This window comes from Felis catus, chromosome B2 (assembly GCF_018350175.1).
Source record: "Felis catus isolate Fca126 chromosome B2, F.catus_Fca126_mat1.0, whole genome shotgun sequence".
Taxonomy (NCBI): Eukaryota; Metazoa; Chordata; class Mammalia; order Carnivora; family Felidae; genus Felis; species Felis catus.
In genome coordinates, this window is record NC_058372.1 from 38,535,391 (window position 1) to 38,592,686 (window position 57,296).

The 57,296-nt window shown below is 49.6% G+C and overlaps 2 long non-coding RNA genes across 6 annotated transcripts; one reads left to right on the plus strand and one right to left on the minus strand.

Annotated features, from left to right (window-relative positions):
• Positions 1 to 257: 257 nt before the first annotated feature.
• LOC109500155 lies at positions 258 to 22,130 on the plus strand. Of its 3 annotated transcripts, XR_006597735.1 has the most exons (5): positions 258 to 765; positions 6,355 to 6,431; positions 9,366 to 9,516; positions 12,738 to 12,876; positions 20,554 to 22,130. It is a non-coding gene; the product is annotated as an uncharacterized LOC109500155 (long non-coding RNA). The 3 variants fall into 3 exon arrangements; XR_002742609.2 differs by lacking the exons at positions 258 to 765; positions 6,355 to 6,431 and adding an exon at positions 8,419 to 8,541 and having other exon boundaries at positions 20,554 to 22,127; XR_006597736.1 differs by lacking the exons at positions 258 to 765; positions 6,355 to 6,431; positions 20,554 to 22,130 and adding exons at positions 8,419 to 8,541; positions 13,719 to 13,776.
• Positions 22,131 to 29,515: 7,385 nt separating this feature from the next.
• Positions 29,516 to 50,156, minus strand: LOC102899998. Of its 3 annotated transcripts, XR_006597737.1 has the most exons (5): positions 50,047 to 50,103; positions 39,150 to 39,212; positions 33,947 to 34,052; positions 33,208 to 33,307; positions 29,516 to 29,726 (listed from the first exon to the last, which is right to left on the minus strand). It is a non-coding gene; the product is annotated as an uncharacterized LOC102899998 (long non-coding RNA). The 3 variants fall into 3 exon arrangements; XR_440292.4 differs by lacking the exon at positions 39,150 to 39,212 and having other exon boundaries at positions 50,047 to 50,156; XR_002157059.3 differs by lacking the exon at positions 39,150 to 39,212 and having other exon boundaries at positions 33,947 to 34,039; positions 50,047 to 50,154.
• Between the last annotated feature and the right edge of the window lie 7,140 nt (positions 50,157 to 57,296).

Consider the following 57,296-nt stretch of genomic DNA (forward strand, 5'->3'; position numbering starts at 1 on the left):
CAAAGACAAGGACTCTCATAAAATTGCCCACAAGATGCAAGTATGTGCAAACAACATCGTCTATCTGGAATTCTCCAATCCCCAGCTCTCCATAGCTCCTTGTCTACCAAGAAAGCACAGATTCACCTTTTAAGACTCAGCTCAAGGGGAGATAACAATAGCAATAACAATCACTTACATGGCTCTTACTCTGCTAGTCACTACTCTAATTGCTTTCCATGCACTAACTCATTTCATCTTTTTTATATCTGTAGTGACTCAAACAATGGCCACAGATCTCCCCCGTTCCTCCCATCGGAGAGGTGGGGTCTATGACCTCTCACTTTGAATCCGGGCAGGCCCTGGGTCTGCTTTGACAAACAATGCGGTAGAAGTGATGCTGTGTCAATTTCTGCATCAGGCCTGAAGATGCTAGAAGCTTCCGCTTCCATCACTTGGCACAGTGTGTTTGGGAGGCCTGGGCCACCACGTGAGGAGTCTGATTAGCCCAAGATGGTCATGCTGGAGTGGGCACATCCAAATGCTCTAGTGGACATCCCATCTAGGTTCAGCCTTTCCGTCATTCCAGGCGAGGTCCAAGACGTGTGAATGAAGCCATCTGAGACCCTCCAGGCCAGCTGAATAAAATTGAGTGGCTTCAGCCAACACCACGTGGAGCAAAATCACCACGCAGACAAACCCTGCCCAAGTACCTGACCCACCAGACCATGAGATACAAGAAGATGGCCAGGGAGCAGTAGGTAACCATCACAACGACCTTCGGAGGTAGGTACAACGGGATACGTTTGACAGTTGAGAAGACAGACACAGAGCAGTCACATAAGTTGCCCAAGGTCACCTAAATATCAATTGCTAGGGCCTGGATTTGAAACCCAGACAGCTTATCCCCAAAGCCTGTGCTCCCTCTTCTTCTCTGTACTCTGTATCGACTGTTCTTCCAGCTGTCCTAACACCTCTTGAACTTACCCATGGGTAAATCTACTACCCTACTGGGTACAAAGTCTGCTGGAGCTAGGTATGGAGTCCTGGTATCATTTTAGCTCCATTCCTAGCATGGAGGAAAAATGCTCAATGTTTGTTGAAAGAGTGGAGGGGTGTGGATGGATGGATGGATGGATGGATGGATGGATGGACTTGGATAGGATAGAGCCTGCAAGTGTGGAGGAGCTAGAACCATTAAGAGGCTCCATGTGAGGGTCAGTATGAGGGAAGCAGAAGGTCCTGAAGGTGAGAGAACCCTGACACGCAGAGGGGGAGCAGAGGCCCCCGTGGCTAATTATGTGGTTCTTCCCCAGTGCCCTTTCTTCTCCAAGGCCTCACAAAGAATCACTCTTTGCAAGTAAGGATTGGTTTTGTTTGTTTTTAAAGTTTATTTATTTATTTTGAGAGAGAGAGCATCAGTAGGGGAGGGGCAGAGAGAGAGAGAGAGAGAGAGAGAGAGAGAGAATCCCAAGCATGCTCTGCCTGATGTGGGACTTGAACCCACGAACCATGAGATCATGACTTCAGCTGAAATCAAGAGTCAGCCACGCAACAAACTGAGCCACCCAGGTATCATGCACAGGGATTTATTTTGAAAAGTACTTCTAGTTTAGTGTTATATGTTGCCCCTAATCTTGTTTTTATTATTATTAAGTTTTTTAAATATTTATTTTTGAGAGAGAAAGAATGAGAGAGAGAGAGAGAGAAAGACAGCACTAGTAGGGGAGGGGCAGACAGAGAGGGAGACACAGAATCCAAAGCAGGCTCCAGGCTCAAGCTGTCAGCACAGAGCCCGACGCGGGGCTCGAACTCACGAACCATGAGATCATGACCTGAGCCCAAGTTGGACGCTTAACCGACTGAGCCACCAAGGCATCCTGTATAAGGTTTGATTTTGAGAAGCACTTCTATTTTAGTGTTATATGTTGTCTCTAATCTTTTCTTTTCTTTTTTTTTTTTTAAAGCACAGTCTTAACAAGGACCAAAAACAGAGTCACTGAGAAATAGACATGTCAGGAACCTGGAAAATCTAGTCACTATCTGACATAAATTTTACCTCTAAATGTCCTGGTAGGCCAGGCAAAAAGGAAAATATATTACAGTTAAGAGTTCTGATTTGGGGGAGGTTGACTGATCTTCTAAATCCAGAACCAGTAACCCCCAGTAAATGCATGTACCAAAGGGTCACCTCTGACCCTCAGGCAAGAGCCTCTCCAGGCACATGTAACCCACAGTTTCACCATCGGCCCACCTTGAATGCAAGGGTGCCTCTTCCATCATTTCCTCTGTCATTCCTAAGTGGCCAGTAGCCTGAGTTCATTCATCTCTCATACACGAATCCTCAGTCCTGGAGGTCTTGTGCTTTTGGCCAGAGCAACCAGTGCCCTCAAGAGCTTCCAAAACTCTGGAACCTTCTAGAGAAGCGAGTCTCTGGGGTCCTTCCACCAGCACTCTTCTCTTTAAAATTCTAGGCAAACAAAAGGATTTTTTATCATGTTGTCCAAGAGTGTTTTTCCAGAAGGAATGCTCACTCAAAAGCCCAGTGGAAATTTCCACTGGGGCTTTTTGTCTTGTCACCCATCACACAGAGCAGCATTCAATTTACAGGATGCAATCCCTGAGATGCCGGTGGTTAGGGCACATTCATAGGAGCAGGTACAAGAGGCCAAGGCGATTATCTGGGAAGATGGAACTTCTTCTGCAAAAGGTGTGGGTCCCGCTGGGGGTTCTGAAAGAGCCATCTGTTCTTCCAAGGGGACTTTGTCACATAGATGCTCTTACAGAGGGTGTTAGATTACACAACAGTTGACCCTGAGAAGTTCACTGTCTCATTAACCCCATGAGAGTGACCAGGACAGCAGATTCTGAGCTATGAGACAGGGTGATGGGGACATCCATGCACAGCCATCCTGAACCCCCCCAGCCCCGCCCCTGCCCTGCCTTGCTCAAGGCAGATGGTTCACTGACCTGAGGAAAATGCTGAATCCCAAGCCAGATTCACCCTGTCGGTCTCCTCCCTGGCACCTCCAACCGCACCACACATACACACACACACACACACACACACACATGCACACACTCACACACTCAATTGCCCCAGTTTCTGTTCCGGAAAGTAATTCGCTTTACTAAAATTGTGAGTAAATTGTGAATCACTAAGCAAAGAACTATCAGACACAGACGAACCTGAAGATAAATCATTTTTGGAAAGTTGTCATTTTGAGGCATGCAGAGACAGACTTCCCTAATGTTAGTGAGGGCGTGGAAAAAGACAGCCTCATGGGGTCACTGGGTATTCCCTGAACACTCCCCTTTCTATTCCTCCCTCTGGACCTTCTCACTTGCTGTTCCCTCCACCTGGAACACCCTCTCCTGACATCCATCTTTTCCTGGCAAAGGGCCATCTATCCTTCCAGGTCCAGACATTCCCAATCCCAGCCCTGCACAAGCCCCCTTAGACCAGGGCCTCCACCTCCCCCTCTCACTGTGTCTGTCACTTTGTGGTTAACAGAGGAGGCTCTGGAGCCATGGCCTGGGCTCAACTTAAGACTGCTACTTAACTTGCTGTGCAGCTTTGCAGAAGGTACTCAATCTCTCTGGGCTTCAGATTCCCCTTCCGTGAGATGATGTGATAATCATCATCCCTTGGGGCTGCATGCACGGGGCTGGGCACACAAAGAAGCTCAAGCCAACTGTTAAACTGAATTGTGCAAATAAGGGATTGGCCATAGTCCTCTGGAAAAGTGGGGATATAGAGACAAAAATGCAATGAGGACTGCTCCTAGAGAAATACGGGGATCCACAGAGGAAGTCGGGGCTGGAGGTCCTGCCCAACACACCCTGACTGCCACTACCCGGCCCTGAGATTTTTTTTCTCAGCACCAACCCCCACCTCCTCTTCTGGACTCAGATACCATCTGACTTGAAAGGAAGCTCCTGCCTCAGATCTGCTCTGGAGGGGGCTGCGGGCAGTGGCAGGCTGGAAAGTGTTAAAAATCAGTTCTCTGGAGAAAGGGAGAAGACATCACCATTAGTAGTGTTTGCCAATTTCCCTGCTGTAAAGACTCCCAACAATGGCTGATTTCAAGTTACCCACATGTTTTCATTGAACCAGGAGTTCAGAAGAGATACATTGTAGCACTCCATTATATGGTATTTCCATCAGATGCCTACAACAGTGTAAGTAACCTGAAGACTATGGATCATCGTAAAGTGTCGCTAAACCATTGGGAAATGATGGGTTTTGAATATTTATAAACTTTCTTTTGGATAGAATATTAAATGTAGGTTTATACAGTATCGTTTTAAATTACAGTTGTGTTTTAAAAGTGCCTGTCAGGGGCGCCTGGGTGGCTCAGTCAGTGGAGCATCCGACTTCGGCTCGGGTCATGACCTCACAGCTTGTGGGTTTCAACCTGGTGTCGAGCTCTGTGGTGACAGCTCAGAGCCTGAAGCCTCTGGGTCTCCCTCTCTCTCTGCCCCTCCCTTGATCACGCTTTGTCTCTCTCAAAATAAATAAACAAACTTTTTTTAAGTGCCCAAAGTTTCTGAAACGTTAACAATTGGCTCCTCCCTCATTAGCAACCTTGATGCTCTTTGCAAAACATACTTACCTCAGGGCCTTTGCACTTGCAGTGCAGCGTTCCCTGCCTAGTACGTTCTTTCCCCCAGATAACCATGTGATTCCCTCCCCTCTTCCTTCAGCTCCTGTGCAAGGATTACTTTGTCCCTTATTAAAAGACCTTCTCTGGCCATTCTATATAAAATAGCAGCACCCCCTTCCCTCAGTACTTCCTAACCTCCTACTCTGCTGTACTTTTCCCCAGAGCCCTCAGCACCACGGTAGTCCAGATAAACCAGATAGTGTTATCTGTTATCTGTTAGCTGTTTATTTATTGTCCATCTTCCCCCACTGGCAACTCCCTGAGGACAAGGATTTGCCTCCATTGTATTCTCTGATCCCCAGTTAACCTGTGTCTGGCAGATAGTAGGTGCTAAATATGTCTTTGTAGACTGACTCAGCGCTTACAGCTCTCCGCAGCCTGCACGGTGCAGCCTCCATTGTTATCTCATCTGCTCCTAAAAGCAGGGCGGTTATGAGGACTCCCATTTTGCGGAGAACTCCCTCCTGCACTGTAGAAATTAGGAGGCTTAGAGATAAAGTGGCTTGTCCAAGACCTCAGCTGGCAGAGGGTCTGGTCAGGATGGCATTCCGTCCTCTTGACTGCTAAGCCAGGGCTCTCTGCCCCCAGCACTGTGATGCGTCTCACACAGTGTAGGAGAAACTCCCCTGTGTGATATACCCTGGAGGCCGGGAATTTGCAGGTCATATGATGTGCTGCCTCTCCTGAGCCCCTAATGAAGTTTCTGGAACACATGAACTGCTCAGGAAACATGTTTCTAGGGTGAATTGGAGTCAGACAAGTTTTTTTTCCCCCAATGCCCTTTCTCACCCCGCACCCAAGTTCCATCCTTTCTACCTGTAAGATCTCCTTATCGGGGCCCCTGGGGGGCTTAGTCATTAACTCTTGATTTCAGCTCACGTCATGATCTCATGGTTAGTGAGATCAAGCCCCGCGTCGGGGGCTGTGCTAACAGCAAGGAGCCTGCTTGGGATTCTCTCTTGCTCTTTCTCTGCCTCTCTCTCTCTGTCTCTCTCTCAAAATAAATAAATAAACATTAAAGAAAAGATCTCCTTATCAGGTATTAGGAAGCTCTAATGAAGCCACCAGGGTCAAGCTTTGCCTGCCAAGGCCTAAATATATTTTTAGGTCATATGCAATCACAGCCACCCTCAACTCCTGTTGAGTACAAGGACATGCTCAACAAATAAATGTTGGATGGATGGATGGATGGATGAATGGATGGATGGATGGATGGATGGATAGATGGATGGGTGGGTGGGTGGATGGGTGGATAGATGCATAAAGTGTTTGTGTGTGTGTATGTGTGTGCAGATGAGAGTTTGCTACACTGATGGTGGGATTTTAGGCATCCTGTGAGAAGGGGAAAGGAAGAAGGATCTTCTGGAGCCATAGCACTGATAGGCTGGGAACTGCCTTTCCCTGTCACAGCCCTGAGGTAGTGAGTCTGCCCCAGAATTAAAGAATGTATTGAAAGGGGCACAGGGGGAGTGGTTCATTTTTCTGATGACTGGTGGGCCCAGGACCTGCTCTGATCTCCTTGTTATTCTTTGAGGGATGTTCTTGCCCTGCGGGGAGGGAAGGCGGGGGGGCTGGTGGGGAGGGGGCAGGGGAGCCAGGCTCCATAGGTCGCCTTCCAGAAAATGAGATGTCAGCTGGCAGGAGTGAATTAATATAAGGAAGTGAACCCCGCTGACCCAGCCTCAATTTTGGTAAATCTTGGGTTCAGGAACTTTCTCCGTGGCCTCGAGTTCTCAAAGGAGCAGCTGGAGGCCAGGTGTGGAGAAGCAGATGTACGTATACAAGGTGAGTGTGTGTATGGAGGGGGTTAACTACCTGGTTCCCAGTCCTTCTGAATAATACTTGCTTATAAAGGGGAAATACTGGCTGTTTCCTGGACAAGTATTCCCAGAGAGGACCAGAGGCAAGTTGGGGAGAATCTAGGCCTTCCAGAACCTTGGGCAGTAGGAGCCAGAAGTGCCCTTGGTGATTGCAAGGCTTCCCAACCCTTTCCAATGCTAAGAATGACCTGCCATAATTGTTCAGTATTACAAGCTCTAGGCCAGTGGATGTCTTACTTTAGCAGGCACCAGACTCACCCAGAGAGCTTGTTCAAACAACTGGGGGTCCTGCCTCCAGACTTCGATTCAGTATCTCTCCTGTTGGACCTGACAATTTACTTGGGCTGCATAAGGAATCCCAAGAGGTGCCTGTCGCTGATGCTCCTGGGACCACACTTTGAGAATCACTGCCTAGTTGGCTCCCTGGACCAGAATCTCCAGGAGAAAGATCTGGAAGCCATTTTCACAACTTCCCAGGTGACTGGTAGCATCACTGTACTTTAGGAAGCTACTAAAATGTGAGGGCCACCTATAGCAGAAGCATCTGGGGACCCTTGTTAAAATGCAGATTCCCAGGCCCTGCCTTGGCCCTGAGGACTCAGAACCCTTAGGGGTGGGGCCCAGGAATCAGCATTGAACCAGCTCTCCCGGAGATTCCAAGCTAATTGCAGTTTGAGAGTCATGTGACCTTGTATAGCCTCCTGTATTACACAGGAGTAAACTGAGGCCCAGAGAGGTGAACTTGTAGGCCAAAACACTCAGTTTGGTGACCAAACTGAACCCCAAACCGGGCTGTTTTCCAAGAAAGGAAGAAAACTCCAGGGTTAGGGCAAACTCGGGTTGTCTTGGGAATCCCAAACCCCCAGGCACTTTGGCTGAAGCTCTCTGAATCCTGGAGTTTTCTCTTTAGGTGCAGGAGCCACAGGGCACCATTCCCCAAACATGCCACCCTCCTTTCCATCGTGGTGCCTTGGTGCCTTTACTCCACCTGAGGACTCAGCCAGGCACACCCTCTCTACCTGCCAGCATCTTTCTCGTCTCAGCTCGTCTCTCTATGAAGCTCTGGTGACCCCCAGCAGGTGCATGGTCTCCTCTGGACTTGCACTGATCTTGAACACTTGTCCACAGCTGCTCTCACTGCGGTGACAAGGACCAACTTGTTTAGCTTTCCAAGCAGGCTCGTCCTACTTGGTGACCCTCTGCTGTATTGGCTGCGGGTAACAGGTGGGAGAACACTGGAATGATGCTACCCATGGATGCACTGTGGAGCCACGATGCGGGCGGGCTGGAGTTCTGGCAAAAGCAGATCCATCCAGAGAGCATTTTCCAGAAAGAAGAGGAGGGTAAGGAAGATTCTAAGGGGCTTGGATCTCTGCTGTGAGATGTAATTCCTGCCTCATTCCTCCTCTTTCTGAAGAATCTTCAGCAAAACCACCCAACATTTCCAAAGGCTTTTGGATTCAGGTTTTTCTGTATTTTTACTGTAATAATTCCTAAATGGAATCAAGAAGGCCTATTTTCAATGGGGTCTGGACACTCTGTTTTGTCGTTCTTCTGGCCATTGCTGCTTATCCAATTACCTTAGCAAATAAAAAAAACCAGTATTCTTTCTCTCTTATGGTTTCTAGTCAGAAATTTGGGTGTGGCTTAGCTGGGTGGTGCTGGCCTGGGATGTCTCGTTAAACTGCAGACAAGATGCCAGTCACCCGAAGGCTTGGATGGGCTGGAGGAACCCAGGGTGGGGGGGGGGGGGCAGCAATGGCTTCCATCATGGCTCCCTCACATGGCTGCCAAGCTGACGCTGGGTTGGTGGAACACTGCAGTTTCTCCTCACGTCAGCCTCTTCCAAGGTTGTGTGAGTGTCTAACAGCCAGTAAGCTGGCTTCCCCCAGTGCAGGCAGTTCAAGAGAAAGAGAAGCAGACAGAGGTGGCACTGTCTTTTGTGACCTAGCTTTGGAAGTCGCACATCATCACTTCCACCACATTCTGTTGACCAGGAAAAAATCACTAAGTCAGCCCCTACACGAGGGAATTTGGCTCCATCTGTTGAAGGGAGGAGTGCTGATGATTCTTGAGTAGATTTTTTTTAAGTTTATGTATTTATTTGGTGGGGGGGAGGGATGTGGGGAGAGAGAGAGAGAGAGAGAGAGAGAGAGAATCCTAAGCAGGCTCCATACTGTCAGCACAGAGTGCAGCTTGGGGCTCAAACTCACAAACCGTGAGATCATGACCTGAGGCGGAACCTAGAATTAGGCGCTTAACCTACTGAGCCCCCCGGGTGCCCCAATTCTTGAGTAGATTTGGAAGTGCTCCAAGTTATAGTGCTTGAGAGACTTGGTACCTGTGTCCAGGACATAGTAGAAGCTCACTAAATGTCTGGTGAACTGGACTGACTGCCCATCTTTCCCTAATGCCACTCTGAGGCTGAGATGGGACTGGGAAACAGCAGCCACTGGCCTAGGGGTGGAACTGTCCTGGGGCGTCGCTGTCTGTACAGTGGTAGGCTTGGGCTCTGCCCTATCTGGTTCATGTGGGGCAGCCTTCCCTGGCCTGGGTCTCTGGTCAACAGTGTCCTTCCCGTCCTGTGTATGCCTTAGGCTCCCAGCCTCCTGCATGGCTCCTGTCTACAGGAAAAGGCCCGGGTGGGCAGCCACTTCCCCCTTGGGTTTGCCTCCAGGCCCGAGTTCCTTCTAGAGAGACACTATTTTATTCCACTGTGACGTGGTAGGGGCAGGTCAAGGGGGTGGGAACAAATGACACACAAGGACACTGTAACATGGAAATTAATCAAACAAGCTCTTTTCCTTATGGTCTTTACTTGCCCGTTTTAAAGCACCAACGCTTTGTTTGCACTGTTGCCCCCACCCAGAGTGCCCTTCCTTTTCCCCTCTGCCTGCAGACCTACTCCCTGGGAGACAGTGTGGCTAGCAGAAAGAACCCATGCCTTCAGATCAAAAGCTGTAAACTCAAGGTACGGGTTTGCCACATGGCCCCGCAACGTCCTGGCCGAGGCAGCCCACGACCTTTCTCAGCCTCAATTTTTCTCATTGGTAAGATGGGGATATTATACCACCTCAGCGTCTTATTCAAATGCCTATTTTTTATTATAATGTTCACTTTACTTTTATTTGTTTATTTTTTAAATTTAAATCCAAGTTAGTTAGCATATCGTGTAATAATGATTTCAGGAATAGAATTTAGTGACTCATCGCTCGCATATAATACCTACAGTGCTCATCCCAACCAGTGTCCTCCTCAATGCCCATCATCCATCTAGCCCATCCCCCCACCCTGTACCCGACCAGCAATCCTCAGTTTGTTCTCTGTATTTAAGAGTCTCTTGTGGTTTGTCTCCCTCTCTGTTTTTATATTATTTTTGCTTCTTCCCCTCATGTTGATTTGTTTTGTATCTTAAATTCCACATGAGTTAAATCATTTGATAGTTTTCTTTCTCTGACTGACTTATTTCACTTAGCATAATACACTTTAGTTCCATCCTCGTTGTTGCAAGTGGCAAAATTTCATTCTTTTTGATTGCCGAGTAATATTCCAGTGTGTGTGTGTGTGTGTGTGTGTGTGTGTGTGTGTGTATCACATCTTCTTTATCCATTCATCAGCTGATGGACATTTGGGCTCTTTCCATACTTTGGCCATTGTCAATAGTGCTGATACAAACATTGGGGTGTATGTGCCCCTTTGAATCAGCATTTTTGTATCCTTAGGATAAATACCTACTAGTGCAATTGCTGGGTCGTAGGGTAGTTCTATTTTTAATTTTTTGAGGAACCTCCATACTGTTTTCTAGAGTGGGTGCACCAGTCTGCATTCCCACCAGCAGTACAAAAATGTTCCCCTTTCTCCACGTTCTCGCTGATATCTTTTGTTTCCTGAGTTGTTAATTTTAGCCATTCTGGCAGGTGTGAGATAGTATCTTCTTGTGGTTTTGATTTGTTTTCCCTGAGGATGAGTGATGTTGAGAATTTTTTCATGTGTGTTAGCCACCTGGATGTCTTCTTCGTAAAAGTGTCTATTCATGTCTTTTGCCCATTTCTTCACTGGGTTATTTGTTTTTTGGGTGTTGAGTTTGATAAGTTCTTTACAGATTTTGGATACTAACCCTTTATCTGATATGTCATTTGCAAATATGTTCTCCCCTTCTGTCAGTTGCCTTTTAGTTTTGCTGATTATTTCCTTTGCAGTGCAGAAGCTTTTTATCTTGATGAGGTCCCAATAGTTCATTTGGCTTTTGTTTCCCTTACCTCCAGAGATATGTCAAGTAAGATGTTACTGTGGCTGAGGTCAAAGAGGTGGTTGCCTGTGTTCTCCTCCAGGATTTTGATGGCTTTCTGTCTTATGTTCAGGTCTTTCATCCATTTTGAGTTTATTTTTGTGTATGGTGTAAGAAAGTGGTCAGGTTCATTCTTCTGAACATCGCTCTCCAATTTTCCCAGCACCAATTGCTGAGGAGACTGTCTTTTTTCCATGGGATATTCTTTCCCGCTTTGTCAAAGATTAGTTGGCCATACGTTTGTGGGTCCATTTCTAGGTTCTCTCTTCTGTTCCATTGACCTATGTGTCTTTTTTTGTGCCAGTACCATACTGTCTACCATTACAGCTTTGTAATAATGGCTTGAAGTCTGGGATTGTGATGCCTCCAACTTTGGTTTTCTTTTTCAGGATTGCTTTGGCTATTTGGTGTCTTTTCTGGTTCCATACAAATTTTAGGATTGTTTGTTCTAGCTCTGTGAAGAATGCTGGTGTTGTTTTGATAGGGAATTGCTCGAATGCTTAAATGAGAAAAAGACAGGAAAGTGCTTTTCACAAAGTGTTTTACAAACCCCTGTATGCAAGAAGTCATTATTTTTCCTCTCCATCCTCCAGAGCCCAGCTCACATTCACATTTATGAACCCTTCCAGCAATTAGGTCTCAACAATACGTCTCTGTATTTAATCTGGCTACCTTCAACTTTCTCCTTTCATTTGTGTTAGACCGGTGAGCGTAAGCTCCACAGGATCTGCCCGTGTCTCCACCACAGCAGACAGCGCAGTGCTGGGTCCACACGGGTGCTTAGAGCATCTGTGCCGACAGACCACGCCACAGGCATGCTGACCTTTGGGGGCCTGAAACAGAATCGCTCTCTATCTTCAATTCTTCTCTCTATGATCCTGTTGAGGCTCGTTTAGTGGAGACCGTGCCATTCTGTGCAGTCCGTTTCCAGCTTCTACTTTGTTTCTAATGGCCTATGCCTGATGTTCTTTTCAAAGAACCGCCTTTGAGAACTGCTTAGTCTCCACTTGTAGTCAGCAGGCAAGTGTCTGGGACTTTGAGTCCCTTCCAGCCCACAGCAGCCCTTAGTCAATGATTGCCTGGTGCCAGAGTCAGAGAGCTCAGCACCCTTGCCTTAGAGATTTGATGTGAAATTTACACGACAGAGCTCCCCCCAGGATCAGTCTGAGGCTGGGACCTTGCCTGAACTTACTCCTTGCTTCACCTTCTTTGTCCTTCTTCCTCAGTTCTTTCCAGCTTCCTAAATACATCCTTTGCACACAAATCCTCAGCTCAGGACCTGCTTTCTGGGGAACGTGCCTAAGATATCCTCAGCCAGGCTCCCATCGGAAAGAGCAAGGCAGTTCTGATGAGCCATATGGACCAAGGTTGTGCAGAAAGGAAAGGGAAGGAAGAAAACCAAATGCCTTTTCCTGTTTGGGCTGCTTCCTGATCGCCACCAGCACCACTATTGGGGAGAAAAAAAGTGATTAATTTTCAGTTTACCTTTTCTTTAACATAACAAACTTCCGCTTTTTGAGGCTTAATTGGATCTATTCTTGGATGTGACAAAAAGTTAGTGGGAGATGAAAGGGGCATATCAAGGAAAAAAAAACATTCCAAGTGAATAATTTAAGATCACATCCATAATTAATGGCATTTGGCATGCTTCCCCTGGAAACCTAATCATAGCTCGGAATGTGCTAATTAGAGCCCTTTGGTGCAAATCCGCCTTTGCAGGTGTGGAGAAGCCTGCTCGGCTCTGTTCCTTTCAGCACCGGGTGGCGGGTGGCGGGTGGCGGTGGCGGCAGTGGTTCCGGAGCCTCAGGTTGGGCGGGACTTGAATAAAGGATCAACGATGGCGCTCCATTTTGAAAAGCCTTATGGTGTGAAATGAGTTTCTCTTTTTGTTGAACAGGGGACCACTCTGTGCATTTGATGGTGAGGCACAGTGGGTTGTCTAGACAGGCACTTTAAGTACATTCCCCCCCCCCCCCCCTTTAGGGAAGACAAGAGAACCCAACAGGGCCAGAGCGGGGAGGAGGGAAGCCAGGAGTGGACTGGGTCCCCCCAGCTCCTACTTCCAACACACGGTGGGATGGACAAGATAACCTGTCCCAGAGCCAGGTGCACCTCAGATCAGGTAAGGCCCCAGGGCATCTTTGGTTTACTATTCCGTGTCTCCTCCAGGAGGCTGAAACCACATGTTCAACCCTTGGGCTCCCTGCTCTCTGACTTCTGGTTGGATTTGGCATGTTGGGAGCCATGTGGGAGGTTGGAGGGAGGGTGGGAAAACAGAGAGCCCAGGGTACTCACTTTCCATTTCCCCCCTCCGCCCTGCTGTGGTCTGCCTGGGCCCCAGAACTAAGATTCCATTTCTTTGTGGGCAGTCTTCTCATCTTAGGGTCTTGGTCCAGGCCAAGGGGCATATATCCCATCCCTACCAGCCTGCTCCGGTGCGCAGCCTCATGATTTCCCTATCTGCCCACACCTTTGTAAACAGCTGCTTTATTAGACTCTCTTCAAACGATCCTAATTTGAGGATGACATTTCTTAACAGCTCTGTTAGGACCCTGAATACGAATAATTGCACAAGAGTGATATTCTTTTTAAATGGAGCTCTCTCCCTTAAAAGCCAATATTTTGGCAAATATTCTCTTCCCTTTGAGGGGAAATCTTTATAAAATGCATCCCTTGTTCCCCTGCCATCTTAAAGCAAAGTAACTACACATGATTTCAGAGCTGCTGTAGATAATCCTTCCTGAACATCAGAGGCTCCGTGCTGGACACTGCAGACTTTGGGGACTGTTAGGGACTGAAGTGAGTCGAGGCTCTTCCCCACTAATGTGACTGCACTTGAAGACAGGGCCTCGAAGGAGGTCGTAAAGGTTAAATGGGATCTTAAGGGTGGGGCCCTGATCCAGTAGAACGGCTCTTCTTAGGAGAAGAGGAAGAGACACCAGGGCTTTCTCTCTCTCTCTCCAGCGCACAGAGGAAAGGCCACATGAGGACACAGTAACAAGATGGCCTTTTGCAAGCCAGGAAGGGGGTTCTCACCAGAAACCACCCCTGCCAGCAACCCTGGTCTCAGACTTCTAGCATTCAGAACTGTGAGAAAAGAAATGTCTGTTTAAGCCACCTAGTCTATGGTATTTTGTTTTGGTGGCCTGAGCCCAGACTAATACAGAGACTCAGGAGTGTGTGACTGTTTGCCCGTGTCTACTCCACTTTGGTTTTACAGCTTCTTTGCCTGAGCTTTTTCAGCCAGCTCTCACCCCTCCCCTCGCTGCCAATAGTGTTACTACCTTTGGTGGAGCCATCCTTTATCGTTCCCTTAAATATTACTTGTCGCTTACTAGTGCGAAAATGGCACGTGAGACCAGAAAAAAATCAAGTTTATTAGAATTGTGTATAAAACAAGAGTTAACAGGTTCTGAGCGAGGGTCTAAATAGCTATTCCTTGACTAGAAGATGTATTTTAAAACGTAGGCTTTATCATGAGGACTTTTTAAATGCCTGGAAGCTTTTTTTTTTTTTTTTCCTGACTCTGGAATACTTGCTACATTCTCGTGCAGCCGAAGATGCCAACTCGGCGGCATAAAGGATAAATGTAGCATCACAGACACTTGTGACTTTTGGGAACCAAGTGCCTAGAACACAAGGAAACTTTAAGTCTTGTAAGATCAGGTCTTACCTCACACACGAGGATTGTTGGGCTCGAAACGAGAAACATGACTCCTGTCCCCTTGTCACACGCCCCCTGGGAGGAGAGACGACTGTGGCTTCATCCATCCCAGTGGGTTCCCAGGGACTTTGATTCACTCTCAGGCTCTGCATGAACCATCCTTTGTCCTGGCCTGGAAGGCACTGGACTGGTCGATACGGGCCGATTTTATGAGGTGCCGCCCGTGAAACTGTGCGCACGACTCCCCTCCAACCTCCTTGGCTTGTAATGCTCATTGGCAGAGACAGCTAATCGATAGTTGCTCCTCACCAGCCCCATAGATATCGACTCAGGGCTCGGGAAGACTTTATAAGGAGTCATTGGGGGGATTCTTTCAGTTCAAATTGAATTGTGGGCCATTAAATCTCTTTAGTAAAAGACTGCTCCTCATATCATATGCCAATGCTCCCTCTGAATTTTTAACCAGCTTCAGAGAACAACCGCCTTTGCTAGACCCATCTCAGCAGGTCCCAGATTTTTTTTTTTTCCCCTCCAGCAGATCTGGTTAATTGTTATGGATTTTCCAGCAGGTAAAAGCATTCGGAGTTTGGAAAGAGGAGGCTTTGTTTTCTTTTCAAAAGAAAACCAATTCAGGTGGTTCTGTCTAGAGACACAGGAAAAGAGTGAAGGAAGAAAGGAAGGAGAGGGGGAAGCAAGAGGAGAGAGAGAACGGGATGTGGGGTCCCTGCCATTCAGGGCGTCTCAGAGGAAACTAGACGTCGATCAGATGCCACACGTGTGCACCCACACACGTGCAGCTTGACGCACAAGCAGACCTACAGCCGGACACACAAGCGTGTGGACACACCCACAGTCACTCAGGCAAACAACCACACGGAAACACACACGTTCAAGTACCTGCGTTACACAAACACCGCTGTGCTCGTGCACAGAGACACATGCACGCGCGCAGCCCGGCTCCATCACTGCTAACTCGTGACAGTAGCTGAGTTATGTGTCTGCTCCCAACCTTGCTGTCCACGTCCATAAACCAGGAGGTGGGCCTTAGATAATAGGGTCATGTGCAGAATAGATTTGTCCACGGGTGAAAATCGTTGGGCACATACAGGCACTAAATGTCTGGTCCCCCACCTGCAATCCTTGCTGAGATCCGCCTTGGAATCAGAGATGGGAGGAGTCTTTAAAACCCTCATTTTATCAAAGAGCATGCTGAGCCCCCCCCCCCCCCAAAATGATGTGGTTTGTTCAAGGTCACTGAGTGAGTTAGTCATAGGCTGGGACTACACTCCTGGTCTCCTTCCTTTTTATTTTCTATTACACTGTCTCCATCAAGGAGAAGGGAGAGGCCCTCCTTGCCCCAGCAAGATTAATTGTTTTTATTAACAACTCATATTTGTGTAACATTTTAGTCTTTTCAAAGAGCAGAGTCTAATTAAAAATTGCAGTCCTAAGAGAAGCTGCCGTGGGCCTCTTATGGTCACCCCTGCCCAGGGTGAAGGGAAGGGAAGCCAGAGAATAGGCCTCATTTAATATGAAAATGTCACCCCCAGGTCTGACCTCCGTAGCCTGGTCATGTGTCTTTAGAGGATGGTGACACCCGGGGATTGACTCGGGCTCCCCTGCCTGGCAACAGTTGTCAATTTCGGGAAAGGCACAGTGCACTGTGGGGAGAGGTACCAGGCCAGGCTGGGAACCAGAGCCCCAACTCACAACAGTTAATTGCACACACAGTGTGAGGCTGGAAATGCCCATGACCTTGTGGAGCTCATGGTTTCATAACATTTAAGCATTTGCCACAAGCCAGGTACTATTGAAAAACTTTCTATTTTTTTTTTTGTTTATTTATTTATTTTGAGAGAGAGAGAGAGAGAGAGAGAGAGAGCTCATGTGCACACATTGGGGAGGGGCAGAGAGAAGGAGAGACAGAATCCCAAGCAGGCTCCCAGGCAGAGCCCGGGGCTCAAACTCACAAATTGTGAGATTGTGACCTGAGCCCAGATCAAGAGTCGGATGCTTAATTGACTGAGCCGCCCAGGCACCCCCTATTATAAAGCTTTCTATGTCATCCTTCATCCAATCTTCAGACAATTCTATGAGGTTGGGTCTGTCATTATCCATTTTACAAGTGACGTTAAGTCACCGGCCCAAGTTCTAAGTCTAAGGCATCTGAATCCACACACCTAACGACGCCACTGTCTTCATTCGAGTTCACCCTGCACACGCCTGAGCAAAGGACTTGAGTGCAAATAGTTGAGGAGCAGATCCCAGGAAACACAGGAAGAGGAGAGGGGCTGTGGGGTAGGGAAGGTAAGGAAGCCAATGCCATGTGCACGGAGAGCTGATTACCAGCTGGAGGAGCAGGAGGAGTCAGTGCGCCTTGAACTTATGTACCTGTTTCCATCAAACGTGGGTTAAGCTGCTCCTGGCACGTTCATTCCCCAGCTCCTCTAGTTTGCCACAAACAGAGAAGGCTCCAGAGGCCAAGGAAAGCCCTCAGCGAAGAAACTCAAAAGCACCCGCAGGCATTTGGAAGGTGGCTGGTGTGCACCAGAGGGGGTGTGGGTGGGGCATTGACTGTGTTCAGTATGCCCGCCCCAACGTTCCAGATGGCAGGAGAGGACAGGGATCCTCACCTCCAGCTCAGAAATCAAAACAGGGAGGGGCACCTGGGTGGCTCAATGGGTTGGGCAGCTGCCTCTTGATTTCGGCTCAGGTCATGATCTTGTGGTTCATGAGTTCGAGCCCCACATTGGGATCCATGCTGACAGTGTGGAACCTGCTTGGGATTTTCTGTCTCCCTCTCTCTCTGCCCCTCCCCCACTCATGCACGCACACAGTCACTCTGTCTCTACCAAAATGAAGAAATAAACTAAGAAAACAAACAAACCAGAAGGACCCAAGGGGGTATGTCTTTGAAGATCTGAAGTGCGTACCTGCCACACTGGGCTGTGTCCCCACTCCCCTTGGTTCTCAGCTTGCAGATGAGCCTCCACGGTACCAATCCAGGCACTTCCCCCATCCCAACACAGAACACGTTGTCAGGCCTGACCTTGGGCAATTTCAGCTCAAGGATGAGACAAAGACCTCACCTAACTCAACTGCCTCACCTGTCCCGCCCCTGCCCCACCCTTGGCCTTGAACAGCACCACAGACACCCCTGAGTTGAATCGTGTGTATGTCGTTCCTCCCCCAACCCTGATTGGGGAGTTACTTACTGCAAAGCATGGGGCAGAGAGGGGGGCAGCAGGCAGAAGGAAGGGACCCATGTCCCACCCCCAAAGTGAGGCTGGTCCCCAAAGTTGAGCCCTCCTGGATTGGAGCAGTAACAATGAATATGCATGTCCTCGTTTGCTTGGAATTGCTGTAACCGGGCTGTTGTGTTAGCCAAGTATTGGAAAATGCCAATGGAACGTGGAGAAAAGTCAATAGACATATGTAAAAGGCAATCATTACATTTAAAATGGTTTCCCCCCGGAAGGCCTTGAGAAAACTGTCGCTATCAAGGAAAAAAGTGGGGCTCTACTGAGCCTGGAAATGCCTGTCAGCATGGGCGGCTGCACGGGCCTGCAGATCAGACCGGCCTTCTTCATCCATCTGACAACGACTTGTCAGGCGGCACCCGAGGGGACGGTGTCGCCGGGAAGGCAGACCATGAACCAGCAGGTCCACAGTGACTCCCAGGGAAGGGTTAGACTTCTTTTTGACCTCCCAGAATTCACACTGCCTTTATTTCTAGCACTCTGGGCAGCACAGAGATTCAAAAGAGTCTATGGCCTTAAGGAAACCCCAGTGGCCTCACCTGTAGGTTAGGAGTAACAATGCCTCTCAATAAGGAGTAGTCTATGAAGTGTCTGAAAGACAGCACAATGCCTGGTGCTAGGTGTTACTGTAACCATCACTGTCTGAACTGTTCATTATCTGTCTCCCGTCTGGAAAGTTAGCTCCATGAGCAGAGAGAAAGGGGTGCTGTGGGCTTCCTTCCCACCCCGGCAACTGGACTTGGCACATTGTGGGTGCTTTGTAAGTAGCGAATGAATGAATGAGTGGATGAGTGGATGAATTGGGACAACTCCTGACAAATAATAACATCGAGCTTTGTTATGTAGGACTTTAACCCCGGATTAGGTAAGACACCCTGTATTCTTGCCTTGTAACACCATCACACTCATATTAGCTACTATTTTCTAGAATCATTTGTTTGCTAGTGTCTCTTCTATTAGAATAAAAGCTCCATGGCGAGGTCCCATCTCCCTTGTTGACTGTGTATCCCCAGGGCTATGCCATGTCACCAAGTTTGTGTCTGATGACTGACATAGGGGAGGAGGGGAATAGGGAACGAGGGAGGGGAGAAGGAGGAAAAGACTAGAAAAAAATGGAGCTGTGTCTTGGAAAACTGCAGGCTCCTCGCTGACTATCAGAAGCTCTGGCTTCCCTTGTGACGGAAAGGAGGGAGTCCTTGGCTCGGACTGGGGTGGGGGTACAGCAGCCTCAGTGTTTTCCCAGGGGAGAGGGTTGTGGTTCTGGGCCACTGATGCCTGTTAATGAACTTGGCCTGTGAAGGAATTTCATTCCCTCTGTGCTATGGTCAGTCTCTTTCCCCCTCATGGGGGAAGGGATAAACCAGAGGGGACCAGGCAGCTTCTCTGTGGAGCTCCACCACCCAGCTCCCTCGAAGCCCGTGCCAGCTCAGCGCACCTCCCGCTGTGCCTGGAAAAGGCACAGAATGTCCCCGTTTGTCTCTTGGTAAAAAGCAGTGGTTTCCAGTTTGTAATTAGGATTACTCTGCTTGCAGCATGATGTTCCTTTTAATCACCAAAGGGTAAGCTCAGCTAGCCTAATGCAACATGTTCATCCTCATACACACTGGCGGGAGGGAAGGCGACAGCGGGAGACTGGGATGAGCAGGGGACCGATTCAGTCAAAACAGGGGAGACAGAGCCTGGGAGACAGCATGCTTGCCTGGAAGAGAACACCCATTTCTGGAACAGAAGGGAGACTGGAGCAGTGCCAGGAAGGGGTGGAGGACCCGGAGGAGAGACAGCTGCCGAGCTGGAGCTAGGAAAAGAGAAACTCCCAATACCTGCGCTTAAGGAGCCCCAGTCTGAGGGGGAGACGCAGCCCTGCCCTCAGGGAACTCACTGTATTAATGCTCTCAGAAAGTTAGGTTACTGGAGGAGCTCCTAGACACTGGGGGCGGACACAGCCCGGCCCTCTGAGAGCTCTCTCTCCCATAAGGGAGGCACAGTCTTAGCAATTCTGTCCCACGAGAAAGACAGGTCCTTTGAGGTTTGGGGATCGCCAGATTAATGACAGGAGAAAGGGACGTATATTCCATTCACCTGCTACTGCATGTCAAGCAGTGTGTTAGAAGCATCCACTACTCACTTTACCCTGTGTGGATCAGGACCTCATGTTGCTTAACTCCAGGGGTATCATGAAGGTGTGCCCTGAGGATGTGCAACACACAGCCAGTGTGTAAGCACACTTACTTGCTGCATCACAGACCAGACAGTGGGAGCACGGGGAGGTTAAGCCCAAGGACTCACAGCTGCAATGTGGCGGGACCAGGATTTGAACCCGGGTTTCTGAACTCTGGTCAAGCGCTCTTTGGGCAGTTCCTGACCTGTGAGGGGAAGTAGAACAGGGAGAGAGAGAGAGCACAGCCTCCGTGTACATCCTGTGTCCAGGCCCAGTTGCTGGACAGCAGTGTGAAAGGGTGGCCTGCCAGCAGGCAGCTCTGTGGTCCCTGTGAGCAGGACGAAGGGAGAAGGGGACACGGAACTTGAACAGGGAAAGCCAGATCAAGTTTGCAGGTGGGACGGGCCAGCCCTGCAAGTAACCGGTGCTTGAACCCCGCGGGACGTCTCAGGCACTTTGTGGAACAACGTGTCTTAGCCCTGTACACCCAGGGATTATGAAAGGGAGAAAAAGTATCCATTGCTGCCCCAGCTCTTGGCCAAAGGTGCTCCACACCTCCTGGTTGTGGGCACCTGAACACCGAGCGAGTGCCCACAGCACACCCATGCTGTCACCGGCTAGACCCTAAGACCTGACCTTTACTGTCCACCTGCTTGTGCTCACTGACCTTTGTCCCACATTGTTTCCTTAAACTCTGCTTTCAATCTTATCTCTTAGCTCGGGCAAAAGACCCAACAAGTATAACATCCCGTGATGGAAACCGCAACTATCCCTCCAGGAACAACCAGTGCCTTGGAGTAACAGCTCTGGGGGCAGGACCACCCAGACCAGTTTGAACTCAAACCCCAACTCACGCCTGCGCAGATGGCCTGTGGCGTGACCCGTGGAGTGCCCAATAGTTACCCTTACCTCATTATAATACTAAAGTCTCTGCCCAAGGAGGAGCCCAAGCCTCATTTACATAACATACAATGCGCTTAAAGGCATGTTTTCTTAAGGTGCATGCGCAACCTCCTGCCCACCTCTACACAGGCTTCCCCTATCTAAAAATCCATCCTAACCCTAAACAGAAAGAAGCCATCTACACTGGTGCCTGGAGTGGTTGGACTCTGGAAGTTATTCCCCGTGATCTCCTTATTTGCTGCACGCAAACTTTCCTCTGTGCGATGGCTTACCTGGTCCCGTTTCCATCTGTGACTCACCCAGGAGCCAACTCACGTCAGTTGGATCACAATCCTGGGCGTCAGAGAAGCCCTGGGAAGGAGGGAAGAGGCGCCCGGCACAGGACAAGGTGCCAGGAGCTGGTCCAGGACTGTCTGGGACTCCGGCCGGCAGCTGGAGGCAGGAGTGGCATGGAGCAGATAAAAGCCATCCTGGACAGCGCCTGCGGCAAGCCCTGGCTGGGGGCCTCTGGGAAGCAGAGGCTGAGGAGTTGGGAATGCAAAAGCCTTACTGGGAAAGTGACACTTGAGGAGGAAAAAGAGAGAAGGCCGATGGGGCAGGGGAGTCTGCTTTTGGATCTCGAGCCCGCAAGGATCCAGTTTCCTAACAACCATCTGAGATTCTGTGCTGGAAGACACGTAGCAGAGTCTCCTTGACCTGAATCAGACGCAAGGGTGCAAATTCCTAGCCTAGAATTCTGCCATCTTTGGCCAGGAAGGACTCTGATTTGTCCCGGACTCCAAGGTGTCCTCAATTTCACTATCCTCCATCATCCTCTGGGATGGGATCCTCAAGTTTTTGCTGGGTACGTGGACTCCTGGAAGAACATCTATATTCCCATCCTCTCTGCAAGTAGGTGTGGCCATTTGACTAAATTCCGGCCAATGGGACACAAGCTACAGCAGCCTAGACAACTCTTTGGAAGTGTCCTTAAAGGGAGGAGTGCCCTTCTCTTTCTTGTTTCCTCTACTTTGCTGGCAGGAATGTGGATGAGATGGCTGGAGCTCTAGCAGCCATACTGAATCACACCGAAGATACTATGTGCTGAGGAGGGTGAAGCCACAAGATAAAGGGATGTGCCTCAGATTCATACAGTGCTGCCATACTAGCCCTGGGCTGCCTACTTCTGCCTATTGATCATGAGGCAGAAACGAACTTCTGTCTTGCTCAAGTGACCATTATTTGAGGTTTTCTGTAATTATTCGTGTATGGATCTATCTCCATACTGCTGGGGGCTCAGGGAGGGCAGGGAGCTGATGAGACTTACTTGCTTTTGTGGCTTTGCATCCAGTAGGGAGACTGTCAAAGAGTAGGCATTTAGTGGTTGTCGAATAAATACACGAATGACATCCCTTCCTTCCCACCTGACCCCTGGAATGGTGACTGAACAGTTTCCCTTCTGGTTCCATCTTGAGATGGCAGAACGGAATTCTAAGCTGGAGGCCCAGGGTCCAGACAACCAGCTTTGGCCATACCCTGAGCCACTCAGTTCTACTACTCTGAAGGCCCAGGGGAAGAGGTGAGAGCCACAAAAGGAGAGAGCTCCTCCGCAGGGGAGCCCTCCAGAGGTACATGTCCCAGTGAGCAGTGGCTTGCTGCCACGGGCCGAGGGACAGTTATCCAGAAGGACTGTGGCTCTTGATCCTGCCCTGCCGCCTTCCCTTCTGGCCTTTGCATACACACTTTCCTCTGCCAGGCAGTCTTTCTCCCCACCCCCACAGTTACCCCGTTGGGCTTACTTCGATCACTTTCCACCCTCCCCTCCCCTAGATTTCAACAAAGAAGATGCTTCTTTCTGGAAACCTTTCCTGAAGACACTTCAACTCCCGGGGAGTGCTCCCTAGGTTGTGTTCACCCCATCTGGAAGCTCCTTCCACACTGGACAGAGGCCTCTGTGAAGTCAGACACTGTGTCCCCTTCCCTCCGAGCCTGGTAGAGGCAGGTGCTCAAGGAAGGTTTGTTGAATTGCCCCTGACCAGCCCACAGGAGCAGAGCTTGAGATCTGGGATCACTTTCAAAGGATCCGACAGCTCAGTGCAAGCCATGGACCCCAGCCTGTGCCTCCGGCCTGTTCACCAGCCCCCACCCATCTTCTGCTTCCCCTCCCCTCTCCCCCAGCTCTTGCAACAATGACCGGGCAGGACCCCGTGTTTTCTGCTCTCAGTGACCTGTGACCAAAGCCACTGCAGCTAATTAGCAGCAGGCTGCGTGCTTGACCTCTGCCCTCGGCTGGCGCACACCATTCCCGCTCATTCTTATTAATGGGCTCAGTGCCCGCCTAGCAACCTCCACCCTCTTTCCCTTCACATGATTTAGCTTTGAGCCTGGAGCTTTCTTTCTGGTTTGCTTCACTTTGTAATTAACGCTTTCTTCTGGCTGTTCTCCTCCGCCTCCACTGACTGGGTATGATGCCGGACTGGGTCCCCCACAGACGGGCTGAGGTGGTCGTGGGCCCGGCTTTGGGGGAGATTTCAGCTGGAGCTGACACACTGCTATGAAGGGTCCCCGGGGGTGCACAGAGGGCGGGACCCCAGAGCACATGTGGCCCAGTATCTCTGCACTGTGCAGGGGGAAGACTAAGGCCCAGAGAGGGTGAGCAGACTGTCCATAGTCACCCAGCCATCTAAAATGTCTTACCTGGTCTCCCCCCAAATAGACAAAGTCTGAGACAGGGTCTTGGCTATGGGTAGTGTATTTGGGGAAGGAAGAGAAATACAGGGGAGGGAAGAATGGAATAGGGACAGCAAGCTGATACAAGTGTGACTTACCAGCACTAGGTGCTGGGAGACTTCTCTGGGAACGTCTACTCAACATGGGGGGTGGGGGTGGGAAGGAGGAACTATTATCCTGTTGTTCCTGCTCACTGTGGGGCACTGGCCACTTCATGCCACTGGGGTGTTGACAACCTTGCACTTCTGGGGTTGTGCCCAGGTCTGTGTGGCCGAGCAGGCTCCTGCCAGCAACCACTACCGAGGTCAGGGAAGAGGCTGAACAGCCCAGGAGAGGTGTTGCCAGAGGAAGCCATAGTAGCCGACGCGCACAGCAATGGCCTCAATGCAAAGTTGGGCTGAGAGGCCCAGCACACAAGGGCTCTGACACGACAGAGTTGTGAAATGTGGGGAAAAGAGAGGTTTTTTTCACTCGTGTTAAGACTCCAGAGGTATGCAGCTACCGTTATAGGTTCAAGGGTGTCAAGGATGTCAGCAGGGAAGTCTGAGATTTTCTTCGTCTTTGCCTTCTGAGCACAATATGGCTGCTGCAGTTCCAGCCATCATATTTGCATTGCTGGCAGGAAGAAGGAAGAATCATGGTGGAGGGGAAAGGGGCAGCATCTTTATCAGGTCAGCAAAAGCTGTACCCAAAAGCCCTCCAGCGCATATCTACTGCAACCTGCCAGCTAGAATGGTTATCGCTTAGGTGACAGTGTTGGGTGGAAGCAAAGGGGCTGGGATGAGGGCTGGAGAAGCCAGCCTGTGCTGTCTGACACACAGACATGATCTCATTTTCTTCTTCTTTGTGGAGCAGCCGGCTTCTTCCCCTGCCCCTACCACACACTTCCTTCCTAACTCACGGCCACCTGAGTGGCCCTGGTCTTTGGCACAAAGTAGGGTGAATATTGAGGAGGGATGGAAAATAACCATGAGCCACTCCATTTTCTCTCTCCACCCTTATCTCCCTTTGAAAGAAGCAGCTCCTGGTGCAGATGAAGAGAGCATCATCTGGTTTTATCAATAACTGAGCACTGGCCGTAATGAGAAGGGTGTATCTTGATGTATTTGTCCTCCTTTTCCGGCCACTGGGTAACTGTACCCAGTGATGAGCCTAGAAAAGGGTGCCAGTGAGAGAAATGGAATCTGGGTCTCCGATAGCTGTCCGTGTGTCTGCACAGGACACCAGGACACTGGGCAGCATGGGGTTCCTGCTGTCTGTACACCCAGCCCCAGCCCTCATCCATCCCGTGGCTTAAGTCTAGAGTCCCTAGGAGTTAGTCGGGTATTGGCGAGGGCAGCTCCCAGGGCCTGTTAATTCTCCAGTGTTCTGGCTGCCATGAGGGCAGACAGAACAGAATCCAGCTGCCAGAGAACATCCTCAGGCATGGAAATGCCGGTGTTGCCAGCTGAGAGTTAATCGGGAATGGGTGAAATGGTCAAGGTCAGGGACACATGGTAGAGCACCCACAGCGGCTACTCTAGGCAAGTAGGATGTCCTAGCTGCAGGGCTTAGAAGCTGTGATCTCAGCAGGATGCTACCAGCATCGTGACGGAATTGTTTTTCTTGTGGGAAACAATCGCTCTTTGTAGGATGTTGGCATCCCTGCCCCTCCCCCTGCTCATGCCCAGCATACCTCCTAGTCACTGGGACAACCCAAAGTGCCCACGCCCACATTTCTCGACACCAGCCCTCCATTCAATGAAGAGTGATCCATCCAGTCCAACCTCTTCGTTTTCCAGATGAAGGCAGGTACTTGTCCCACAACATGCAGCTGGTGGCTCTGGGAAGCTGAGCCAGGCCTGGAGGTCAGGGTTCCTGAGTCATTACACTTGCTCTTTCCCAAAAAGATCGGGAGGGTTCAGTATATACTAAGAGTCAGAAATGATTTAAACGTCCCCGCTGAGCTCTAAGCCGAGGTCCCCTCACTAGCTTCTAACCTGGTGCCTTCTGCGGGGACCCAAGTCTCTTCTGCTTAGTCCAGCCTTGCCGGAGCGGTGGCAGTGCCCTGGTGCCAATGGCCTCTGTGGGAGGGGAGGACTGGCGGTTGCAAGATGGCGGGGCACCCGATGGGAACTCCACTCTTCCACACCCTTCCCCGATGCCCTTTCCTGAAGCTGACAAGGGCCCACAGCTGCAGCGATGGTAACAAGCCCCTTGAGTACAGAAGACAACACCCCAGGACCCTGCCCAGTAGCCAGCTCCTCGCCGCTCTCTCCACACCATCCATCTGCCACCCATCCGAGGCACCTGCCGCCAGCCTCCCAGCCACTCTGCTCTCCACCCTGCAGGCCCCCGGGGTCCTCCGTGATTGGCAGCACCCCTCAGGCCTGGCACGGACTCCTGGCACCAGGTGTCATGTGAGTGCCACGCCAGCCTCGGAGATGATGGAGTGTCCCTGGCTACGCGTGGGAGGCCTGGTTTCCCGACCCACCTCCAGCCGGAATCCGCCTGGCCTGGCTCCCTCCACTCTCTGCTAAGGGCCGGGACCAGATGGCGAATTATCGGGGCTGATTTACAGCGGCAGTTAAGTTGGCCGAGGACGAGGCGTGGATGCCAATGGGCACTGAGGAGGGGCCTGTGGGGCCTGGGCAGGGTATGGACGGGAAGGCCAGCGGGGAGAGGGAAGACATGTCCCAAGGAGAGAAAGTGGGACAAACGGTGAAGGAAAAGCACAGGTCCATGAGGGCAGAGGAAGGCTGGGGAAAGAGAAGAGGGGAGAACCAAGTAGAGTCCAAGTTTACAGAGCACTCCCCATACGCCAGGCAAGCACTTTCTCAAGGGGCTTTGCCTTGCAGCGGTGCTGTCCAATATGGGAGGCACCGGCTGCACGTGGCATTTTAAGTAAAGATAGAAATTGGTTAGGGACGCCTCGGTGGCTCAGTTGGTTGAGCGTTCCACTCTCGGTTTCGGCTCAAGCCATGATCTCGTAGTTCGTGAGTTCAAGTCCCACAAGCAGGCTCTGCGCTGACAGTGCAGAGCCTGCTTGAGATTCGCTCTCTCTCCTTTTCTCTCTGCCCCTCCCCCGCTGGTGCACGCGCGCTCCCTCTCTCTGTCTCAAAATAACTAGACTTAAGAAAATGTTTTTGATTCGTTTTAATTAACTAGGATTAAAAATGGAATTCCTGAGTCACACCAGCCACACTTCAAATGCTCAATGGTCATATGTGACTAGTGGCTACCTCGCTGGGCAGCAAGGACAGAGACATTTCCATCACTGGAGGAAATTCTACTGGACAGGATGACAGAGGGAAGGCAGATAGCTAATAGCTGATACTTGCACGTGGCTGATGTCCATCTACAGTTCCACCTGTGTGCCTGCGTCAGGCACTATTCTAAGACTTCTACGTATGTTAAGTCGCTTAGATCAACCCTAGATGGCAGACATTCATACCAGAGGTCAGCAAACATTTCCTATAGAAAACCAGATAGGAAATATTTTAAGTTTTTTTCTTAAGTTTACTTATTTATTTATTTTGAGAGAGAGAGAGAGAGAGAGAGAGAGAGCAAACATGAGTGGAGGAGGGACACAGAGAGAGGAAGAGAGAGAATCCCAACAGGCTCCATGCTGTCAGTGCAGAGCCCAATGTGGGGTTTGATCTCATGAAGTGTGAGATCATGACCTGAGCAGAAATCAAGAGTTGGACGCTTAACCAACTGAGCCACCCAGGAACCCCTAAACTGTTTCTTTAAAAGGACATTTGCATTTTTTTCATAATTTTTGAAGTTTATTTATTTGAGAGAGATAGAGAGAGCATGAGCAAGGGAGGGGCAGAGTGAGAGGGAGACAGAGATTCCCAAGCAGGCTCTGCAGGGTCAGCACAGAGCCTGACGTGGGGCTTGAACTCATGAAACTGTGAGATCATGACCTGAGCCGAAATCAAGGGTTGGACGCTTAACCGACTGAGCCACCCAGGCGCCCCAATATTTTAAGCTTTAATAGTTTAGGCTTTGCAGGCCATACACTCTGTCACAACTGCTCAACTCTTCCATAGCAGTAAGGAAGTCGTGGACAATACGTAAGTCACTGGGCAAAACTATGTTCCATAAAACTCTGCTTGTGAACAGTGAAACTTTTTATTTCATGTAATTTTCACAGGTCGCAAAATATCCCTCTTTTGATTTTTTTTTCCCAACCATTTAAAAACATAAAGCCAATCTTCACTTGCTCGTTGATCAAAACCAGGCAGTGGGTCGGATTTGGCTCATGCAACTGATTTCTATCACCTCCATTTCACAGATGTGGGAACTGAGGCACAGGGAGACCATAGGCTGTCAGAGGTCTCACAGCTAGAAATGGCAGAGCTGAGATTTGTGCCCAGGTAGTCAGGCTCCAGAACCTTGGCTTAATCTCTTGACACGTCAGTAAACTATGTAATTTCAAGTAGTGATAAATAAATAAGCTCTGCAGGGTGGAGGTCATCGGGAGCTGAGGAACAAGGAAGACTTTACTGAGAAGATGTCTTTTGACCTGGGGCAGGAATGATGAGAAGAATCCAGCCATGGGACCAGCCAGGAGACGAATATTCCAGGAACGGAGCAGACAGCAAGTGGGTTTCAAAGCAGACGTCGAAGGATGTTGGGAGACTCAGTAAGATGTGGATACAGGTGACTAACCAGTGGGATGCAGACACATGGAGGTCAATGATGACCTTGAAAAAAGCAGCTTCTGCAGGACTAGAAGTTTCTAAGGCATTACCTCATGGTTACCCCAAGAGCAGTGCAGGGCAGGGGTAGAAGAGGAGGAATGGTGGAGCCCCAGGGGTGACTGAGAGTGGCAAGAATGAGGTACACAGTCCGACCGTGTGATGTTTTGACCCCTGAAGGGGAAGGCTCCCTGGAGGAGTGGCGTCCAAGAGCTCTTGATCTCAGTCTCCAGAGTTGCCTGAGATGCTACCAGCCTTCCTTCCATCTCTCCCTCCACACCCACCCTCTGCCTGAGGCCAAAGCTGGCATGGCCGGGCTGCCCATGGCTGCTGATACATGAGCCCTCTGCAGTCTGGCAGATACTGTTCCAGAAAGAACCCTGTCTGTCTGCCCTCCCCCACACACCTCCACCCTCACCAGTGCTGCCTCCAGGAGAACTCTCTCACCTTGCTGTGGATGGGGTAGGGTTGTACCTTTGTCTGGCTGACTGGCTGTCCCTGTTGCAGGCTGTGTTCCTGCCTGTGTGTAGCCATCCGGCAGTGGGGCACAGTCCCTGGCCAGAGGCCAGGTCACGGTGGAGCACGTGAGAGGCTTTGGGTCACCCTGACCACCAGGACAAGGGGTCAAGGACCACCTCCTTCATTCCCAGGGAGGAGCGATTGATCAGGTCATAAGATCAAGGGCAGGGATTGCTTGTTAAACCATCTTGAAGAGTCACACAGTAAATAATCTAGGTCTTGCGAGCCATGTGACCTCTGTCTCAATCAATTAACTCTGCTGTTGCGGCTTCAAAGCAGCCCCAGACATGACATAACACTTTATCTGCCATGGCAGGCAGTGGGCTGCAGGCTGCTGACAGCCAAGGACCTGGGCCAGGAGGAATCTCAGGCTCCGGCAGAGAGAAATGGTATCTGCGGCACCTGTGTAGCTCAGTCGGTTAGGTGTCCAACTTCGGCTCAGGTCATGATCTCGCGGTTCGTGAGTTTGAGTCCCGCGTCAGGCTCTGTGCTGACAGCTCGGAGCCTGGAGCCTGCTTCGGATTCTGTGTCTCCCTCTCTTTCTGCCCCTCCCCTGCTCATGCTCTGTCTCTGTCTCTCAAAAATAAATATATGTTAAAAAAAAATTTTTTTTAAAGGCAATAGGTCCAAATACATGAATGTGGAAAGAAACACATTGCTATGTAAAGAAAGGTCATAGCAGTATTTTTATAGTGTAATCTCTTTTATATTTTTATAATAGCAAGTGTGTGTGTGTGTGTGTGTGTGAAAAGGACACAACTGTGTGTGTGTGTGTGTGTGTGTGTGTGTGTGTGTGTGTGAAGGACACAACTTGACACATAAGGGCGGTCAGCTACGGAGGGAGGTGACTTCTGGGGCCCGAAAAGAGTTTCATGTTTATTTCACATACAATCTGAACGTACTCCCATGTTACTTGTATACAAGTATGAGTGAGTCCCCCCCGTGGCAGCTGGCTCCAGTTCCAATGCTGCCACTTTCTAGTTGTATGTTCTTGGGTGTGTTCCGTCTCGAAGCTCAGTGTCTCCATCAACAGAAGGGGGACCCTGGTCAGCACCCCCGGCTCCTACAGCTGGCCTGCAGAGTGGGTGAAAGAACATACAGAGCGTGGAGCCTGGGAAGAGCACTCGTGGACACTCTGCGGCTCAGCAGGTACTGTGCTTCCAGGCCCCAGGACAGCTTGGGGGACAGCAGGTGGGGACTGGGTGGCCCACTTCCAGCCATACAGGTTCCCCGGAGTCCACGGGACACTGTTGTCCCTGCCCAAACAGAGCTCAGAACCCAGAATTAGGCTTGACCCAACCTCTATGCAGCCAGACACATCCTCAGTGTTTGGCTCCTCATTTCAAAAGAAAGTGGCCCAAAGAACCACGTCCCTGGGATACGTAGCCTTATCCCCCGATCCGAACTTGGAACAGAGGCCGTGGCCATTTGGTAGACAAGTGAGTCAGAGAATACACATACACACCTAGACCTTACCGGTAATTATTTACATAGTATTGCCAGACCACCTTCTGAAGGCCTGTTTTAAGAAGCTCATTTGCAATTGGCACATCGAGGGTTGATATGAAACTAAATGCTGCCTGGAAGAAACAGCTGTGGGTGTGCACATTCTCCAGTTTACTCGTAGGGTACTCTTCATCTAATGCTACCCAACGTGGAACTGAATTTTACAGTTCCAAAGACTGTATTGCTTTAAAAAAAAAAAAGTATATAGGGGCACCTGGGTGGCTCAGTCAGTTGCGCCTCTGACTCTTGGTTTCGGCTCAGGTCATGATCTCACGGTTCATGGGTTCGAGCCCTGTGTCAGGCTCTGTGCTGAGTGTGTGGAGCCTGCTTGGGATTCTCTCTCTCTCTGTCTCTCTCTCTCTGTCTCTCTCTCTCTGCTCCTCTCCTGCTCATGTGCACACTCTCTCTCAAAATAAAAAAATAAACACTAAAAAAGTATATATATTTGAAGTCTGGGAACATGAACACCAAACTTACGCCAGTAGTTACCTCTGGGGAATATGTTGTATGTGGAAGGATGGGGTAGGGTATACGCCGAGGGGGTAGTAAGGAGCAACATTTGTATTTTACTCCGAATTATGATGCAATGCTCAATTCTGTTATGATGAGAACGTTCTCAGATGTTTCTTGTGGAAAAAAAAAATTCATGAAATAAGAAAAAAAAAAAAAAGGCGGAAGGGGCCAAACAGGGTTGTTTGGTGGAATAAACAAGATCATAGATAGGAAGGTGTACCTCGTCCTCTGCAGACATAAATGTAATTATTATTCGTTGAGTCCTGATGAGGTGCCAGGTGCCATTTAGACATATTGTCTTATTAAGTTGACCAAACGACCTTGCCAGCTAAGTATTATTTGCCCTTCTTCCAGAAGATGAGAACAGGTGGAGGTACACCTGAGTCCTCAGCCCGTGCATTTAAAGGTTAGTGAAATCACAGAGCAGTGCGAAATGGATTTCTCCTCCCAGAGGAAAGCAAAGAACCTCACTGGGGAGAATCTACCCTCCTTACCTGGGGATCCTCAGAGAGAGCCCTGCAGCATCTGTTCACGTTACTGGGGAGCAAAATGCCAGGTAAAGTGGAAATCCTGCAACTCTGCCTCCCTGGAATGAATCTGGGAAGGCAATCAATCCTCTCAGTGAGGGGGGATGGAAGTAGGTCCTGGCTGCCAAGGGGAGCAAGCCACCTTTCCAGTGGGAGCTTGGGGAAGACCCCAAACAGGGGGTCTTGGCGGTTCTGCCACCAAGGACTGTCCTGTAGCTACTGCCCAAGGGAAAACAGGGCTGGGGGCTCTGAATGGGTCCCCTTCACCCCAAATCGTGTCGGGCAACCAGCAAGCTCACAGCCGCCTCTCCCAATGCTCAGATGAATTTATAGGCGCAGCTAGCCAGGCATAAACCGCACACGCGTGGTTGTTACTCCCCGAAGCCTGACTGTACTGAACTCAGGACTCAGCTTTTATAGCCAATTCTCTCTCCACTTCCCGCTTCCTCACCTGCCTTCCCCCTCAGCCAAAGGCAGACGGATGTCTTAAACCTCCACAGACATCCCCCATCATGAGAAGAAGTCCTGGCTGGAACTGCTCTCTGGGTGGTGCCAGTCTCAGCCCTGGGACCCCTGGATCTTGTGCTGGGGGGCTGTGCGCCCCTCCCTCCCTCAGCCTCCCTGAAAGTTCTGTGGGGTTCTTGCTCGCTCTCCCTCCCCCAGTCCCAAGCCTCCCAGACACGGGGTGGCAGATGGCCAAAGGCCCCCACCACACCGTGGGGGGTGTTTACCACCTCCGATTATATGGGGTGCCTGTGGCTGCAGACAGCCAGAGATTATGCTCAACCTTGATAGGATTCTAGGGGCGGGAGCCTTGAATTCAAGGGTCTTCTGGATTCCTCAACAGACTCTAGGCCCCTGGACCGGGTTAGAGTCACTACCTCCACCTTGTGGCCAGTTCTGGAACTGCACCCCAGGAAGGCCTGTTCCTGAACCGGTCTTGCTTGGCTCAGCAGGTGAGGAGGACCCTGGGTCCTTAGAGATAGATGATCTCATTGAGGAGGAGGAGGAGGAGGAGGAGGAGGAGGAGGAGGAGGAAATGACTCAGAGAACCTGCAGTCACCTTCCTGTCTTCACTTTCTGCTCATATCACCTCTTCTGAGAGGCTCTCCCTGACCATCCTATTAGAAGTAACACCCACCCATCATCATTATCTACCCCTTTAATCGGCTTATTTATTTATTTATTTTTGCACTTATTCTCACCTAATGAATTACTAATTTTAAGAAAATGTGTTGACAGTGTAACCTCCACGAGGGCAGGGACTTTGGTTCACTGATGTTTCCTCTGTGGCTAAGAGTGCCGGGCAGGTGGTAGGTGCTCAATAAATATAGTTAATAAATGACTTCCTTACCTGCCCCTGTGCCCAGTGGTCTGCCAAGCCCTTGCCAAGGCCACACATCCCTCTCCTGCAGGCCCCGCTCTGCCCCTGGTGCTGGGAACAATCCCTGGGTTGGTCTAGGAGATTTAAGGACCCCTGGGCTCAGCCCCAGTCAGCCTGTGCTGGTCTCACCCTCTTTGGCCAAGGCCCTGCCTCATTTGTCACCTTTGGTATCCGCATCCTTCTGTATCATTTCCTGTACCTGTGTGCCTGTGTAAGTCACAGCAGCTTCAGCTCACTGCCGGCTGGCCCATCGTGGGCCAGGCCGTGGGGCGGGTGTTTTGTGTATACTGCGTCTAATCTTCAGAGCCACCTGCAAGGTGGGTGTTAATTGCCCTCGTTTTTCAGATGAGAAGACAGTTGGCAGAGATGAAGAGGTTTGCACGTGTGATTTGTGCCATCTCGGTGTTTCCTTTGCCCCCCCATGATGCTAATGGGTGAAACAAATAAAGAAAGTTCATGTGAAATCAGTTTAAAAGTGTTTCCACGTTGAGACATTTTAGAACGCAAGGTTCAACAAAGCAGGATTCTTCAGACGGGAACTTCTCGGAGCATTTAAAATACCCATGTTTTTTGCCCCCTGCGAGTGGGGAGGAGTGCATGGAGAGCACCGCGTTTCTAGGCTTACCTGACTTTGGAAGCCCCTTTCCAAGGAGCACCGTACAGGATGTGGCTTGGAAAACGATACCCGCAGCCCTCAAAGCATCCACTGTCCTGAGCACGAAAGTCTGGGGAGGGAAGAAAACAAGTGTCGGGCACCTCCAGGATGTATCTCTATCAAGGATGCCTCATTATCTCTATTTTCCAGATGGGGAAACTAAAGCTCAGAGAGGCAAAGCAAGTTTCCCTAGGCTGCCCCACAGATACTTGAAGCCAGTGGAGAGTGACTGTTCTCCACGACGACGAGCCGGTGGAAACCATTAGGAGGGTTCCTGGGACACCGGAAAGCAGAAAGGAGTGGGGTGGGGGTGCGCCTGCGCCCCGCCCCTGAGAGGCACCCCCAGCCCTGACAAGCAAGCGCCTGTGACCCTGCCTTGCACGCTCCCTCCGTCCACGTTCCTGGGAAGCTCTTGCAGTTTTAATTAAATGCTGCGTATGGCGGCTCATTAAGGAGAAAACAGTTGTTCTATTTCTAAGTAGCCTCAGGACTCCTTGCTATTTTTATTGCTCGAACAACATTGCAGAGCATTTTATAGTGTTTGAACTTGGTATTGCCTCTGAGCCCGGCAGGACCTCCAGGCCTGGGCTGAGAGACCATTGTCTCTGCTCCAAGGACACCTCCCTCATGCACCAAGAATCCGCCTTAGGCCCCACCTCCTCCCAGGCCTCTGGGACCCCCACCCCCCCAGGGGCATCCCTCTTGTTACCAGAAGTTCTCATTCCTGGAAGTTTGCCTCTCTTCGGAGCTCTGATACACACCATGTGGCAGCTCTGTTCCCTGTTTGGTTTCTGGTGCTTTTCTGTGAAAAGAGTCTATTACCAACATTAGCTTATCCTTACACAGCATTTGCTGAGGGCCAGACACTGTTCTAAGCTCTTACCTCTATTAACTGGCTGAATCCTCACAACAAACCTGTGAGGTATGTTCTATTGTTATCCCATTTAACAGATGGGGAAACCGAGGCCAAGAGGGGTCAGGCTCCTTGCCCGAGATCTTAAACTACTAACTGGTGAAGCCAGGATTCAAATGCAGGGAATCTGGCTCCAGAATCTGCTCTTGACCAGTCTGTTACACTATCTGCTGATAAAGTCCCTGGCTTGGCCCTGCTCTTATCAGCTGTCCCCCCCACTCAGGGGCCGAGGTCCTGCCACCAAATCCCAGTCGGGTGCTGACGCCTTGGTTGGCTGCCTGCCTAGGTCTCTAGCCATCACCTGACCCTGGATTGCCATCACCTGCTTTGACATTGCCATTTTCCGAAGATGGTGGAGCAGCATCTCTCATGCCATATGCTCTTCTAGAACCTTCCCCCTCCCCCTCCTCCTTGAACCAGGGCAGATCTTTGTGACTATCTCGACCAATGGAGTATAGCTAAAGTGACACCGTGTGGCTTCGGAGGCTAGGTAGTAAAAAAGTCATGCACTTCTGCCTTCTGTTTGGAGACTCGGCCACCATGCTGTGAGGAAGTCCAAACGGTGGGTAGAGAGACACATATGGAGCTGAGGTCCCAGCAGGCTCCTAGCTGACAGCCAGCACCAACTCCCCAGCCAGATGGGCCACTTGGAAAGTGATCCTCCCACCTCTAGTTGAGCAACCCAGCTAATGCGATGGGGAGCAGAGGCCAGCTGTCCCCACCAACCCCTGCCCAGATGGTGGCATCCTGAGCAAAATAAATGATCACTGTTGTCTTAAGCCCCTAAGTTTTGAGGTGGCTTGTTATACAGCAAACGGATAACCAAGACACCTGCTGTGACTGTCTTACAAAGCACAGTGTGACTCTGGGTGGTCCTTTGGATGCAACTTATTATAATACTGGCTTCTGTCTTGTAGACCAGACCCCCCCCACCCACCTGCTTCTCTGTCCCTGCAATTCCACAAAGTCCTTCCTACCAGAGAAAGTACAGTGGCCAATGCTTTTCTATCTGCCCATCTCACTGCGGGGAATGTGACGCTGCTGGGCTGACACCCGCCCCCGTCCTCCCGTTCAGCTGCCCCCTGTCCTTCCAGCAACTGGGATCTAGTCTCCTCATGCCCAGGTTCCTAGGCAGTGAGGTCAACTCAGTCAATTTTCTAGTTCACAAATTCTCACTCCAGCAATGCTATTTGCCTCTTTTATTGCGTTTTTAATTTCACTTATTTGCTTCGTTTATGGAAGCCCTATTTAGTTCTTTTGCAAACTGGTCAATTTTGGTAGTTCTTTGCTTCACCATACTTCCAGTGGCCCTTCAATCCTTGAAACACATCAGCCTTTTGTCCTGGGTGTCTGAAGATTATGATGCTCCTTATTTTTGGTGATTTGATTCCCAGTTGGTTGTTTCTGAGAATGCTTGCTCATGGTGGCTTGTTTCCTTGTGCGTTTGGTGATTTTAAACTGTGAACTCATGTTCTTTGCAATTTTATCTGTGAGAATGCTTTGAAATCTGTATTTAATGTGTGTCCTTCATAAAAGACTTGTGTTTGTTTCTGCAAGGCTCCTAAGGGGACCATTAATCCAGAATCACTGGCAAATTTCACATAGGTTTATTAGATTAAATATGACTCTTCAAGGACATGCCGCCATGGCCACATTTAGCTCTTTTCAGGTCCCCCAAGATCTCCTTTTCCTCTCTTTTTTTATATGTATATTTATTTTGAGAGAGGGCATGTGTGCACACATGAGTGGGGGAGGGACAGAGAGAGAGAGGGAGAGAGAGAATCCGAGGCAGGCTCCATGCTGTCAGCACAGAGCCTGATGTGGGGTTCCATTTCATGAACTGTGGGATCATGACATGAGCTGAAATCAAGAGTCAGATGCTCAACCAACTGAGCCACCCAGGCATACCTCCTTTTCCTCTCTTCTAACAGAAGTATTCTGGAAGAAAAATATGCCTCAAAACCCACTCCCATTCCAGTGCCTTAGGGCACTGGGTACCTGAGGAGGAGAAGAGGCTGCTAGAAATGGAGGAGTAAGAGTTAAAACAACCAAAGGAAACAAAAAGCACAGAATCCTATGATAAAGAACATTTTTCGTTTGCACCCATTGCAAGGAAAATATGTGACTAACAGCTAAAATTATTTTCCGCATGATTTAACAGCTCTCACTGCCATAGCAATAAGTTGATCATAATTGAGTTTATTTTTCCTTAAAGGACATGCCTCAGCCTGAAAACAATTGGTTAACTTTACATATACAATTTATATATGTACATACATAAATACTTTAGTTACTGTAGACCCTCAAAAGCAATTCTCAAAAAACTCTTGGCTTCAGCAGCACCTGGGGCTCAGTTGGTTAAGTGATAGACTCTTGGTTTTGGCTCAGGTCATGATATCATGGTTGCTGAGTTCAAGCCCTGCATTGGGTTCTGTGCTAGCAGTGTGGAGCCTGCTTGGGATTTTCTCTCTCCCTCCCCCTCTCTGCCCTTCCCCCCCCCCCCCACCCCTCTCTCTCTCTCAAAATAAATAAACTTAAAAAAAATCTTTTGGCTTCAAATACCTTAACTCAGATCTTTCAGTGGTTCACCATTCTTACCCATCTGACTTGTCTGCACATGTGTGATTTGACAGCCTCTGCATTATGGCTATGTATTAGTTATGCATTAGCCACAATTCATGCTACCTAACCAACTACCCCCAAACTCAGTGACTTTAAACCATGAACATCGAAATAGCTGGGCTCAGCTGTCTGGGTCTTTTGGCCTCAGCTGGATTTACTCACCTCTCAGGAGGTGGGATGGCTATTGGCTGAGATGGGCTGGACTTGGCTAGGAGGACCGGGCTGACTTGGTTCAGCCCCACATGTCTCTCATCCTCCATCAGTCTGGCCTGGGCATGTGCCCCATGTGAGGGTAGAGGTTTAAGAGGCACTACTTCCAGCCTCCTTCATGTCTCCCCACAAATATCTCATTGGACAAACTGAAAGTGAATCAAGGGATAGATCTTACTCCACCCAGGTCAGTACACACAACAAAGTTGTGCGGCAAAGGGTGTGAATACACGGAGATGTAACCAATTGCAGCTACATGATGTGATCTATCACAGCTCGTGTCAGGGCTTCCCTCTCATGGGGGGATGTCAGGTGGCTAGTCTAATGGGGCATTAGGGTCCTGCACTGGAACAGGGGTGGACAGGACTTTCCTCCCTCTTCCCTGAACTTTATTTGGTCTTTGGCTTCAGAGTTCAGGTGTCTCGCTCTCTCACTATGCACCTTCTCCTGGTGAGAACTGCTGGGAATATGATTTTAGAGTTTTCTGAGACCACCTAGGAACGCGGCAGTCAGGCAGGATCCATCTCCCTGGGGCCAACAGGTCCACTCCCCAAATCAGGCCAGGGCAGCTGCTCAGGACTTTGGGCATGTTGCTAAAAATAACATGCGGCTAGAGTTCAATCACTTAAAAACCGAACATCGTTTCTTTCCTGCATTAACTGAGGATACCTTAAATAGATGACCTGGAGAGAATCTATCAAATCTTCCGTTTGTCAATACCATGCCAAGGAAAGGAGCATAAATCAGCAATTATGAGAAATTGTGCAGGGATGGTACAAAGCTCAAGGTCGGGGGGCCCAGGCCATCCACTTGCCTTCTGTGCAGCCAGAGCCCACGCGGGGGCTGGCCACTCCAGGTGTGTGCTTAACGAGTGACCACTGGCCATGGCTTCAAAAGCAAAGAGCAGGTTTGTGATGGTTTGGTGCAAAGAGAAGGGCCAGGTGGATGGAGCTTGAGAAAGATTAGAGGTAGGCCCTCAAGGGCCTTTGGTTTGAACACTTCATGCAGAGTATATTTGTCAGAACTATCTTGGGAGCCAGAGACAGAAACCTAACTAAAGGCGGCTTCAAAAGAATGAGAGATTTATTGCCTCGTGTAACCAAATTACTCAGAAGGCTAGCAAAGCCACTGGCCTCAGGAATACCTGGAACCAAAGACATGGTTGTCAATAGCTCTGTTTCCTTCCCTCTCTTTCCTCTGCTTCCCACCTCAGTGTAAACTCTGATCTCCTTGACCTTTTTACTTTGTGTTGTAGGTAGAGGGTAGGGAGTTGTTGAGAAACTGATCAATGACCAACTCTGACAAGGAGTCTGTCTGGAAACTTTGTGACCAGAGAGGAGAGGGCTCTTTCTTCTGAGATCTTGTCTGAAACTCCTAGGGAAGGTTGTGATTGGCCAGGTCTGTGTCATGTGATCAACCCTTGGACTTGGAGGTGTGGGGGCAGGAATGGGATCCATGATTAGCAGTCCTCACCAGAACCATGTGGTTCACGGGAGCTTTCCAGAAGATGAGGATACTGTTTTGGGCAGAACAAACCATGCGTATCCACCATAGGGGGCAAGTCATTCTAGAACAAGGGACTAGTATAGGCTTTGAAGGCAGGGTCCCACCTACACATCTTACCTGGCTTATTGGTGAAGAATGCAGGTACTCTTTTCCTGAGGGGAGGCTGGACTGAGGCTAGTGAAACATGAGTGGTGGAGTAAAGGAGCCAGAAATGATTATTTTCTTCAGTGTGCTAAGAAAAGTGTGCTGTACCAGGTGCTTAACAGGTATTATCTCTTTGCAGTCTTACACTGACCACCTGAGGGATGTCTTCTTAGGCCTCATTTTACAGATGGAGAGTGCTGAGGCACAGAAAAGGCACGTGGACAACCCAAGGTCAAGCAGTGGTGATGTGGGCACTTGAAACAAATCTGTCTGACCTACCCCGCGTCCCCCCACTCATCTAATCATGCTGTGAAAGCCTCTCTAAACCCCAGCAATCCATGATAGGTATCTATCCTAGAGAAATCAGGGCTTGTGTCTATAAAACAACACCCATAAGAACGTTCCCATAAGAACATTCATCATGGCCCCAACTAGAAGCTAGCCAATATTTATCAATAATAGAACAGATACATACTTTGTGGCACATTCACACATGGCTACCATTCACACATACTACCCAGCACAGACAAGGAGCAAACTATGGTTACACAAAACAACATAGATGAATCTCATAGATATTCTGTTGGGTGAAAGAAGCCAGACACAAAAGGAAACATACTGTATGAGTCAATTTATATGAAGTTCAAGAATAGACAAAGGTAGTCTTGGTGACAGGGATCAGAACAGCAGTTACCACTGGGGTGGATTGGAGACTGGGAAGGGGCACCAGGACCCCTGGGCAGGAGCATGCCGGGGGGCTGTATGGTTACACAGGCATATCCACAGATAAGAACCCAATAAGCTGTACACTTAAGACCTGTGTACTTTATTGTATGTATGCCATATCTCAATTTAAAAAGAAATAATGGTTCACAGGTTTCAGTGACTGAAGTTCCAAGCCCTTCCAACCGGCATTGTTCTTCATTTTACTATTAATTAATTAATTATTTCAAACAAGAACCTGAGGATTCCCCATCTCATTGCAAAGTAGAAATGCATATTCATTTCTCAGTGTATCTCCCCGTAGATGTTTTAGTGAGACCTCACTTGAGGGACACTCTGGGGTTCCATCTCCTCCTCACTTCAGCCCCCATATTCCAGCAAAGCAAGCTCTGAAGGTCCAAAGAGCCCTCCTCCTTCCCTGGGCTCAACCATCAGGGTCAAGTTGGGGTTGGGGATGCCAGCTCTTGGTGCACCATTCTCCTGAGCCAGGTGGCTCTTTTGTGGGGCGAGAGCTCCCTGGCAGAGCTGATGAGGGGATGCCTGGGAGAGGCAGGATGTGGAGAGATCAGTCCTTCCACAGCTTCTCCTCAAGGGGGACCATCAATAGAAATGTTTTCATAGGAGCGCCTGGGTGGCTCAGTCAGTTGAGTGCCTGACTCTTGATTTCAGCTCAGGTCATGATCCCAGGGTTGTGGGTTTGAGCCCCGTATCAGGCTCCACGCTGAGTATGGAGCCAGACTAATGTTCTCAATCTCTCTCTCTCTCTCTCTCTCTCTCTCTCCCCCCACCCCTCTCATGCATGCTCTCTCTCTAATTTAAATAAATAAATAAATAAATAAATAAAACAAAAACCCCAAACATCTTCATAGAAGGTAGTGGAGCCAGACACAGGACCATGTCTAAAGTGGCCAGACACAGTGGGAAAGACGCTCTGTCTTGGGCTGCATCACAGGCAGGCTAATTCTTTACTAACCCCCTGGGTGAATTTGATCCTCCTCATTTCAACTTCCTCACCAGTAAAATGGACCCCAAATAACTACTCATAGCATTATCTTGAGTTAGATATCAAAAGGAGATGGGGCATCTGGGTAGCTCAGTTAGTTAGGCGTCTGACTCTGGATTTTGGCTCAGGTCATGATCTCATGGTTTGTGAGATTGAGCCCTACCTTGGGCTCTGCAATGTCAGTGCAGAGCCTGCTTGGGATTCTCTCTCTCCCTCGAAATAAATGAGTAAACTTTTAAAAAAAGAAATCAAAGGAGATTTTGCATAAGGTCTAATCTAGTTCATATACTATGTTTTGTGTGGACAAAAACAATGAACCTTTCTTCAAGACATTTTAGTGTTATAAACTAGAAATTTATCTTAATATACTGATTTTCTTAGAAAAAAATACATCCTATCTGTCATGAAATGGTCAGATTAAGCTTTCAAATCTACAAGGTCTCTAAAGCGACGGGTAACTGATAGGCTTGTGCAGTGTACAACCTGAACAACCATATTAATATCCTTGCTTGATATGAAGCACTATGAAAATATAGGAGGTTTGCCTTAGTTTTTCTGTCCAGGAGACTTAAATGAGCTCCCTTATTCTTGCATGGAATTGTTCTTGCTATAGGCTAAATTGTGTCCCCCCCCCCCCCCCACAACAAATTACTATGTTGAAGCCCTATTTAGAGATGAAGTCTTTGGGAGACAATTAAGTTTGGATGAGGCCATCATAATGGGCTTAGTGCCCTTAGGAGAAGAGGAGGAGACATCAGGGCTCTCTCTGCCATGTGAGGATATAGCAAGAAGGTGGCAGTCTGCAAGCCAGGAAGAAGGCTCTGTCACTAGGAACCAACAGTTCCTGATCTTGGACTTCCAGGCCCTGTAAGAAATAAATTCCTGTTGTTTAAGCTACCCCAGTCTATGGCATTTTTGTTACGGCAGCCTATGCTGAGTAAGACAGGTTTTGGTATGAAGTAGGATGTTACTACAACAAATACCTAAAAATGTGGAGGGGACTTTGGAGCTGGGTGATGGGAGATCCTTGAAGAGTTTTGAGACGCATTTCGGAAATATAGGTGATTCTGGTGATGCCTCAAACAGAAGTGAGGAGCATGTCCATGGAAACCGGAGCATTCCTTGTTAGGGAATGGCAAAGGACTTGGCTGAACTGTCCTCTCAGATCTTGTGGAAGGTAGAACTTTTGAGGGATGAAGCTGGATACTTAGCTGAGGTGATGTCTAAGCAGAACATTGAAAGAGTGGTAATTGTTCAGCAAAAAGGAACCAGAACTGGAAGACTGGGAAATTTCTCAGCCTATCCATATCGCAACAACTGAGACATCTTGTTCTGAACAGAACACTAATATGGCTGAATAGCCATCTGATGAAGAGATCACGAATGGACTCATGGGCTTACTAGCCATTTCAGCAGAAGGGAGGAGCAGAGATGGGATTACACCACAATGGCACAGACAGCTTGACCTAAAGGGGACAGGGAAGACAACATGAAGTGGAGGGAAGCTGTTGGACTTCTTAGATGCTCCTACAGGACCACATCATTGAGCTATTGATGTGAGCATGCACTATTCATCAAGAAGAGGGAAGTTGGACCTGGAGGCAATCCAGAGACTACCAGGGCCACTGTCTCATTTTCAATAGGCCAGACAGTCCCTGACCTGAGGCCTAGGGCCCAGGACTGCCCTGCAGACATGTGGGGCCGGGAACAACCTGTGGAAGATTGGGGGCAGGGCTGCCCAGAGGCTTGGGGACATGACTCCCTCTCAGCAGACCTGCAAAGGTGGGACCCCCATCCCAGCGGGTCCAGAAGGTAGAGCAATGAACCAAAGAGCATCATTCTCAAGATTTAAGATCTTGTGAAGTTTTCCTTGCTTGACTTGTTTGGGACCCATCACCCTTCCTTCTTTCCTGTTTCCCCATTTTGCAATGGGAGTGTGTCCCCTGGATTCACAGGTGAACAGATGGAGAGGGAATCATACCTGAGTCTCACCCGTGTCTGGTATAGATACTCAGATGAAACTTCGGATTTTAAAGTTTAAAGTTGATGCTGAAATTAATTAAGGTTCTTAGGGCTGTTGGGATGGAATGGATATATTTTGCATGTGAGAGGGACAGAAGTTTAGGGAGACAAGAGGTAGAATGCCATGGATTGAATAGTTGTGTCCCTTCCAAATTCATATGTTGAAGCCCTAAGGTGGTGGTATTTATAGGCGAGGCCTCAGGGAGGTGATGAGGTCATGAGGGTGGAGCCCCATGATGAGATTAGTGGCCTTATAAGAAGAGGAAGAGACAGCAGAGCCCTCTCTCTGCAGGATGAGGACACAGCCCAAGAAGACTGTGTATAAGACAGGAAGGAGGCTCTCCTTAGAACCCGGCCATGCTGGCATCCTGATCTCAGACTTCCAGCTTCCAGAACTGTTAAGAAATAAATTTCCACTATTTAAGCCACCAAATCTATGGCATTGTGTTAGTTAGCCCTAGCTAAGACAGTTCTCATTATTTGTTAAAGTGACTCTTCCTGAAGAGTATACTGATAACTGCTTAAGTTATTATCCCTCTCAGGCACATGTGAATTCTAGTCTAAACCCAAGTCCCCAAGAATGAAGTGTCCACACTGGCCCTCTGAGTAGTGTTACAGTCAGTGGGCAGATGTATTTGAGGAAGAGGGGGACCTGCCACTCCCTGAGACAGCTTCCCTTGCACACCATACCTCCCAGCAAACACTCTCTTTGCCCACATCTTAAAATGGTCTTGGCTCTGGGTCCTGAAAGCCTGCTCTCTGGGAAGGAGACTGATCCCACAGGAGGCAAGGATGCTAAAGTCCCTGAAGCAGGTTTCCATCTTTGCTGCCTCCCTCTGACTATAAAATTAGGCCTGCCTGTTACAAAGGAGCCATATGGCAGGTGGGAGGAGTGGAGAGTGGGCTCTGACCCCTCCAAGGACATCTGGAGTAGAGACAATAAGGAAAGTCATCTGATGGGTTTCCACATATTTCCTTCCCTTGTTGTTTCTGCTTTAGCATTGGGGTGGAAAAAGAGACATTCTGGGAATGCAAGCGGGTCCCACCAGAGGAAAAGCTAGCCCTTGTAGGGGCTGGGTCCCTGGGGAATCCATGCTCTCTGGAGCTCTGTGGGGCTTCCTGGCCAGGGATCAGCCAAGCCTCTTCAGTTCCCTGTTCATTTGGCATCTTCCATGTGTCCCACAGTGTGTGGGCTACAGGGAGACAAAGATGTACAGGAAAACACCCCCCACCACTGCTGGGGGCCCACAGCCTGCTGTGGAAGTTGGGCTCATAGATCATTCCCAAAGGATGTAAGGAGGCCTGTGGGAGACATGACAGAAACACAGGTGCTGAGGGAATGCAGAAGAGCTTGAGAAACTCCTTCTTGATGCTCAGGGAGGGCTCCCAACAGTATAGGTCAGAGTTCACAAGGCAAAGGATGGGGTGGGTACTGACAAGCGGCATGGGGCTGGGTTTGGCACCCAGGCAGGGCCAAGGACCTTGAGCTATTTGGAGTTTATCCACAGTGGGTGTTGGGAGTCATAAGAAGGTTTTTGGCAAAGGCAGGGGGTAACTTCCTCCATGAAGAATGGCATGCACTCACCTGAAACCTGGGCTACCCCAGGAAAGAGCAGCAAGGGTCTCAGCCCTTGGACCCTCCACCTTAGGGCCTGGCTTCCTTGGATGTGGCTGGTGACTGGGGACTTGCAAGTCAACTCTAACCCTGGACAGTGTTCTGTGTGGGTGTAGGCCCACATTTGCTATAGATTCTTAGATACCTTCAAGTAATTCTGGAAGATACCTTCAAGTCATTCTGGAAACCTTTAGTGCAGCCCCTCCAGTCATGACTTATGTACTGAGAGGTTAACCTCAGCTGGAGAAGAAGACTGGGAGCCCCAGGATGGGGAACAAAGCCTGCCCACCATAAGAGGAGGGTGAAGGGGAGGGATGCAGGAGGGCAGGACCAAGTGCATCTTCGGGCATGAGGTCAATGTCAAGAGGGTACAGCAGCTTGGTAAAGGCCAATGTTGGTCATCTAGGGACCAAGCAGGGGTATGGGCATGTCTCCAGAGTAATGGCCCTCAGTTCTCTGCTTATTTACCTTTGGAATTGATTTAGGCTTACTGTGTTGGTACCTGACCCAGTTTTGGTGCCTGTTGGCACTACCCCTTTGTGGGGAAGGGACAGTATCTCCCCTAAAGAGAGTGTTCTTATACTCCTTTTCAGTCTTATCCAGAAGTGTGGAGTCCTCAGACACCCAGAACTCTGAAGGTAGTTCCTAGATTACAGAGGGGAACATCGTTCTCTCCCTGGGCCTCATTTTCCTAGATCCCAGGCACAAAGGGGCTGTTTTCCAGGCAGGAGCTTTCAGCATGGGAACCAAGATGGCATCACCACAATGAGGCTGGTACAGGGTAGGGAGGAAAGGGGCCAGACCACCCCGAGGAGGAGTGTCCCTGTGAGCCAGATTGGCCATTTGCCTATAATCCTTTGCATTTTTTTTTTCTTATTGTATCCTTGAGCTTCCAGTAAAGCCTTGTTTGACTGTCCCAGCCTAGGAAAGGATGAAAGAAAATGTGGCCTGATTGGAAAACTGCCTTAAAGGAGCCATGGTGCTCCCAAGGTCAGCCAAGTGGTGGTGGTGGTAATGATGGGAAGAACTCAAGGGAGGGTGACTTGGGGGGCAAGAGGGGAGCCTTGGGCCTCACTGCCTTTCCTCCCCTGGTAATTTGCTCTCTTGCAGACCTGGGCCCGGGGCGGATCCAAGTTGGTTTAATGGGACATCAATGGTTCTTTTGTAATCTTAACTCATGGGACTCCAGAAACAGGTGAACCTCAAAAGAAGAAGCCATTAGTTCATACTGAGGGAGCAGCAGAGTTCCCCCACCTACCCACCAAACAGAACTGGGTCTTAGGTGGGGCAGGGGTGAAATGCAAGAGGCCGAAGGGCTTCATCCATGACTATACCAAGTCAGGGTCTTAGGCTGTGGAACAAGGCTTTCACGTTCCTCCCCCCACTCCTAAAAATGTCTACAGGAAAATATACACACACACACGAAGAAGCCCAGGCAACAGACTCTCTCAAGGGAACGTGATGCTGTCTTCTGTGCTCCATTCCCAAAAAACAGAGCTGCACAAAGGGACTTGGACTTCCCAACAGTCTTGCAAACAGATGAGCTTGACTTTAACTCCATTACCAGGGCTAATCTGTCCCAACTCCTGCCTGATTCACACAGGAAATGGGCTCATTCATTATGGATGGTGTGTGCACTTTGCTGCCTCCTCCAGAGGAATCCGTTAAGCCTTGTGCAGTGACACTTCCCTTAAGCAAAGGGAAGGGGCTAAGACATGTCTCCCAGGAAAAGGTCTGGCCTGAAGGAGAAATAGCTAAGGTGATTCCTCTCCACCAGTACCCCCACCCCCACCCAGTGGGCAGCTGCTCTGTGCCTTTCACTGCCCCGCTCACTGCCCCTGTGGGTGACCTTATGCCTGTGGCATCATCTTCCTGGACAGCTTGGAAGCCATTTTGTCCACAGCCCTCCTTGGTCACAGGCTGGAGAACAGGGAGTCTCAGGGAATGGCTCTGGAGGGATTAGTTCTAAGGCAGTGGCTCTCAGCCTTCAGGGCACAGCAGAATCTTCTCAAGGGCTTGTCAAAATTCAGACTGCTGTACCCTACTCCCAGAGCTTCTGACTCATAGGTCGAGGTGGGCCCCAGGATTTCATTTCTAACAAGCCTCCCTGTGATGTTGATGCTGATGCTGCTGGTCCAAAGACCACACTTTGAGAACTACTGGTCTGGCTCCTGGCACCAGAGCTACTCTGCAACCTTCCTCACAGGGAATGCTGGAAAAGTACATGCGCTTCTTCCTCTTAGATGCCTTTTTTCCAGTCACCACCTTCTGCTGTGCTTTATTTGCCTGTCTGTCTGCCCTCCAAGACTGTCTGTCCCTAGAGAACAGCACAAGTGTCTTCGGATACTTATGGATTCCCAAAAGAAGACTTAGCTGTGCTCAAACTGCTGGAGAGCAGTGGCTCTCTCTCCAGAAGGAAGGGCTGTTACTTTGTAATTCTAGAGACTGCTATCTTGTTTGGGTTTTCAGAAGGAGAATGACTCACGGATTATTGTGTGATTAAAAAATTACATCAACAGAATGAGAAGACAAGTCACAGACTGGGAGAAAATACTTGCAAGAGACACATCTGACAAAAGATTGTTATCTAAAATATACAAAGAACTCTTCAAGCTCAACAATCGGCAAATAACCCAATTTAAAAAATGGGCCAAAGACCTTACCAGACACCCTACCAAAGAAAATACAGATGGCAAGAGAGATGTGGAAAGATGCTGCACCTCATATGTCATCAGGGAAATGCAAGTTAAAGCAACGAGCTAGCACCACACAGCTATTAGAATAACCATGAGCCAGAGCACTGACAGCACCAAATGCTGATGTGGATGGGGAGCAACGGGAACTCTCATACATTGCTGGTGGGAATGCAAAACCGTAGTCTCTTTGGAAGACAGTTTAGCGGTTTCTGACAAAACTAAACACACTCTGACCATCCAGTCCAGCAATTGTTCTCATTGGTATTTACCCAACGGAGTTGAAAACTTATAAAAGTCTGCACATGGATGTTTACAGCAGCTTTATTCATATTCGGCAAAACACAGAAACAACCAAGACACCCTTCCATAGGGGGATGGATAAACAAACTGTGGCACATCCAGACAATGGAATGTTATGTAGTGCTAGAAAGAAATGGTGTGTCAAGCCATGAAAAGATAAGGGGTAAAAGATAAAAAGATAAAGATAAAAAGATAAAAAGATGAAGGGTTGCCAGGGATGAATAGGCAGAGCACAGAGGATTGTGTTAGTTAGGGCAGTGAAAATGGTCTCTATGATACCATCATGATGGATACGCGTCATTACACATTTGTACAAACCCAAGGAACGTACACAACACTGAGAGTGAACCCTAATGTAAACTATGGACTTTGGGAGATAATGATGTATCAATGTAAGTTCATCAGATGTAACAAATGTACCACTTGGTGAGTGATGTTCACAATGGGGAGGCTGTGCATGTGTGAGGGCAGTAGGTGTCTGGGAAATTTCTGTGCCTTCACTTTAATTTTGCCACAAACCTAAAACTGTTCTAAAAAATTAAGTTAAAAAAAAAAACCAATGGAAAAAAAGACTATTCCTTTGACTAAAGCACCCTCTTTAAAGATACTAACTCTGCTCTCCCACACCCCTACTGAATCCTCAAATGGGTTTAGCTAATAGCATTTCTGTGTGCCCAGTGCTGCTGGAAGAGCTTTACATATACAGATTTATTTAGGCCTCACAACAGCCACGTGATGTGGATCCTATTTATTATCCCTGTTCCCATACGGAGAAACTAAGGCAGAGGGAGGCTAATTATCATATTCAAGGTCATTGTCTAATTATCAGTGGGGCTGACATTCACCTCTGGCAGACTAATTCTGGGATTTGGGGTCTTGACCTCTAGGAAGGTTGTACCACCTGTTATGGACGCTTTGAAGATGGTCAAAAGATGGAGTCTTATTTATTTACTCACTTTGTTCTAAAGAAGATTTGAGGGAACTGCTACCTGATTTTCTTATCCAGAGCTTAAATTGCCTGAAAATGTTACGTTTAATTAAATTCGTGCTAGAAACACAATACAAAACATAAGCTTGAGCACATGGGCTTACCAAAAAAAAAAAAAAAAAAAAAAAGTGTCGTCAAAGTAGACGTGATCAATGGCTTCTGAGATTTTCTGTTCATATTGGTTTCTCACTGATTACTGGCAGGCACGCAGCAGCAGGTGCCAAAAGGAGAGGGAAAATTTATGGGGGAAAACTTTAAATACAGAACATTCTATTCATTACCCTGATTTCTTCTGTGCGTTGGGAAGAGAGCTGCATGATTCGATTTTAGTGGAGGAACCCCTTGGCACTGCTCTCAGAACCCCTGGATTCCTTATCAGTGGCGCCTGAAGCTTCTGGACTAGAGTGCGTTTCGAGACCATCGGAGGAGCTGAGCCCCCTCCCCCCTCCCCCCCCCCCCCATCCAGCCTTGCTGAGTCAGCATCTTTAGGGCCTTTCTAGTTTTTCAAAGAGGTACCACATTATTCCCAATGTGAAGCCAGGGTTGAGAGCCACCGGGAAGGTCCTTCCAAATTTCAAAGTTCTGATTCTTGGTCTGAAATCCCTCGGTTTTCTAACATTTTGTGATTGTATTCCTCTCCTGCAGCCCCACAGTCCTGGCCCTGCCTTTCCTGGGGATGGTGCTGGGTTGGCTTGGAATTTAATCACCTCCTTGGAAGCAGGGCCTAGCTCCCCAGGGGGCTGCTGGTTCACCACCCCCCCCCACACACACACAAGGCCAGTGGTTTTATTTATGATTTCTGATTTTATTTATTTCCCTGCCTCAAAGCTGTTCTTCTGCATACAGAGAACTCTGCTGCCTACCGCCTGCTGCCCGCACAGCCAGGACTGCTGTGAGCTGGGCCGCGATGGATGGCAGAGTTCGCCCATCGCATTGGCTGAGAAGCTGGTCCCCTTCCTGGGGGTGATTGATGTGACACAGCAAGGCCCTGCCTGCGCCCGAACGTCTCCCCATGAGCTTTCCCAGCACAAGGCTTTGGGATGGATGGGGCAACACAGGCCTTGACTGCAGGGGGCTCCTAGAAAGTTCTGCCCTAACTCGGAGGACTCGGCTCTGCCTATTTTCCCTTCTGCCTCAGGACCAGCTCAGCCAGGGTCTGTTTCTAATGCATGCTTGCCCCCTCCCTTTTATTGCCGGGGACCAATTTGGAGGACACAGCCCTTGGGAGGATGTCTGTATTGGAGGCCACAAAGAGGGGGTAGGGAGGGAACCATCATCTGTACCTCATCTCTATTTGTCATATTTTCTACCTCACTTGACAGCCATGCCATTCTGCCCGCTTCCCTCCCCCGCCCCCTACCAGGGTCCTGCCAAGTCCATGGTGTCTCAGTCTGTATCTAAATGGGAAAACAGAAATCAATTCAAGTACACAATGGAGGCAATGTATTGCAGGCCCTGGTTACACAGATGTTGGAGGAGCCAAGAGCCAAATGGAGCAGTGAAGTAATTCAGAAATTAGCAAACCTCCAGGAGCCACCGCCAGCCCCGGAGCTGGACAGAGAAAGGGAAGGGGGGCTACTGACAGAGCCTGGGGAGCTGGGGTCACCTGGGACAGCTGGGACCGTGATGGCCGCCAGAGGAGGAGCTGGGCCATAGCTGCTCCAGGCAGGGAGAGAGGGGCCATCCCCTGCTGCTTCTTTCCCGACCCTGCACTCCCCTCTGGGAGTCAGACATAGAGTCTGCGGAAGGCAGCCGGTAGCGATGAGATGCAGGGGAAAGGCAGGGCAGGGATTTGACAACAACAGGCCCAAGACCAACACAGTGGGATCCCCAGACCACCCTGTGCTGAGACCTCGAGGCCCCCTGACCAAGCCCACTGCCATTTCAGGGTGGAGCCAAGATCTCCGCCCACTGCCCCAAGGATGGGACCCTGTGGAGGGCCTCCCCCGGTAGGATATGTCGGGCTTCTGGCCCTGGCCCCCTTCTAGAAGAGCAAGAGCTCCTTTGACACTTGAAGGCAGGTGGCTGAAGAGAGACGGCTGATTGTGGCAATGGGGACTCACTGACCTTTTCTTCCCCAACTCCACCCTGCGGGTCGCTGTGGGAGACGCGCTCACCAATCCGTCTCCTCCACCTGAGCACGTGGCAAGGCGGAATCTCCCAGCATCCCCTGCGCGGCGGCCCGGGCCACGTGACCAGTCCCGGCCAATGGCGTGTGGGCAGGGGTGCGGTGGGTGTCTTGAAGTCCAAGACCCTTCAAAGCACGTGTGAGTTCCGCCACCTCTTCTTTCCCTGCCGCCGCCAACCTGGATGTTGACCCGTGTTGACATGATGCCGGAGGATAGAAGCAGCAGAATCTCTAGCGAGGACGGCTGCCCTGGGGAGTCAAAACCTACATTGGAATGCACGAATAAGAAAACAACGACAACAACAAAACTTTATTGTGTTAACGTACTGAGAGTTGGAGGTTTGTTTTGTTTGTTTGGTTGGTGTTTTTTATTTTGTTTACCGCAGCATACCTGGCGTTACAGAAATGGAGTTCTTTTTTTTTTTAATTTCTTTTTTCAACGTTTTTATTTATTTTTGGGACAGAGAGAGACAGAGCATGAATGGGGGAGGGGCAGAGAGAGAGGGAGACACAGAATCGGAAACAGGCTCCAGGCTCTGAGCCATCAGCCCAGAGCCCGACGCGGGGCTCGAACTCACGGACCGTGAGATCGTGACCTGGCTGAAGTCGGACGCTTAACCGACTGTGCCACCCAGGCGCCCCCAGAAATGGAGTTCTAAGCCATAATGCGTTCTCCCAGAGAGATGGTTAGTCCCCCTCATATTTTCTCCCAGGCCCCTGGACAGCCCTTGTCCCATTTCTATGTTTTTTGCTAAGACCACAACCTCCGTGGAAGCCAGGGGCTGCCTTAGGCATCCGCAAGCCAGCAGAGGGGCTGGTGCAGAGAAACCCAGTAAGTAACTGTTGACTAAATGGGTGGGTAGGTGAACAAATGAACAAACCAAAGCCAGCTAAGTGCATCGTAGAGCTAGATCCTGGCTTATCCTGGGGCACCAGAAGGAAAACACAGTTTCAAGGAAGCCGGGATATAATTCAGGGGAAGCTTGATGGATTAGAAAAACGATCCATTCAGGATGCGTGAAATATAAGGCAAGGCCTTTAGAAGTGAAACACCAGCCTTGCCCATCCTGGAGGAGGCAAGGAGAAAACCCAAGGGGACCCAGGATCGCAGGGGACACAAGCCTGATAACATCCTCAGTGACAGGCCAGCCTACACCTCTGGGACAGGACCCAGGAAGGAGGAAGCAGCACATGCAAGACAGGGTGCGATCATCCCACTGCACTTGGCCTTCTCCCGGATCTTATTTTAGCTGTCACATTTAAGAAGGATTTGGAGGTTCTGGGGTGGAGCCAGAGCCAATAGGAGAAAGGATGAAGAGTGGGGGCAAAAAAAAAAAAAAAACCCTGTAGGGAAAGCCTAGGGGAAGTGGGAGTCAAATGGGACTGAGAGAGGCAGGTGGATGCTAATGAGCACCCCTCTAGTTTGGGGGAGGGAACAGAACCAGCGGGCGTGGCTTCATATAGCAGCAGAGAGACTTACGTGCCACCCAGGCAGCGAAGCTTGGTTGAAAGGGAGCTGTACATTGGGGAGATAGGCTGGCTGCTCAGGAGGTCTTGGTGGGCCCTTTCCTGCCCCTACAAAGGGCCAAGCACAAAGGGTGACTGGGGGCGTGACGTCCCAAAGGTGTGGGAAGCAGATAAATATCTAATAATGTTCCTGGTGCCTTATGACAAGAAGGGAGAGGACCCTGACCAGCACCTGCCAACTCTGGTTTGCGGGTCTGAGGCTGAGGGGCATCATGGGAGCCTCATGGATCCCAGGATGTCAACACAGGAAGGATGCTGGGAGGAGCAAGAGGCTTTCAAATACGGTTTCCCTGCAAGAGAAAACTGGTCAGGTCCCCCTACCTGAAGGGCCTCTCTGTTGTCCGCTTTCGCCAACCTCTCAGCAGGAGACATGACCCTCTCTCAGATCACACCTCTAGGTTCTCTGCGTCCCTCCTCCCACCCTCAGCATGCCCCCCACGCTCCTCCACGTGTCTGCCTCCTCCTCTCCACCGGGGGGCAGTCTCTGGGCTTCCTCCTGCTTTTCAATTACTTGTAAGCCAAGCCACAGCCCTACGTGGGTCCATGAGGGGGACTGCTCCAAGCCGCGCTGGGGAAACAGCTAACACAGCGGCCCCCCACTCGTTTGTTTGCCCGTGGGGGAAGTTCATTGGTCTTACTGAGCGCCCCAGGCGCACCTGGCCCCTCCCCTCTTTCTCCTGTAGGGACCCTGCAGCCGCCCCTGCACCTGGCCACTAGAGGGCACCATGCCCTCACCACCACCCCAGCCATCCTTCCCTTTCCTATTTCCCTCTTCCTGGTAGAAAAGCCCCATCAGCCTTGGCACAAAGGAACCAGTGAGGAAATTCCAGGACAATTGAAGGGGCTTAAGTTAAAAGGTGTATGAAAGCTGAAAGGTGGATAAAAACGTGCGCCCGGCACTGTGCCAGATGTCAGGGATTAAAAGATAAATAAGACCCCTAGCCGCCCACTTCTCAGCCTTAAATGGGAAACAGACAAGAAACGGGCAATAACTATGCAGTGGGGATGAGCCCAGGGCGTTAGAGAAATGTAGCCTGCTGAGGGAACATCCAAAATGTGCCCCTGCCTCCTGACTGGCAAGGGGCTCAGAGAAGATTCCCACAGGAGCCAAGTCTTAAAGGGTGAGCAAGGAGTAGCCAGGTGAAGGAGGGAAGGGCATCCCATGGAGTGGGAACAGCATGAGCAGAGGCTCAGAGGCGTGAAAGTGTTCAGACTGGAATGTAGGGTAATTAGAGCTCTGTCATAGTCTAGACAACAGGATCCGTTCCTCTCCTTGCTGGTTGGAGGAAACCCCAACTATGCTACTCTAAGAAACCTAGCAGGGTTCCCCGGCTTTCCCATTGTCCTGCTCCCCTCCTCCTCCTCCTCCTCCTCTTCCTCCTTCTCCTCCTCTCCCGCCTCCTCCCCCTTTTCCTCCTCCTCCTCCTCCTCCTTCCATGAAGGGGGTGGATGTCCAAATTTGGGGGAAAGGAGCTACCACTTGGTCCTCACTGGTGCTCCCTGAATGCTGATCTCTGGTTCACATATGACGACCATTCCCATTTTGCTCATGTGATAGCCAGGGCTCAAAGAGATCAAAGGGGCTGCCCAGGTTACACAGTGAGTGAGCGACAAAGTGAGACTCCGGCCCCAGATCCTATGGTCTGTGCTGGATAGGAGAAGGGACCTTGCCCAAATGCCTTGTCTCCGATAAGGCTGGCATTAGCCATTTTTTAAGCAGATTTTTTAAAAGAAGTTTTCAGATTACGAAAGTAATGCATGCTCATTATTTTAAAAATCAAACAATATAAAGATGCACAATATTGATAGTAAAATCCCTCCTAATCCCAACTGTCCCTTTCCGGATAACTACTATTCACAGCTTGGTATCTATACTTCTGGATGTTCCCGTGGGTTTGCAAATATATATTATTGTACATTTTCTAAAATGGCATTAGGCTTGTCTGCAATTTCATTTCTTCACTTAGTCAGTCTTGGACAACTCTCCATACCCCGTGTGCACTGCTCTAGAAAGTGGAGTCTCTTGTGATCCCCATTTATCTCTGAGGAAGCTGGGCTCAGGGAAGGTAAGTTGCCCCAGGCACGCGGCCCACAAGGGACAGGCTTGTCAGCCCAGCAGGATCTGGGACGTCCAGCGGGGAGCTGCCCACAGCTACACCCGCCCACTCAACACTTTTCTCCCAGCAGCCTTGGCACCGTCGTCAGATGCTGGGAATTTTTAGGAATGGATTTTTGTGTCATTTGTAATAGATCAGAAATATCCCAGCAAGACAGATTGCCTGAACCTTTTGGGTGGTTTTCTGTGAGCTGATAAAGTCCTGTCAGTTGAAAATCAAGGCTCATCCTGCTGGTATGTCAATGATTTCCCTCCCCCCCACCCAGGAAGGCAGCCTTGGGTAGCATCTCTTTTTGGGTGGGAGGTGGCTGGTGGGGGGGGGGGGGTAAGGGCAGAGTGCAGCAGGAAAGACCAGCTCACCCAACACCCTCCTGGAATAGCCAGACTTCCAGACTGGAGGAGGCAAGCATCATCAGGATTCAACCAGAAGCATCCCTTCAAGTCCCACCTCTCAACGCGTGGTCTTGGCATCACCTGGGAGCTGATTAGAAATGCAGAATCCCAGACTCCAATCCAGACTTGCCGAATCAGAATCTGGATTTTAACACAACCTGCAGGGGTTCCCTTCGCAGAGCCAAGTACGAGCAGCAAGTCTTTGGCAGTATTCCAGAGCCTGTAAAGCCAACCCGTGGTTTCTTTCCTAGATGTGTGTAGCTGATGTACTCGGTATTAGAAACTTAATGAGAGCTAGCAATTACAGGGAAGCTTCCAGGTACCGGGCAGCGCTGGGTGTGTTTTGCTTGGATTACCCATTTAATCCTCCCAAGGACTCTCAGAGCTGGGGTCCCGTTACTATACCGAGAGGAAACTGAGATGCAGAGAAGTTACCTAACTTGCCTGAGGTCACATGCCAACATGCAGGTGAGCTGGGACTCCAAGCCTGCCCCCCAGAATGGTAACCACTTTACCCCGCTGTCTGCAGGACGGCGGGAAGACGGACACGGAGCTGTTCTGACAGGCATCTCCGGAGCGGCATTTCTAAGCTCTTGCCAATACATCTTGTTTTATTCTTCCCCCTCCCCGCCTTCTGTCTCCCCAAAGACAGATCACCTTAGAGAAGCCGAGAGAGCTCAGCATTGCGGAGACTGGGAAGTAACGGCAGCATGTTACATTTGCAAAACCCTTTATCATCCATCATCTCCCTTTATCTTCCAGGAACCAAGCGAGATGAGGCAGGTGTTATTATCCCCATCAGACAGATGGGAAAAAGAGGACAGACATGCCGAGTGACTTAGCCAAGGTCACACGAAGCTAAAACTAGCAGCTGGGTCTCCTGGAAGCATTTCCTCTCTCCAGGCTGCCCCCTTTTCTAGAAGACTCCACCCCAGTTTCCCTATCCTGAAGGCAGCCTGTATCTCCTCTCAGTACTTCCACAGCTCTGTGGGGGAACCCAGTCCCCGATGGGGCCTCAGACTCTCTCCCAGGCTGCCTCCTGCCTGAAGCAATTATAAATCACGGCATATTCCCTTCATTCAGACCTGATGTTTAATTCATCGCTATTCTGGCTGCTTTAATGCAGAACATTTATTCAGCGGAATAGCTTTGTTTTGCCTCCCAAGCTTTATTCTGTTTAGAATACCGTTTTCATTGCAGAGGGGGCTTGCTGTTAGCCAGCTTCTAGGACCCCCCCCCCCGGCCTTTCCATTCCCCAGGAGCAGCCCACCTCGGTCTTCTGCGGGGACCCACCCTGGAGCTGTGAGTCAGCTTCAGCTCCTGACCAGGAGTCCAGACTTTGCTGTCGTTGGTCCAAACACCTGACGTTTTCCATTTGCTCCCCGTCCCTTTCGCCCAGGCCACATGCCTGGTATAATGAGCTGCCTGGCTTCCTTTCCCCTTGCTCCCAAACTCCACAGCTGGGAAGGCTTGGCACCCCCCCCTCCTGTGTGCCTCAGGCCCACACCCCAGGTGGACATCAGAAATTAGAGGGACCTGAGCAGGTGATATAGCTGTCATGTTGCACCCTTGGAACTTCTGCCTCATGCCATTAACCACCTCTTCCACTGCCTCCAGTCTAGACAAACCTAGACCCTTGGACTCCTGTCCTTGAATGTCATGCCAAGGCCTTACCTTTGGTGATAGATCTCCTAGCTGATAATTTCCATCGTCCTGGCTATCAGCATATTTAAAGTCAAGAGAAAATGGCGAAGCCTACTAAGTGTCTGTGTCCAATACCCATTCTCCCCCGCTTTTGCAGCAACAAGACCCTTAGCTGAACACCAGGCTTGAAATCCAGCTAACACATTAACGCTATATTACCTAGAATCCCTTGCAGCTAGGTGGGTCCATTTGACCAGGTTCTGGCCAATGAGATCTAAGTGCAAGTGTTATATAGGACTTATGTGAAGCCTTCGTAAAAAGGAGAAAGCACAATTTCCTTAACCTCTTTTCTCTTACTTGCTAGTTGAAACGTGGCTGCAAAGGCTGGATCTCTGGCAGGCATTTTAAGACCATGAGGTGGAAGCCACATGCAGGCTATAGGGGAGACGTAGACAGAAGGAGCTCGGGTCCCTGACTCTGAAGATTCACCCTGTTTGTGTGGTTGGCTAGTCTCTGGATTTCTTTTTGCAAAAGCGATAAGCTTCCATCTTGTTTTAGCTACTTTATGTTGTATCTTTTAGTACGTACAGGTAGTCAAATTGATTCCTAAGTAAGGAAGACACGGCATTTCTTCACCTGTTTCTTCATCTGACTGACAGGAACTGCTTACCTGCCAAGTTCAGTGCCTGAGCCAGTTTCAGATACAACATTTATGGATGTGACACGTGATAGGAATGAGGGACAGGAGAGATCCAGTTCAGGGAAAGGGGGCCTGGGACACAGAATTAAGGTGCATGGATATCATTCAACCACTCGCTGTATGGATGACAAGACTGAATTTCAGACAGAATTAATCATTAGTCTGCTGTCAGAAATTCAACCCACCCCTCCACTACCACTTAAGAGGGCTTAGAAAGCCTCAGAGAAAACCTGACATGCTTTCCAACCTTGCTATGCACTGGTCCTGACTGTAGAGTCAGAGCTTGCCTGGGTAGGGCTCTGCTCCTCTCTTCTGCTGGGAGATGTGTTACTTTAAGAAGCACCAGACTGTTCCTTATCATCATACAAAGCAGATGCAGGGGGAAGAATCAATCCTCTTTGGGGTGACGCTGCTCGCGAGGAGGTGAACTGCTTCTACCCTGCCTGAGGCTGGAGGAGGGCAGTTTTTCCATTTTTCTATCCCCAGCTCCCCCAGTCTGTCCATACAGGGTGATGATTAAGCACAGGCACTGAGACCAGACTGCCTGGTTCGAATCCAGGCTCCACCACTTACTGACTGTGACCTCAGCAAAACTGCTCAACCTCCCCATGCCTCAGATCCTCCCACCTCTACAAGAGATGATAATTTTTTTTTAAATTTTTTTTTAACGTTTTACTTATTTTTGAGACAGAGAGAGAGACAGAGCATGAACAGGGGAGGGGCAGAGAGAGAGAGGGAGACACAGAATCGGAAGCAGGCTCCAGGCTCTGAGCCATCAGCCCAGAGCCCGACGTGGGGCTCGAACTCAC